The following is a 72,089-nucleotide window of genomic DNA, read 5'->3' on the forward strand; positions in this document are numbered from 1 at the left end:
GATCCAAGGGTCCCCGGTTCCATTCCCAGATGAAGCCTAGCGGTAAAGTAAAGATCCTCGAAGTTCAATGTGGTCCACGGAAAGAATCGGGTCTCAGAATTTGAGAAAGCCATGAGCTTCTTCCTTACTCTGGGTGAGATCTACCCTCACCTAGACGCATGTGATGAATGAAGAGATGATAAAAATGCAAATTGGATGTAAGACATGTAAAAATTTGCATCAAGTACATTTTTCACTACAGGTAGTAAATTTAATACTTTGATAACTCTGACTTCGACGCCGATGCTCACAAGTAGATATATTGTCTGCCTTTGTTACCGCAATAGATCGAACTTGGAATTACGATTCGCTTACAAGCAACCTTTTGCACGGGTTGTTTTCTAAGTAATGGCCGGAAATACTTCATGTATTGCCAACTTCCAAAACAACACTTATTAATTGGAACCGTTGGATTAACTTAAAGAAAACAGAATACGATAACGCAATTTGTTAGTCACGTCGGATGCCGGTGCCGATTCTCCTTTATCATGGTTTACTTTCAATAAGCCTAAAGGACTCCTTAGAGATAGTTCGTAGTCAGGATAGCAAGATCGATGTCAAGGCAAAAGAGAAGCCCACTTTGCTAATTGGAGCGGCTGTATTTTTCACCAAATCAAATTTATTTATCCTGGGAATTTAAAAAACGATCTGCTACAACGGTTCTTTATTGACGACTAATTATTAAACAAAAATTAAGATTTCGTTATGGTGTATTCTGAAAGTTCCATATTTCCCGGGAAAATTTTGTGCCTAGGTTCTTAAGACAAGGATCGTTCGGCCTTAGAAACCTGGTCTCAGTAAAAACGTATACTAGGACTTAAATTACGACTCTGATTCACTCCAAAGGATGATTCATAGAGATAAAGCCCCAGATTAGCCAAACATTCAGTTTCGAAGGCCAATTCCTTTCTCATGGCCCTCTTCACATTTGAGCATATTCATTTTTGGTCGTACGGAGACTTGAACCCAGAATCCTCTGAACATTAGTCAAATGCTCTATCTTCTGGGCCACTAGACTTTAATTATAATTGTATTTTTAGAAAAAAAACAGATAAAAATGTGAGAAAAAATTAGAGCCATGACAAAAAATGAAACTCGGTAACCTCATGAATGCTACTGCGGCACATGTCCAAATACTTTTAATAAAAATGGCGCCAAAATCATATATACTGAAAACTGCTGGAAAACATGAAAATAGAAACATTTATTCGTAAAATAATCAACATGCCAAATAAACTCAACTTTTTAGCACCGAAGTTAAAAGCAGCGTTTTGAACAGTAACTTGAGCGATGAACGCTAGAGGAGACCAGATTTTCGAGTCCCTTCAGTATCAATTAACAAGTCAGATCACCGCCAAATTTTCTCAACAACCGTGACTGGAGCCAGGGCACCGCACAGGGTAAACCAGAATCGATGATGTAAATTGCCTCCAACATAATCTTGCAGAGGGTGGAAATCTACCATACGTACCACGGAAGCTTTTACATTCTTCAAGAAAAATAATTGCCTTACGCTCAAGAAAATGAGCCCCGGAGCTTTGAATGATTCGGTACTGAGCGTAAATTATCGCTTTAAACGGGGTGGAAAATTCTAAACTGACAGTCAATCAAACGGAAATTATGCGTCAATCAAATGGGGAAATGAACGGCCACAGAGGAATCAGCAAGGAACCCTAACCATAAATATTCATAGCAGGAGAAGAATTATCTGAATTAGACGATGCATTATAATGATGAAAAAAAGGAAGAAGATTAGACTAAGGGAGACCTCAGGTCAAGTCGCGGGAGGGAAAATCGTGTCGGTACATCAAACTTTACAAAGGAGGGGGAAATTTTAAAGGAAAAAGAGAACACACTCCAACCAATCCACTCTTCATCCACAGGGGATCATCTGAACTCTTCTTGATTCAAAATATTCCCTAACGATGAAGAGCAAGTTCGAAACGTTGGGAGAAATGGAGCAAATTACCCGCTGGAAAACCCGAGAAACATTTCCGCGCTGTATATTCCGGGAGAATCTAAGATCTTACAATACTCCGACCACTGCCCAATAGCTCTCGTCATAAAACCATCACCATCTTCCGATATAAATATGCACCTCATGCTTCCTAAGAAATGGAATGGCGCGGAGACTGAAATCAAGGGAAGATGGAGAAACGGCTCGCTCAAACGCAGCTATAACCACGATACTATGCGGGGTATTTGAGGAGGATAATGAAAGCGTGTGGCTCTATTGCTGTTTTAACATGACCAACTTTTAAGAAAGCAGCAAATTGAAGTCCCAAATGACACACCGAGCATACGCGTGTAGCACTACCACGGACAGACAAGCCACTGCATCAGCTACACAATACAATTTCGAGTGACAAAACAATTACGAAGTGCTCCATTTGTTTGGCGTACTCAAAATAACTGAGGGTATGTGGATATTTTATAAATGGCGAATACGGCCATCCAAATAAATTGGAAATAGTTGATTTCATAATTAAATACACATTTTTGCGACACAAATAAATATCGAAATGCTAAGCATTTAATTATATACATGTAGAGTATATAATTCAATACGAGAAGGTTATCGAAGTACAAGCATACAGACTGGCCACCGTGTTTTCTTGGGAGTAAAATGTTTGAATTTTTGAAATAGGTAGGTAATTGCTGACAAAAAAATTACTCTTTACATATGTCTTGAAATTTTCAAGGTGACAGTAAAAGCTTTTAAGCGAGAAATACGTGGCGAAAAAAAGACCGGTCTAGCGGCAGTGAGGCGTCTCCTTAAGACTCTATAGAGGGAAGGGGTGGGGAGTTGAGGGGAAGGGAGAATCCTGCAAGGGCGTGGACCTGACCTCCTCTCCCACCTCCTCCAGATACCGGCGTCGACGCCCGAGGCTGGCGGGGTGGCGAGGCATCCGAAAGGCGCCCGGTGGTTGTCAGAGAGACGATGATGGAAGGGAGGCGGTGATTTCAACGGGCGGAGGAGGGTGAAATGCAGAGCAGGTGGGATGAAGGCAGAAGAGCGAACACAAACACACGCGGGGAGAGGCCGAGCACGAGTAAAGGAGGAGTGCTTCACTAACAAACTAAAACCGAGAAAACGAACGTAGAAGCAAGGAAAAATTTCATCACATTCAGGTACATCGGTACATGAGGCATGTTTCTTTATGGGAGAAAGGCATGGACATTGACAGCAGAGAAGTCGAGAATCGAAGCATTGGAACTGAGATGGTAACTAAGAATAATAAAGAACAAAAATGGATTGACTGCGTAACTAAAGGCTAAGAGCTAACTAAAGTCACCTAAAATCCTTAACATCTAAAAAGGTTAAATTTTGAGGCATGAGGACCTGATGAAGACAATCATAGAAAGACAAGTGGACAGGAAGAAAGGCAAAAAACGGCCACGAGTGTGTTATGATAGGACAGGTCGTTTTATAAGAAATACCTAATTATTAATATGCTAGGAGAGAGGAGATCGGCGTGAAGATCTGGGTCAAATCAATCTTCGGTTGACTTATGACAATTAGTGAAATATTAAAAAACCACCAAGTGTCATCCTTTTGTAGTGAATAAATAAGCAAAAAAATAGCAATTACATCGCATAAATCCAAGAAGAAATAAACAACAGCGGTTTCCCGATAATCCACAACTATGGAGGAGAAGCCGGTTCTATTTTGTTGGCAAAATTGTTTTGATGAGCGGGAGGTATACGAGCGATAAGTGGGGGAGAAGCCAAGTGAGTGACATAAGAAAAGTAGAAGAAAATGTATTGTACAGTTTCAGGAGTCTTCACTAAAAAGAGGGGTCGCCTGGAAAGAGAGATAAAGACGAAATTTAGGAGTAGAATATCACTGTTGCGGGTTTTGCGGCGTGGAAAGTGAAGTGAAAAAGGAATAATATCGTTGGAAAGGAAATTTCTACGACGACTTCTGACGGCCCCGTGGCCCTCAAACGACAGAAGTGGTCGAAGGGAAGAGGTAGATGTAATGTCGTAGGAAATACATACAAGAACACACGCACGGTGGCAGTGCAGTAGCAGGTGGCTGAGACCAACATGTACCACGTCATGCGGAATTTGAATTGTGGCTTACTAGTGATTCGACTCGTGCGTGACTGGCCCTGATTCGTACTGAGCTCTGTGCGGTGAATTATAATGTTCACGATATTTGATGTCTCACTGGTAAAAAAAGGAATTTTTTACAAGCAAACATCCTCAGGGGAAATTTTCTACCAGTTTATACACATAAGGATTCACCTCATGATGATGTTTATTGTCGAAACTGGAGTCTTGTGCAATTTAAGAGTCTCGAGTGAAATTTTGCAAGTTTTGATTTATTTACAAAAAGTATATCGTTTTGAAATTTAAAAAAATGGTGCCATTATTGACAAAAATGAATAATTAACTAACTGAATCGCAAAAAATCACGCGATGAGCTCATTCGCGAGGAGGAGGGGGATCAAGAGGGACATTTTGGCTTAATGCTCAGAAGCACATGCGCGCTCTCCGTGCGTAGACATACGTATATTTCCTCCGAGGTTGAAGGCTTCTTCCCTTTGAGGCCGAGCAGGAGTACGAGTGTTTTATGATGACGATCCGCTGAAGGGAGGAGGCGCCTTCACCTGAAGGCATTCCTCCTGCGACTCCGGCCGCCCACTGCGCCGAGGGGGCGAGAAAAGTAACGGGAGGGTGCCTCCCCGCGGGACAAGAGTCTTCTCCGCTATTTCTAAGCAAAGCTCTTCCTCCTCCTCCTCGTGATGCGCGTGTGATGATGGGCCGCCCTATTCATTTTTCCGCGCATAAAATCAGAATGGTAAGGAATACATCCTAAGCTTACTTTTCATTCCCCCATCATCAATCATCTTATGAACTTATGAAACAGTACAATGATTGTTATTCATTCTAATTTGCAATGTCGTACATAGATCCTCATATTTTCTGGGGGGTTCGGGTCCCCCTCCGCTGCCTACCTTATATGCGCCCCTGAAGTGAAATATGAACATTGGTTTGGCCCCAATGTAGAGCGTAACCACGAAGGTAACATGCCAATCAGGACACGTCAGGAATATTCGAAAAATTATTTTTTTCTTTTCTTCCACTCATTACCCGAAGTCACCCTAGTTATATAAATACCCCTGCTGTTACGGCTACCTTCCTTTTCAACATTTATATTTCCCTTTCCAATTCAAAAGGTATGGTTGATTTAATTAGATGAGTCATTTCATAGAACACATTTCCACGAAAAAATGCATATGGTCGCGGGTGCAAGTAACTGATGGATATTTACTAAGGCAATAATTTTTCAAGATTAAAGCATCTTAATTAACAGTTTTTCACTCGTCAGTAAAACATTTTCGAGTTCAATTTTGCATAGTTAACTATTAACTAAACATACTGATTTTTGTATACGATAATATGTTGGTAATCACCAATTCCCTGAGCATTTTGGCTAATTTCTCCTAAATCCTTGAATTCTAATAGACTTAGTCTCGTAAAAATACGTAAATATAAATGACGCTCCCAAAACTGAGCACAAGCTACAACAATTAACAAATGGAAATGAAATATGAAGAGAAAAAAGAGACTAGAAAGCGCATCAATAAGAGGTAGTTGCTCGCTTTCTACATATTTGTATCGCAAAAAACAAAATGCTTCACTGAATTTCATTTGCCAACAAGTATTGGTAGTGTCCAACGTTCGCCCTTTCTGCACCGATATCTTTGTGACAGGATGACAACGGACAAGAAATGACGAATATTCTTCACTCTTGTAACTACCTTCACATATTTCCCGCAGGTGTTAGCAGCTACAGGTAGTACATTAAGTGATGAAAGCCATTGAAATACTATTTCATTGCATTACTCACACATTAGGAAATGTAGTTCTATTCCACCCAAAAATACAAAATCTGATAAAGATACTAGCTACATTTAAAGAAGTAATTCATTTATTTCTAATATTATATCTTTTCCGCAAACAATGTGATCATTTCAATCATCTTCCTCGGTCCTTCAGCCACTACTCACATTAAGCCATCACAGTGATGCCAAGAGGAAGTCCAAAGTAAAAGGTGTTCGCTCTGCATGATCTTGGTATCATTTGCATTCCATTAATTGTAAATAGCAAGACAAATTCAATGTTTCAATCATTTATGTCGAGATAAGCTACTCCGGAGGATGAGCTCAAGTTTCGATAATAGCTAATGCTCTTGCCTTGTACGGGATATATGTGACATGACGAAACGACGCGAAGCAATTGACGCCTAAAATTTCAGTGCCGACCACCACATATTTTTCGAAGGTCCTCATGGCTGCAGGTGGAATATGTATTCAAATAAAAAATTGTGATGGAAACCATTGAAAACTATATCGGTAAATTTATACGAAGCGAGGAATTCCAGCCCCATTTTAGCCCAAAGTACACGACTAGTTAATGACGCTTTTTCTACTTTCACAATTATCTCTCGATTGATTTTCCATATACAAGTTATCCATTGTAATAATTTACATCGGCATTTTATAAATTACCCACCGCAAGTTATAAAATTAAAGATCAAAAATGATTTCACTTGGTGAAAGATATTCGCACCACTCGCGAGCCCAAACATGTATCTACCTGGTTAAATTTGATGTTCCAATCATTTATGTCAATGCAAGCGATGTTCGAGGATAATCTCAAGTTTCGATATTCGCAAATGTCCCTCCCGTGTGCCCCCTCTATCTCTGTGACAAGACGATTCGACAAGAAGCAGACAACGCCCAAACTTCCCTTCAGTGGGCAGCCACCACCTCGTGTTCGCCGGAGGTCCCCGCGGCGGCGGCACTCGCCTTTATCTTACACGAGTATCAGGAGATGGACGAGAGATTACAGGCGAGATACCTTTTTTTTGGTAGGAGACAGGAGCGATCTCTTCGCGGCCATGGACAAGGGAGGGGAGAAGCACGAGAGAGGGAAGTGAGGTTGCGTGCTCTACCAAAACGCGCCGAGGACGCTGTCGGAATGTGGAAGCACGCATTAGCCCCGAAGCTTGACATCGACGTGGAGGTGATCAGCGATCAAAACATTAAGAGCCCAAGGAAGAAAAAATAAAACGCTATAAGTCCCACGACAGGATGGCCAAGAAGAAATACGCATGCCTAATTCATCCAGTGTTACTGATGGAGGCAGATTCAAGGGCGCAACTCATAAAGTCACTCAGGACGGAAAGGTAAAATGATAAACATGAAAAATTAATGAAAAATATAACACCTAAAACTATATAAAGGAAGAAGAGACAAAACTCTATGAGCCCCACAACTAAATGGCCAAGAGGGAGTACGTATGCCTATTTCATCCCGTGTTACTTTTCATTGCGATAACAATAACCGGTGCTGTTGTTTTTTGAGATATCGAAAAACATAGTGTATGAAGGAGGCGAAATATCGCAGCACTCGAAGAAAAATACAACCCCAACAACAAGATATATAAAGCCCTTTTTATCGCGATGATAATAACCGCTGCTAGTATTTTCGAAATGCCTAAGGACATAGTTTATATAGGAAGCGAAATACCACACTACCACAAGACCTCTAAAGTTTTCACGAGGCTCCTAAAAAATGAATGAAGAACAAAATTGTAAATTTCTTGTAAATCTCTTGTAAATTTCAACACAAATAAGAAAGGTGAAATAGAAAGAACTTCATATGGTTAAACGATACATTTTTATATCTAATGCGAAGTTTACATATCTAATACTACCTCGGGTTCTTCTGCCGAAAGGATCAAAAGTATGACAGATCCTAAAGTGAAACGTAAAAGTTTAACCATATTAAATATGAGAATATGCTGTCATGTATATCGCATTTACGCCGAATACTTAAAATGGACCTCCCTAAAATCCACACCGTTATTGTCTTATGAAAGAAACTTACATACTTTGAGCCCGACTGAAAAACCAGCTACTGAAAGAATGCCTCTGGCGATTAAAAGAGCTGATACACTTGAGAAATGATAATGCTAGAAAAATCGACAACTTCGGAGTCTTTGCAGGAAAATACCAGTATTCTCCCTAATAATATTGAGACAGGCGGTGCAAATGTTTCATTGATTCCGGCTGAAATGGTATATCACACGTTATAGTGAATAACTGATTTAAAATAGGAGTAACTCTATACAGAAGTTACTAAATGACTGTTGCCGTTGAGTCGCTAACTCAAAGAATACTAATTTCAACCTTCATCGCGCTAAATGAAGTATTATTACAGAGATTGAACGCAAATTTTAGGCACAATTGTTTTGATGAAAGTAAATTTTGCGTTACCTAAACATAAACAATTCCAAGGAAATGGAATACACTTTTCAATTCATTATCAATTCCACAGAAAGCAAAATAAGACCTCAAAGCTGAGAGCAAGAATAACAAGTGTGTTTTTATGATAGATAACGAATGACAGTGTATTTTATCACTAAAATCATTTGATTAACCTCCAATAACCTCTATTAAGCTCGTCCAAATTTATTAATAAACATGAATCTCTAATAATCAGATCACCTGCATAATTTCTAAAAAAACGACTTCAAAACGACTTCACCCGTGATATGATCATTATACCCCAAAGGGATGAGTTCATCTGTTCCTCTGAACTTGATAACCAAGGGAAAAACTCGAACGCAGGAGAAGCTATTCCTGAGCTGGCATGTGCCTTGGAAAAGTCGATTTACACGCATCATAAAAAATGGTTCATTACAACGCAGCGCAGTAAAAGCTGAACCTATCTCTAACCTCGTTAGCTGCTAGAGCCATTTCTACATTCCCGTTTCCTGCATAAAAAACTCTATTGCATTTACCTTCCTCTAGTCTTACTAAATCCCTACCAAACATGGGGGTGAATGTGAATGAATTCGTGTCTTAAGGGTCAAAATGGAGGTGGCAACGCAAAATTGTACGTTGAATGTCATTTTGGAGACTAATGTATTGCGGTTAAGAAGGATTAATAAATTCACTCGCTGAATTTTCAGCACTACGAAATACATGGATGGGGAGAGGCAACTTTATGAGGAGAGATAGAGGGTGGAGGGATGGAGCGGGAAGATACTAGAGGAAGAGAGGAAGGTTAAAGTTGTGAAACAGAGAAGAATGCTAGCACCCGATGGTAAGCGAGAAAGAGGGCGAGGATTAATGGACAGAATGGAAGAGCATACGCCTTGCATTTATAAAACAGAGAAGTTGAATGTGAGAGGGTGGATAGGAAGGGGTGATTCGTGAATGGCTTCCATTTCAAGATGCCGTAATTGGTAGGATACGTAACCGAGATACTGTTTGCTTTAAAAGCAGTGTAAACAGTGTTTAACTGAGAACAGCGAAAATAATGGCAGCGTGGTTCGCGAAATGTTTCACCTTCACTGGAAGAATAGCCAAATAGCAACGGATACGAAACCCTACGGCGGGCTCGCGGGGTTACTCTCCAGGGCCGAAGTCTGAAGCTTTAAGCTTATCACCTCTGCACCACAGAAGGAGGAGGACAGGAAGGAAAAAGGAAGGAGGTGCCGCCGCGATAGGAGCCCGACGACGCCTCCTGGACAGGATAGGGTTGGAAGGGACAAGGAATCCCGCACCGTCACAGAGGCGGGTGGGTCCCACTACTAGCGAAACCATGATTTAATGTTTCTGCAGAAAGGAAAAAATTCCCTATGAGGAAGGAAAATCCTACGATTTTTCGAAGATAATAGCCAAATAGTAATCATATTTTCCGATACACAAAATATACAGCGGCAGTTAGAGAATGGCACCTTTCCGGCTCCAAATTAATGGTCAAGATCTCGCAGCTGTGCCGGGGGGAAGAGCAATCAAGACGGATGGACACAAAATGGTCGAAAAGAGGGAATGTATAACGATTTGGGGCCATGACGCACAGCCATGAGGAATCTGAAGCCGAGGAATCAAAGCGAGAGGATTCCTCCTTTTTCCGATTTTTACTTTCAAGAGCCAACCGGCCATTGTCCGTGACTAGTTTTCCAAACTGCTTCGTAGGAGTATTTATGAATGCGAGGGCTGTCCTTCAACTACTGAGGCCTCATCCTCACGGGGGGACTGCAGCCGCGAAACAATGGGAAGGGATATCGTCCCGCAGTCACCCGCAATGCCCGCGTCTACAAGTCGCAGGGAATTGTTCCAACGCCCGCCGCGGCAGATACTTCTCACTCGACACCTCTTCCCCTGAGACCTAGCTTTTGTTCATCCGGTCTCACATCCAGGCAGGAACGATAGCTGATTGATACCACTATCCCGGTGAAATGACGATCGATATTGATGACCACCTACGCACATCATTCATTTACCAAATGAAAATGGTTGCACACGATTTCTATGGTGGATATAGACCTGAAACGTATACTTTATTCATGTATATACGTATTAATTTAATTGATATGTATTAACGCCCTGGAAACAAGGAAAGTTTGATTCAATTGATCAAATATACTTGACTAGTGACATGTACTGAATGTTTATAAGTTCAACAAAGTATTTCCAACGAAAATAGTCCTGAATATACGAAAAAGAGGCCAAAATGTTTACCAGGGTTAATTTGCACAAGCTACAGTTACACAAATTATCAAAATTATGATAATAAATACTTCTAAATAATCACTTCATACAGGAAAGAGAAAAAATAACAGAAATCCCTCATAAAAATAATTTATTTTAGAGTAATATACAGGTAGTGCCACGGTATGGGCAAACACGGGTCGCGTATTAAATGTAAGTAATATATTTACTTTGAAATTGAAGTTATCTCATTTAAATATGGTAAATAAGTTCCATCGATTAATTCCGGAAATTGTGCCTAAAAAAAGCGTTTTTCAACAATCGCCCCCAGGAAGGCCAAAATCAGGTAATATTCACAAAAATCCCATTTATGTTTTTAGGATTATTTGTCCCACTAAATCGAGAAGAAAGGATACCTCTTTCGCCCGGACCTAACACTCACTTTTTTCATCCGGTTTCCGGCCAAGCATGAACAATGGCTGGCGCAGGAAAGACGTTGGCGACATGACAGTCTGCACTGATCACTCTTCATCATTCACATAAGTGCCCAAGTAAAAAAAAAGGAACGCTTTCTATAATTTTGATACACATAGAACGTATAAATTATACATACCTCTATGAAGTTGTATAGTCTCTCATTATAAACACCGTGTACACAAGGAAATTGTAATGAAATAATTCAAATACACTTGGCTAGTGGCATAAACATACGAGTATTAGTTTGACAAGCGTTAACTTCGATGGAAAAAGTTAAGACAATATCATTAAAGACATGCAAATTTCCTACGATATATTCGCCATGAATAAGAGAAAGCCCTTACAAAAGTTATCGCGCATTTTCAAAAATATTTTATCCGCGAGCAAAGTTTTTAAGTACATAATCTGCATGAAACAATTTTTAACATCCCATCCCATAAGGGAAGCCTTGATGAGAAAATTATAATAAATGCTATGGGCGAACGTTAGCTTAATATAAGATGGATAAACGTTGCTGTAAGTTGTATTTAATGAATAAAATTCTTCATGTTAATGAATATGGTATTCTAATGATGAAGATTCAAGTCGACTCGAGGTTGACTATCGATGCAATAAGGATTATCTTTTTATTTTATCAATAAAATTGAAGAATTTATTAACAACTTACCAAAGATATATCCCCTGCCTTTCAACATCGTCCACATTTACAAAGCAAATGTTTCCTTGATCTAAAAAATCTCCAGGTGAAGCGCAGACCTCTCGTCCTCGGTTCGGGCGACCCCTTGTGGGAGTACTTAGTACTAGCGAGGTAGCAGTGGTCCTAGCCTTGAGGAATAGCAATTACCCGCTGTCCATTGAGCCATCGAAAGATTCGAAACTATCGGTTGCAAAGCAGACTGAAGTGACTAGAATGGAATAAATGAATACGGTTAAAGCAAGCACAAAATGCCAAATCATGGTACCCAGAAAAATAAAACAAAAAGTTGAACTATAGTACTGCAGAACGACAAGTTATTCCACACATATCATTATCGAATAATAAATTTTAGCGAGGCATGGCTTCTATCATATGCGAAACCAAAATCAACCATTGATAAACGCTGGAATAAGCTCTCAGCGATCATCTGACGTACATGCTACTAAAAATAAAGCAAGGAATGAAGCTTGATGAATGACAGAGAGAGAGACACGGTTATCCTTCGATCCAAAAGACAAATAATCGAAGAAGTTCGATAACTTCAGCCTCAACTTTGTCAAAATTCATGGCCCTCTTGAGAACCTAATTAGTATCCGATTTTAACTGAAAATGTTCAATTAATATGCGACTGGTTTCCTCCAACGACGAGGGCCCAAATTTTATTGATAGCCTGATGATGTCCGCCGTTGGACGAAATCGGTCTCATAAAAAAGAAATTTTTAAGGGAAAATCGGAGAAAAACGTAAGTTATCAAATACAAGTATAATCTTTATACAAATAGAATTGGATTAAAATAGAAAGGGCGGTTCAAGACATTCTCCCTGGGATTGTCGCTAAACAAGGCCGGAGCCAAAATAAGAAACTTTTAGGGAGGAAGTGGAGGGCAGTTAAATGGGGATTTGATTTTTGGCGTTCCAATGGGCGTTCCACAGTCAAGACTATATCTTTCGAAAATGTTTGATGTTTGTACACCTTCCACGCTCCTTACACGCTATAAACGGTGGGGCCTCCAGTTAAAAACATAAAAGAAGTCAGAATATATCAGACGACCAAAGCTTAGACATATATCAGACAATTCATTTGGCCTTCACCATGATCTATAGAAGAAAAACAGCTATTGTTACGCTAATTGAATTCAGCCAGTCGCTCACTTAAGCATTTGTTTTCTGAATCCTTAAAACAAAACTAGGGCTTAAGGAGCCCCTGAAACCTACAAAACCCGCAAAGGATTGGACATTATCACTGGTCAAATATCCTAGAATTACACTTGACCTTCAAGGTTAGTTTCACGCAGCTCTCCTAGCTACGTATCTGTGCACAACCATGTTTTTCTTTTTCATATCCTTTATTTCATATTCTTCATTAATAGTTACAAAGATTTCATCCGAGTTCTTCTGATTCCATTTTGGCAATCCACTTGTCCCTTGACGACTGTCTTCACCAGTTCATGATGCTTCAAGATATGTTCCGTCGTCTTCCGGTTCTCTTAAGGCTCCTCGTCACTCCTACTTCTCTTAGGACTCCTTCATTGCTTACTTGGTCGATCCATTTGATTTCCATAATTTCTCCTTTAGCACCCCCCGCTGTAACCTCCGCTGCTGACCGGTAGAACAAATGCTGTGACTGGGTTTGCGGGAGAATCGACCACCACGTCCCAACCGCAGACCTCTGCCGTGAAGGTGGAGAGTCCTCCGGTGCCAATTTCATAGCATCTCTCCTTTGTTCCAAGATTTTTGCATGCGTAGTGAAAGACGGGACGAGGGATCGTCCATCACTTTGACACTAGGATCTTGGCTGGCCTAAAAATAGATGAGGGAAAAATCTCTTCTTTTGTGTCCCTACCTACCTATCTCCCCTCTCCCTCTAGCTCTCTCTCTTCGGGAAACATTTCGATCACGCGTTCACGAATGGATCAACCGGAGCGTGCATTATTGAGGGGACGGATCACGCACGATGGAATTCTTTTTTTTTTTCAAGATCTTTTTTTTTCATCCTTTCGCACAAATGCGGAATCGCACGAGGGTGCCGTCGATCACATCGTGAAATACGACCCAAAGGCGCTGGATACTGGAAAATAAACCTTTATCTTATTTTTTCCAGAGACGATTTTTTCCCGCTGTTTTTTTCATGTCTCCTTCTCCTCCTCCTCCTCCTCCCAAAAGCGGAGACTTCGCCATCCTTTGTTCAGAAGGTAGGCGGGAGTAGAAGCGCCCAAAGGCATCTGCAGAGAATCGAATGTTTCTTTGCTTTGCATTGCTGTTGTTGTTCTTTCGGGCTGTTGGCGGCATGAGGGTGACGCACAGCCATCGGCGGCGTCTGAAAACAGGCAGAAATTTGTTCGCTTTGCATGTGAATTTCATCCACGTTTTTCCACCATCATTCTTCCCGAACGGGGGGAACCATCACATTCTCTACAGCTTTACTACATATTTTAGTTGCGCACGAGCGGTTTCAGGTTGCACGTTGGTATTCGCGTTACATCACATTATATTCGGGATATTTTCCAGACTCAGCATTACTTTCAATTCTATGCATGAGGATGTGAAAAAATAAAAAAAATTGGGGATATAAATATATTCAAAATAAAACAACCAAAAAAAGTTGAATGCCAGTAAATATAGCATAATATCGATACTCCTACAGTTAAAAATATTGGAATGGAAGAGTAAGTATGAATTTCAAATGGCAATTACTTGATTTCAGACTTTTCTGCCAAGAAAGCAATTTCCAGGTTTTGTAAAGGATACCTGAAGAGGACTTATATTTTGACGACGCAATCCTGTCAATAATCATCCTGAAGGTGACAAAAAACTATCTTACAGATAATCCGATACATTTCAGCTTCGGTTAATGCCTGAAACATGATCAGCATGGAAGTAATGCTGGAGTTCATACAGAGGAGGTCAATGGATAGAAGAGGGGGTACAGCAGTGGCGTAACTATGGGGGGGGGATGAGGGGATAGATCCCCCCCAAAGCATCAGAGAAATAAAAGAGTTATTTAAAAATATTGCCTAGTTTTGAAATATTATAACTGCATCTGCTTGAAATAATTTTTTAGCACCAAAATGATGTAAAATGTATATTCACGCATGTCATTTTTCAAAACTTTTCCCGCCCCAGCACATGTCAACACCCATTCCCCCCGCCAAAGCATATTCCTAGTTACGTCACTGGGATGTAAATCTGATGTATATATGTATATGTAAATCCCAAATTAATGAGGAGAGCATAAGATCATGTCCACGGTCTTAGGAGTTCATCTTTATACTCCTCCGCTACGCCACATAACAATGGTAAGATTTCCTGAACCTCTTTCGCCTCGATTCTAGACCTTCCATTCTCCATATTCCTTACATCTTTCCTCACCCATCGCTCTCCGAAGCTTTTTTATACGCATTTCTCGTGACCAGATGAAGCGTTATTTTGGTCATCGCTGACTGCGCATGCAATTTATGATTGCCTTGAGGCTGGCAAAGTTATGTGCAAGGCCATCGCCCGTGGAGCAGACTCCCGCCTTAAGCCTTCCTCGGTACCAAGACGAGACGATTGCGGCGAACGACTCATATCATGACATGGCGTAAGTAATATTCCGTTAGACTCATGATTTTATAAGATGGAGTCAATCAAAACCACTAGCATACCTTCAGGATAGCGGATAACATTCTACTTTAAGAAGGCGCCACCGGGAAAGGAAAAAGACTTCAAAATCGTGAAAGTTTTAAAATGCACCTTTTCATTGATTATTATAACATGTAGGATTGATATATAAAAGATTCTTGACTTTAAAAAACTGATTAGTCACGAAATTTCTATAAATTGGTGTGTCAGTGATTGTCTATGTGCCAGGAAAATGAAGATTGTATTAAAAATATTTGCGTCATTTTGACAAATACTGTAACTTGGTGCACCAAAATATACTTAAAAATATTGATAAAATAATTCATCCGCAGATTTCATTAATTCCTTAGCTATTCAACAATCGATACACTAATAGTTTTAAAAAAACGAAGCTTTGAGAGAAAGCAATTCATCCATTAGTTAAAAGGTATATTAAATGAGCTTTTGAGTTCAGCACCAATGGATTTAATATTGTTGGCGATGTTCTGTAATTAACGATTTTAATCGGTAACTAAAATATTTTCGATTCTTCTCTGAAATAGAGGTACGGTTTTGCTCATTCCCAATAGCTGTTATGGGTTTAAAACATAATTTCTATTAAAAATTAAAAAAATGTAAAAGATCCTCTCAGGGCAATAGACCCCTTTGTGCATCACCTGAAATAGCGGATCAAGATCCATTGGATTGCATTGGATCCATTGAATTGCATTCGCGCAAAGAACAGACAGAGAAAGGGAGAGAGAAATTTCCTTTCCTATTATATAAAAACCTAAACTGTAATAAGTAGAAGTTCGTTCAAAATTGACGATTACAGGAATATTCTATACAATGGAAATTCAAAACCCTTGAAATTTTTCTAATTATCAATAAGGCCAGAGCCCTAGAGCTCTGATTTTGTAGACTGATTTGCGTTGTAAAGTTTGACCCAAAATATATCAATCAGGTGAGGCAGGGAAACTTTCGGTGGGGGAAAATGTATGAATCAACCGATATTACTCGTTCAATCCATTGAAAAAAATTATGGATGTCATCGCCTTAATTGCTCCAAGATCGATTTCTAAATGATCGGAGTGCAGGTAGCAGGAAGGATTTCGAAGATCCCTTGGGTGTCGTTCGTACGACGCAATCATGTGGACTATCTTTCGTCTGCCTCCTATCCTTACAACTTTCTGGTATCGGTGGCCTTACCGAAATAAATTTTGACTATTCTCTAAATCGAGCTCTATGCTAATTGAAAAAAAAACCGATCACGATAAGGCTTACGTCAAAGTAAAGTTAGGAGGTGTAGTACGTCGAACTTGGTCGCACCTGTTGGCACATTTTTTGCTATCAAATCTAGATTCAATAGAATACCTAGCGTAAACGGAAAACCGCATCTCAGGAGCCCCAATAGACACAGGTATCCCCCCGTCTACAATATATATCTTCAGGCAAGAGATAAGCCCAATATATAAATCCTAGAATACATTAGTACTGGCTTTTCACTTTATGAACGGGATGCAATTTTACCTACGAAAGACAATGATGGCCAACATTTATTGTGTCACGTGCAACAATTCTTATTCTATACCTTCAGGTCTTGTGCTTTCGACGAGAAAATCAAGGGAGCAGCATAACAAGACACGTTTCATCATACTCTCCCATGACGCCAGTTTACCCCAAGCGTCGACAGGAATAACTACTTATTCCGAATGATCGATCAATCACACCGTATCCGCCTCCATCCTTTCATGATTTTTTCGCCTCATTCCTCGGGAGTAGAAACTCATCCGTTGGCTTTGAACGACGAAAAAGAGCTTCAGCCACGTTTTCTTACATACATCCCCTCCCATTCGAGGCACTAAGGTTTTCTATGCCTTAACCAACCTCCTCATATCCTTCTAGGATCCACTATAAATACCTCAACATATACCTACGGCTGTGACAGATACAATAAATCGTAATGCTCAAATTAAACCTTGAGGAAGAAGAAGTAGTACAAGAAGCGAAAGATTCGTGAAAATTATTTTGAAATTATATATAATGTCAAAACATAAAGAAATTCAATGTAAATATAGTTTGTTTTGATTACAAATCGTTTACGGGAAAGTAGAAGATCATACATTACCATTATAGCCAATTAAACTTAATTAAAACCATTTAAAAACTTCGCTTGAATAAATAGGTAACCCTTACTTTAAAACTATTTACTGGGTAATAACACCTAAATAATTATTAGCGTGGAAATGCATGCACTTTTCAAACATTTTCAAAACTGGTACAGAAAAGCCTCAAGTCTTAGTAACATAATCGGGGTCATTTTCTGTTCGCACGATAGGCTAGCAGTCGAACACTTAACTTTTATGCTGACTGATTATATTCAACCTATACTGTACAAGGTTCGGTGACCAACGACGTTGTACCTGAAAATACCGCAATTCGGTAAAATCGGCAGTAATAATACAAGTATTCCTAGGAAAAGTACTAAAATACCGCATTTTAGCATGAATATTACTAAATAAAACTACGAAATTACGCCAATTATGGCTGAATATCCATTTTATACTGATGCGAAACCTTGTAATCTCATGCAAAATACACTCAGTAATGCAGAGTACGCGGTCAATCACCTAAAACCTACTCCGGATTGATATATACACCACATAACAAAAGCCAATGAGGCAATGTTCTATCCAAAACTCCAGTCGAAATGTCCTACAGAAAAAAGCCACTGCGATATCTCTTTGTTGTGATTCATTAAATTTCGATTATCCTGAGATAATTCACTTAAGTCAAAATGACATTTATATTTGAAGAGAAGCTAGCGACAGCTGGGGTCATCTTTGTATCGAAAAAATATTTGGATAGTGAGGATTGAGGAAAGTCCACCGTCGATAGTAGAGTTATATTCGAGATTCCCTACTAACAACACAAGCCGACAGAAAATGAAATTGAGAACATCAGACACATTTTTAAGAACATGATTGATGATAATAAATCACAATTCCTAGTTTTATCCACTTCAAGAACTTATCCTCTTCCCTGCCACTCGTTGATTCCACAGCCTGTGCCAAAAATTACTTCTTTAACATTAAGCTCAACCCTCGGATTTTACCCATTCTTACCACCGAAAAAAGCTCCTAAACCCAGGTCATTGTTGAGTAAAAAATAACGATAGGTAAGGAGAGCAAATTGGTCGCCCCGGCAACAAATCAGCCACCCACGTTGCAGCTGCAGCAGTCATTTTTTTCCGCCCGAAAGTGAATAACGACAGCGCCCACAAAGCATCGAAGAATTCGTGAATTTGAATACAATAGTCCCTGTGTAGCTCGACGAGCGCCGTGTTTTTCGATGAATCACCTCCGTGGGGAACTGCGAAAGAAATACACGGAAAATAAACGTCTGCTACCCCTCTGATTTTACCACTACACTATCGACGGATTTTCTGCTCGGCGTTTACCACATGGATCAAGACGGTTGAATTCACATTTCCCGAGTCTTCCGATGAGTTGCGGACTCTCAAGTCTTGTTAACTCGTCGACATCCATCTGCTATCGATCGACAACTTATCGATAGCTATCGTCGTTTTATATGCTATACATAGAAGTCGACTATTAGACTTACTCCAACGTGTGCACAACGATTGTGAAGAACTACAAAGAGTTCAAATCATTTGATGTCTTCATTCGACCCCGAATTTGCGAACATGAAGCAATTAAAATTTTAACGCAGTAGTAATCGGTGTAGTTATGGATGCATCGCAAGCGGAGAGGACGATTAAACCGTTAAAGCTTGATTTTTATCTTATCAAATACCTTTTCAATTTATTTCTTACGAAGGAATCATGAGTCAAGGCAAAAATTAAATTAATTTCCTGAAAACAAAGAGGAGAACATTAAATTCACTATTTCTTTCACTATTTGGTCATAAGAGTGGTGTTGCGTATTATTTCTCATAGTTTTCTCTGTTCAGTTCTTATCGTCTGCAGTAGACTTCCCCGTATTCCCGAGGAAGGCGCTAGTACTCTCCCGGCGTCTTCCTTCGCGGAGACTCATCACAAAACCAGAGCAGTTGACGAATAAGTGACCGAGAGGCAGTCTCGATTTTCTCCCTCCCCGGCGTAGCTGAGTGTTCCGCCGGGCTCTGCATGCTGCTCGCCGGTTTTTAACGCGTTCTCACCGCTGCTCCGATTCTCCTGACCTGTATTTTCAGGCTTCTTTATTATGTTTTTTTTTCATTTTAATTGTTCATTATTTGTTTAACTTGCTAAACCGAATTAAATCTGGGAATTGTCTTTTTTTCCCTTTATACAGTCCACTTGATTTTATCTTTTACCCCACAAGTGGTATTTGTACAAATTTTTGCAGCCTGCAAGAAATATATTTGTACTTAGCAACCGTCACTTCTTTTTTTATTCTCCCTCTGTAATAGTGTGTAATAGTCACCTCTGTGTAGCGTAATAGCACTTATCGTGCACTCCGGTATTGATAATAGTTACGACATGCCGTTCTTGAGCTGCTATAAAAGCATTTCACTTGGAAAATACGTGTAAACCAGGCTTCAGACTAATTTTTCCTTTAAAGGTTCAGGAAATTCCGCGACGACTATGCGCAGGCCGAGGCATACTTGTACGTAGCGCTACTGCCGTTAATCCAGGATAGGATCAGTTACTGCTTCCATTTCCGAAAAGTTCTGTTATTACTACGGTTGGGGGGGGCTTCATTTAATATATTTATAGTAAGAGAATATAATTCTTTAGGCAGAATAATAGGAAGTAGGCCGTATTATAAATTTAAGGGGGGGGCATGAAGGGAGGGAAGACTGCAAGAATACTTCGTAAATACTCCACGGAAACATACCTTAACTAGCAGAATACTCTAATAATAATAGTGCGGAAATACATCCAGAAATGAATTGAATGCGAATGAAGCAACGAGATATACGTAAGAAATACGTACCAACTGGTTACACATTTTATTTTTTCCTCTCGCGAAAATTTACGGCGATAACTAAAATGTAAGTTGACAGCCTCAGTCTTCAAATCCATTATAAGTTGCCGCACTGCATGCTTCTTTAATTTATAACAGCCCCTTCGAATCGTATCCAGCACGACGGTCGTTATTTTAAGGACCCTGGAATGACGAGCGCTTCCCTCAATGGCGAATCGGCAAATCCTCCCCCATTCCAGTTTTCCACTCTTCGCTCCAACGTCGTTGGGGTTCACAAAAGCTGCTCTCATCCATCCGCAGATATTCCTTCATCTCTCTCTCTCTCTCTCTCGCTACCGAATCTCTTCCCCGTTCAAGTCTCGATTTTATGATCTCGCAACCCTCCCACTCCACTCCGCCTCTCTGAGATCGTCAATTGCGGGAAGAAACGGGGGTGATGACCGACGCAGGAAGACTGAGAACAAGAAATATAAGAAGCCGCTGCATCGCCGAAAAATTCTCACTTCCCGACGATACGATCTGTCCCCCCCCCCACCCCCGCGGAAGTCTGAAAGCCGATGCTCAACCCTTTTGTTGATTGGTTGGTTGCTACTGGGGAGAACTTTTTAAAATTTCTTCCCTCGAAAAAATTTATAACTTCCCTAATTTTATGTCTAAAGTCTCGCATCGAGTTATAAATGATTTGCACATGTGCAAAAAAGATCTTTGTCTACATAAGAAAAGCAAAGATTTTGGATTCCCGCTTTTGTACAACTACCTCAAGTATTGCAAAGCATTTTATAACAATTCTTGAATTTAAGGCGGAAAAATGAGAATCAATACTTTATGTTATCATTGGCTTGTATTTACTGACTTTCGCTTTCGATGCCGATAGATTCGTAAGTGAAGAACAACGAGACGAGATGTAACAACATATTTATTTTTTATTTATTTCAATTACCCCCGAAAACAGCTCAATGAGGCCTTTACAACGTGGAATTTCAATAACTGACAAAGCGCATACAAACACCCGTACCCTGGATAAGGAAAACCTTACTAGGCGAGACTCGAACCCGCGACCTACGGATCGGCAGGAGAGGACTGAACCCCGCCGTCACCGAGGCCGGCAAAACGATAAAGTAATCCTAAGAAAAGAATAATTGAAAAGTTGGCAAAGAAAACAACTGAATAATGATTTACTACAAACAATTTGCCTAGAAAACCATTTGTTATATTCGCACTTCATAAATTCGCATGCATACTCTTTCCTTTTTAATTTTTCTTCCAAGGAGAAACAAGTGAAGGGCCGGAAAGAATCTTAGGCAATGCATCTTACAACCTATTCGTAATTACTGAAAACAAATCTCTTCTTAAGCAAAACGCTACCTTTGGAAAATTCAATTATTTTTCAATTAGAGTAAAATTACAATGACCTAAGATAGATGAGGACAGGATTGGGTCTTTTATTTTCCTTTCACAGCCACACACACTATTTCAAACGACATTACTATTCAAATGATGGCGTGCAATTCCGACATATTTCATATTTTACCATTTACGTTGTAGCCTCAACGGTTAATATATATATTTACGCTGGGCGAGTAATCCACCATCCATGACTATGATTTATCACATTCACCCCGAGGATTCACGCTTAGAATTCGAAACATAAAACCCCTTTTGAACTTTGTTGTTGTTAGAAATCTAAACGCATAATGCGTATAATGGAAAATGATTGCTGATTATCGCGAACTTCATCTATACACTGACATCTATGCAGAAGAAAGATTTAGTGCTTTCCCGGAGAATAGACTTCTTGAAATGTTCTCGGGATCGCCACCGGGTCAGGAACTGCATAGCTGTTGACGTTTCCATGTCCGTCTGGGCCATCGTCCTTAGGGCGGTGAGTGTCAAGTGAGATTTCTCCTTGATTATATTCAGTCAATCTCCTGGTCAGGTGACTGCTGGTTGGCTGTCATCAGCGGCGCGCTCTGATTGGCTGGCGTGTTGGTGATGATTTTGCTTTGCCATTTTGATGGTTTTGAGCACAGGTTTCCAAGTGTTGCTCAATGCATATCCCGAATCTCTATATACTGTGTTCTTGGCCAGTCTAATTTCAATTGACTCTTTGAGAAGACGATCCCAAAAGCTATTGGATCGGAAGAGAATCTTCGTGTTGTCAAACTCAGCTGAATTTTTGCATTTTCCAACGATTTGATCGATGGATTTTTTTCTTTAATATGAAAATCCTCCAAAACAGTTGGCTGATGCCTGATTTCGCTATTTAGTGGGGCCTTTACGCTTCTATAGCGGTGAGGTGTTTACCCCGTCCCTCCCTTCCAACCCTATCCCTATCCCAGAGGCGTATGCGGGCTCCTATCGCGGTGGCGCCTCTTTCCTTGTTCCTTCCCATCCAAACCCCTCCCCGGGAGCGCGGGCGTATAAGTCTCCGACTTCCCCGGTGTGTTGTATCCTTCCGAGGGCCCACCTAGGAGTCCCGATCTCTTTGTATTTCTGCATTCCATCCAAAGCTCTGCGATGGCCGACTTTTCGGGCTGCCCTAAGCGGAGGTGGAGCTTGTGTTCCTATACATCTATACTTCTTCCTCTGCCTTTGGTACCTATATGGGTAACTTAGCGGTTGTCCTAGCAACCAATTACATTCCTACTAACTAATGTCATTCATGCGATCAAGGCTAATGCTTTTTATACATATCCCACCCCAGTGAAGAAAATAACGCTCACGCCATCAAAGAGGAGAGGTGAATGGAACTCTAATAAAACCCTCAAAACTGGAGGAACACTACATATTTGAAGGAAAAGGTAAATACAGATGATTTCAAGGGAGAATGGCAGAGATGAAATTATTTCAATTTCTAATTTCTTCTGCCTTGATTGAAAAAGTAAATTTAATTTTCAAAATAATACCATCGACTTTTTATTTAGCAATGAGGCAACGCAGGTCTGTCAGGAGACATCTAATCGCAATGTATTTATAAATTTAACACTTAAACTAGCATTACAACTCATACAGAGTAGATGGACAAATAAATAGAAGGTGGACTCTACCATTACAAAATTCTTCACCTAACGTATGAATATCCTATGCATCTCATTGTTAGTCTCACCTGACACCGCTGAAGTCTCTCCAATTAGAAGCTGAAAATTATCACTTTTATCGGAGCTATAACTTCCTCCAAGGGTTCCTTGTCCTCTAGGATTTCCAGTTCACACTGCACACATATTTCAAGATTGATGACAAGAGAAAGCGTTGATTGCTTTCCAGAGACAACAGCGCTCACACTCGGAAATTTCCTTAACAATCACGCCGAATGCGCAGGTCGAAACCTACAGACTTCGCAGGCATCCATCCATTGCATCTGCTCGTCAGCTCCTTACTGCCTGCATTTCTTGTCTTCCCCCACGGCTATGCTCTCTCCACCCCCATCCCCTCCCTCTGCACCCCCCCAACCCCCTTCCCCAATAGCGACACCCTTCAATGGACACCAGCGGGGGATTGCGCGAATGGTTGAAGCCTACGCGTCCCCCTTACTCTCTCTCTCTCTCCAACCAGGATGCCTCGTGACGGAAATAGTTTAAGGTGGGATTTCTCGAAACTCGCCACCCCAACCCCTCTTTCCCACCCTCTTTCCTTCCAACCACCTCTCGGAACGCGGTAAGGGGGCACAGAGAATAGAATAGCATGCCTCCCCGTCTCACTTTTCCTTCTCTCGGTCACTCGGACCCAAGTGTGCTTGAGGAGGGTGAACAGTTTGGTCCATAGGGGGTGTGTATAGAGGGGGATGAAATGCACGGAGGAAATGAAAGGGGCGGGGGAGGGTCGCGAACCCCCCCCGCCCCCCTAGCCCCTGGTTCCGAGGATTCGGCCGCGTGTTGTACAGTCTGAGGCGGCTAGTAAGCGTGCCTCGGATTCTTTGGATTACTCTAGGCCAGGCGGAGCTAGCTGGTCGGATGCCTCGTGATGCCGAGGACGAGCTGGCTGATGCTGCAGAGACGTGAGGATAATTCCTCGCTCGAGATGCATCAATGGGATGGAGAGTGGAGGTGTTTCGAGGGTTTTCGATGAGCCAATAGAGGCGCCACCGTCGGCCAATAATGAATCACTGCGAGCAACGAGACGAATGAAATGGATTATTTTATTCCTGCCTCCATTATTGACCTCGATGGGTACTTTCAAAAGCAAGTACCTCATGAATAATTAAGTTTATCTGATAACTAGCGCACATGAATACACCTGGAGAGAGGAAATCCAAATGCCAATTAAACTTGCAGGGAAAATACCTCCGTAATCAGTATTTCTATCGTCTTCGCCACAGGAGTCCTTCAACGGGAGGAAATCGGGCAATAATCCACTAAGGGCAAGGCTCATACTGATTGTTAGCTTAGCCCTCCAATTCATGATTTCCTTAGGCAATCGATAAACAGGTTTCGTAGACATTTTACTTCAAATATTAATTTTGTTACTGGTCCAAAAATTCTTAGAAAAGTTTGACGAAGATCTCCACTAAATTCTCTGGTCAGCTAATCTTTTCGCACCCGCGTATTTCTTCTTTCTTTTGCGCTTCTTTGTCATTTGGGTCTCACATCTTCGTGCAAAAGTATCTTAAGGTTGTTATATAAATCCATCAGTATTTATTTCCCCACGATGAGAGGAATATAAACGAAGAGGTTTCTTATGCAAAATTTATTTTTCACCACGAGGGGTTAGTAAAACCCAACCCAACCTCGGCATCTTGCGTTAAAATAACCAGGCATAAATGTTAATTTTTTACAATTACGTTATCATGACGGAGAAGTACAGCAAAGAGAGGTGGAAAATTAATTTTCAACTAGAAAAAAGGCAAAATGGCATCTTTTTGGGAGATTTTATTCAGGGTTATTCTTTTCAGTAGTTTACCAAACAAATAAATTCTCTTGTACCGAGAATTGAACCATGGATCTTCGGCTTTCCTCTTTCCTTGTTTCTGTATTCTCCAATCCAAGGATGGGGAGAACTTTCGGAGAATGAAGACGGACTCTTCCAATTCCATCAACAGGAAACACGTGGGCTTACATCTACTATATCTACCAAGTTATTCACCGGCAGAGAGCTAAGTTATCGACGTTTTTCAACCGTAAATGCATTCGTAAATTCCATTAGTGGTTTACAGAATTTCAAGCGAATAATATAATTTCAAGTGCTCTTTCATGGCTGAAAGAGGAAATAGTACCCAGCATATAAAAACCTGATTCACTACCTGACAAGTCTTCCCCGACCTTCATCTTGTTGCATAGATGAGGGAAATTACGAAGCTGATGTCAACGACCAGGGTACTAAATACAGCAAGTTTAGGGCCTCTTCCAAAGAGAGCGTAGAACCTGCCGCGGCAGGAGCTCAGTCAGTTGCTAGATTTAATGATCCCTTTATCCCGTAACAGGTCAACTGGCGGTGAACTTGGGTGTGATTAGAAACACCAGGACGACGAACACAAATAGTTCATTGGTGGATTTTCTACCTAAGATATCTCTTTATTTAAAATCCTTAGAAAGATCGATGTAGCGACAAAGACATGGATTTATATTTAATAGCATTGAAAAAGGAAGCTGTGGTCAACATGTAGGAATTGATAGCAGTCCCTTATAAGACAGTCCAAGAATTCATACTCCAAGAGTTGGTACTTCGATGTCCAAGAGTGCATAACTCGAGCGCATTCAAGCTCGGAAAAATGGACCAGGATGAAGCGGGAGAATAATTAGCTCCGAGTGATAATAATAATAATAATATTAATAATATTTCTTACTCCTACATTTTGATTTTACAGCTGAATAATACGTTAACAAAGAAAGGGAGCTTTATGTGGTCGCCAAGGCTATAGGACCAGAATAGAGCCACCATCAAATAAAAAAATGTATGCCAAAGAAAAAAATAATGCAGTAAATAATACACGAGTGTCTTAAAGAAATAACACCAAGGTAAATGTTCAATTATGTAAAACAATTTAAAGAAAATTACATAATAGTGCTTTAAGTTTGGACACGGAATTGAATGTAGTGCGTGAAATGGGTAACAACGGATGAAAATCCAAATATGATGAGTGAGGTGAGGAAACTAATGGATTTAAAGGAAACAAGATGTGCTAAATATTTTAGGTAATCATGGTAACAAATAGACCGGCTGCGAAAAGGGATGTAAAACAGCAGGGTGCATAGTAGAGATGAAGTGTAAAACTGCATTCTTAGCAAAAGGAAGAACCCAAGACAGTTGGTAATCCTTAGCTATAAATAGAACTGCAGCAACTTCTACGGGAAAATGACACTTTCCGGTTCAAATTTTCAAATAATTACTAATCAAATAACATCTTAGAAGAAAAACATCCCCACCTTTGGCTATTACGCACGAAAAAATAGACTCTGCCAATCATTTATTTTAATCATTAACATATACCACCAAAATAATAAAAAAACAGCTCTTAAACTAGCTGTAAACTTGAAATCATTTCACATTTGACGGAATTAAATTAATTAAAAACTTATGGTAAGAAAATATTATGATTATTCAGCCCAATGAAGTTTGCGCCCATTAATTTCCGAATCATGAACACAAAAATTATTCTAGCTATTAATCATTGCTATTTAAGAACCATCGAAAAGAAATGGAAACAAGTGAAAGTGTAAAGTATTTCCCGAACTGAAGAAGAATCCACCTTCTTAAAAAGATATTTCAGCATCATTACTCTTGGTATTAATCATTGGTGAGAAATTTTAAAAGTGTTCTACCATATCAGTTGTGGAAGCGAAAAATGAATTACGCCCTCGTAAAATCCTCTGCTTGCGAGAATATTTATTATTTTTTTAAATCTTCGTTTTTCACCGAACCGAATAACATCAATTTCTCCGCAGTACTGTTTTTAAGAGCACCTTGTAAATTTGTAACCTGCATTCTCAGGCGTCGGTTTTAAATCGCCCTTTCATCCGAAATTACAAACCGTTAAGCACGACGTAACCATTGAGAAAATGATGAAAAGAGGAAGAGGGACGGGAGAACTCGAACATTCCTGCCTGACCGAAGCCGCCGTATATATTACGGAGGAGCGAGAGACCTCTACGATTTGCTGTCGCTTTGTCCACACCCTATACGTTTCTCTCGTGATACCGACGAGTTATATTTTCTTTCGCAGCGCAAAAAAATCATCCCTCCGCATGAATGCGAGAACAAATGATTCGTCATCATCGTGGATGGCATAGCCCTTATTAACTGCGAGGAATGGGGATGTTATTAATCCAAGGACATTCTACTTCCTGCTGCGATTTCAATTACAGCCACCCACCTACCTTCTGCCAAATAAATCCTACCAGACCCCGTGCTCCCATCCTACTTGAATGGGCAGTCAGTTATTCATCTTTTTTCGTTCAGTGATTGTTTTTTCTTGCTGAGATATTTTTGAGTGAAGACCTGAGTGACGTTCACAAACCATTTTATATCATCCAATCATTTGGAGCAATTATTTCCCAGGGCTTTGATAATAGATAGCACATTGCAACAAAGAATAATTTAGGCCTCTAATTAAAAACTATTGTTTTTCTTGGATTATAATATTAAATAAATTAAAGTCAGAGGACGCCAAGTAATGTGCATCTGATTACTTTTCACGCACGGACAGAAGCAAATAGAAAAACCGTGGAGCAATTTAATTTATTTAACTTAAAGACACTCTGAGTGTAAACTTTCCAGCTTGATCAAATATTGCGAGATTTTTTAAAAACAATAAACCGTTTAAAAGAAAAGTCACACACTCAACAGATGAAGATTAAAAGAGAAGAATGATTGTCGAGGATACAAGTTATCTTTTCTGCCGATTGTGATGATGCAAAGCTCGTGGAATATAGACCTAGAATATAGACCCTGTTTCTAAAAACTGGTGCGAGGGAGTAGCATATTAACTGATCGCCAGAGTAAGCTCAGAGATTATGAAGGCGTCAACAATCGTGTAACGTAGCGAAAAATTATTGGTAAGATTGTCGTACTCTAGGCAAAGTAAATATTAATAAAGAAAAAAGCTTAAAATGCTACACTACGGCTGGTATATTGCGATGAAACGCATTATCTGCTCAGATAAGAGCAGAAGAAACCTACAGGTCAGTTGCAACTTACACTATTTTGGCGAGGATGGTTTTATATTCAAAATATAAAAAAATATATACACTTCGTTACAAAGGGGAGAATAAAGTGAAATACTCCCGTGAAAAGGCCGCTTAGATTTCATTCATGCGTGATATCTCCTGGTTGAGAAATAGATTCAAGAAAGTACTCGTAAAGCTACGTGCATATATAAATATAAACTCTAAATCGCTGTTCACGACACTACCCACTAGTAAATTTTTTTTCGGGGTAAACTGCCTGCCCTAGCGTATGAACACTTATGCATCCAAAAAAATAAATGACTTCCAACACCGTAAAAGCTATAATACGACCAAGCAAAAGCACCAACAAAATCCCTTTTTAAAATGCATATTACGATCCATAGCATGGCAATTACAAGAAAACTGGCCACAACAACTGCCTCTTTACATCGACGAGATTAGAGTTTGGAATTACCGGGGACAATTGGCACACGACCCATTGAATCATGACGTAAGCACAAGACAAAAACTCAGGTTATACGGTATTTTTCAGAAGAAATCCTAGGAGGCATAGAGAGGATCTATCAATAAGGGAGAGTCTATTAATTTCAGCGGAAGTCCTCAACAGATCGGGACGATGGAGAGGAATAAGACAAAACGATAAATCGTTCTAGCGAGAGCCGCCCCATCGAAATGCTGTAATTTACTGTTAATTAGCAATCATTTATTCGTCGTTAGAGATGAATGGAGTAGATAGTAGCAAAGGCAGTCAAAGTTGTCTACGAATAGCCGTGATTTTAAAAATAGATTCCCATAAATATACTGCTATTCGTAATCGATAAAGGTAAAGTTTTCTTCGGAAGAGTTCTCATGAATTGAGGTACGAGGGGAATTATTTTTAAGAGTCGAAGAATTGGGATTCAAGTTTAATTTTTAGCCTCGGTCCAATCCTCTTAAACCCAATAGGCTCACTCGAGGTACAGGGAAAAAATTGCATTACTGGCATTGTCAAAGTAACTTTGCTACGCTGTCTGATAACTGTTTTTATTTGTGACAAGAGAAAAGGGGAATGACAATAGGAATAGAAAAAAAAACGGGGTCGGCTTTCGGGTGGCGAAATGCGCCAAAGGGACAACTGCTTCACGTCCTATCCGACGGACTAAGTGTTGCATGGAAATTAAATACCCTCCACACACAATCCAAGCGAGGATCAGACTTCCCTATATATCTTCTCGATATTATCTTCGCGACAGGATTTGAACCCTGGCCCTCAAAGTGGGGGGCAGATATTCTAAACACTAAAGCCCCATTTTCTGACGAAGATTTAACCATCATTAACTATTTTATTTAATGAAAATTTACCAATTATGCATGGGCACTAAAAAAACTCATTTCTTCGTACAAGTTCGAGCGGCAAGTTAACATTATTCCATTCATAATCTGCATTTAAAATTATACCATCTTTACGTTATATCTTCTTTATGAGATTAACGTTAATAATGTTATGTACATTATTTAACGATATAAAAGTGTGAAACCTATGCCCTAAAGAACACTCTTTCTCCAAGAATAACTTTTAAAGTGCAAAATAATTATGAAAAATACTGCAAGTTAGCAATGACTATCCTCTTGAAGCGGTGGAGGTATCCGCAAGTAAAACATTACACACAGCCACGCCACTACCGCAGTTTCGCTAAGGTGCTGGCCAAGCAGGAAAGAAATGGTATGGGTAGCATAATTAGAAAATAAACACCAAATAATTTTGAGTTTATCATTCTAAATTTGATGAACAAGACAAATTTACCTTGTATTTAACTAAAAAATAGAGTAATATATTAAAAACTCTTAGCTACGTTCCCGCTATTCTTAAACATGCCAAATTCAAAATTTCCAGAGCAGCTAAATATTTCTTTAAATTTAAAGATTTTTTATTAATACATGAAATCGCTCTTAACAGATGCCTTTTCTTGTCCGTCCGATAAAGAAATATAATGTTGAAATTCCAGATAAATCTTCCGGATTTCTATTATAATAATCCATGAAATTTCTGCATGAGAAAGAACTTAAGGCAAACACCTAGGTAGGGCTAGAAATGTTACAAGCCCATAGTGGCTCGATACGATAACGACGGACGAAACCACAAGTAGGAGTACTTCATACAGGCATTTCAAACAGTCAGGCTACGGGGTTATTTCGTTTCTTGGCCCAACCGTTCACTTCAAGGATTGATTTTGAGGACACAATCGGGATTTGAACAGGGAAACCTTAAACCGGTAGCCAACCACCCTTGTCATTGAAGTACCACGCTCCGCACATCATTGCACGTTGTATCACACGTACCGAAATCAGCACATGAGTGAAACTAAAAATGGGGAAGGAATGGGAGTAATATTTTTATTTAAATTTTGATGCGATAAAAACATATCGCTCAAATCGTAAATTACAAGAATCCGTTAGTCAAAAGTGACCCTGGTAACCAAGACTGTTGAGGGAAGACGTGAGTATCCCTCGACGGATAAATAGGGAGATCAAGGGTCAACCACACAGCGCAATCGACAGGTTTACACTAATCCTTAAAAGGCTTTTTTACGACAAGTCTTCTTTCTTACTAGCACCGGCAGGACTGTCGGGTGAATTCAAAGAGATATTCAAAACCGAAAGACGTGAGGAAAACAAGTAGATTCTTTTAATCATTGTGACGGGTCCCTATTTCCACCAACACACGTAATTCTAAAGCAAAGATGTGATGATTAATTTTTCTAAATAGGGGGGAAGGAGGTACAGTGCATAACTGCGCAAGAGAAGACTTTCCGGTGCCCGCTACATTCAAAATGCCGTAAATCACGACGCCGGAAGGAATGAAAAGGACAGTGACGAAAACCAATTATCGGAAAAATATGCCAGCCGCAAACGTGACGGGTTTAAAAAAAGTGCCAGCCGCGCACGATGCGTTGGATTGATAGAAAAAGAAGAGTATGGGAATCTGTAGAGAAAAACGTGAAAACACACGAACGGAAGAAGAGAAGGAGGCTTGAACGCCGGGTCCACCGTGGCACCTTTTGTGCATAAGTGGCACGTCTTCAAAGGGTTGTGAGCGGAGACGAATAGCATGGGATTAAAGAGGGGAGGATGACGTCGAGAAAGCATTGACTTACGCCTCCGCCCGAGGTCTCCCACGACCCCCGAAGAGAAAAAGAGGTTGTGGGAGGCATGAAGTATCCACTCCCAAAAAAAAAGAAGATGGCGGGAGAAAAATAAAAAAAGATGGGAAACGACTTCGAGAGGGACGGCTGGAGAAGTTGCAGAAGAAATTTCATCCGCAACATCTTCGTGGTAGGCCTTCCCAGTAAATAACTTTGATATAGCCTGTAAATGACGAACCGACATCAAAAGACCAATTATCGATTCGAGGTTGAGCAAAAATAAATGTACCCGTGATCAAGAATAAATAAGATGTTTAAAAGGTTAATTGAGGTAAATGTTCAGTGTCGAATGGTACCAAACTTGGATACATCAATCTCATAATGACTATTCTCAATGTACGACAAATTCTAGATTTTTCAGTAGTCAAAGAGAAATACACGACCTAAGGTAAGGGAAAACGATGTGCAAAGTGAAACAAGAGATGTTTTTAAAGTGTGGGCCTATGGTGGAGAATCTGCTGAAGAAATATCTTCGAACCCGGAATATCTTCGCTGTAAGCCTGATCAATGAGCAACGTATGCTAAATACTTCTAACGGCTGAGCGGAGAGAGAAGGCAAATACCATTTTTGGGGTGGAAAAAAGAATTATAAAATCTTTGATAAAGTAAATGTATGAAAAGGGTTACACGTTATGGAGGAAGGTGGATAAGCGGTATAAGAATTTCATATATAATGCCTTCGAGGTGAATTTGTCCAATAAAGAAACTTTGATGTAGTCTAAATGACTACCGACAACTATGTAAAAATTCTTGTGTCGCTGGCAACAAAGATAAATATATAAACATGGATAAACAAATATAGTATGCGTAGGATAAAAAGAGAAATTTCCTTTTTTAGGAGATTTGGAGAAGCTACTGAAGAGGTTTGACCCACAATATCTTCTTGATAGGCAATACCAAAATGTAAACTTTGATAAAGTCTAACCGACAGGTACGGACAAAATCTCGATACATTGGTTAGTAAAAATAAATGTATGATCATACATAAGATCCATGAAAGGTTAAAAAATCGAAATTCTCTGTAGAAGAAAGCTGGACAAGCCGCAGAATAAATTTCACCAGCAGCAACTTCGTGGTAGATCTGACCAATTAAAATAAACTAGGATTTAGACTGACCGACGTAGAGGGACAACTTTTTTATTGAAGCTTCACGAATGAAGACGCTCAAAGAATTTCCAACAGCAAATTTTCGTCGTATTTCAGTCCATTGAGTAAAATTTTATGTATACTATAGGCAAATGACCGAGATGCATTGAAATTTCTTAATAAGTTGATTGAAAATATTTCACTTTCGCCTCTGACATTTCTTTCTGTTTTTTACTACTACCATCATTAAGGATTTCGATACTCTTAGGACACTTGTGCTGATAATATTAGCGGCATATTGTTCATAACCTACTACTTAAGGTAGCAGTCAACCTTTGCGTGTGAACCAGACTTCGGATGGACAAATCGATTGATGATGGTAGCTTCGATTCATCGAAAGGGCCTACATGGCGTTGTATTTTCCTCATTCCCACGACCGCTACAACTTGGCCTCTCTCTCTCTGTGCCAGCCAGCTCTTGAACTATCCCTTCTCCCTCTCTCGTATCCACTGCACACTCAAAGAACCGCCCACGCAACAATGGACGGGTGAAAAGCGCGTTGACAGAGATATACGGGTGCGTAAATTAACGCGTCTGCGAAGAGGACAAGGGAGGAGGAGGGATGGGGTGGAGACTTAAATGGTATACCGCTATTCCCGGGGGTGGAGAGTGAGGGGTCCTCTCCTAAAAAGACACGAATGGCTTAGTCATTAGGGAAATTCTTCCCACGGGTGGAAAAAGCATTCGTCTCCGCACGAATTGTGCAGGCGCAATTAATATACGGCGGTTAGCAGAAAATCCGTCATTATCTCCTCAGATAGGATTTTTATGGGACGGATCGAAAATTCTCACAGGTAAAATTTCTCAACGGTCGATCAGTTCTCTCTCCCACACTCGAAGTGATTCGAGTTATTACAATGCCATTTAAGCAAACAATTCTCGGAAAAAATCTCATTTATGACATCTCGGGGATTAATGAGTTTAAAATGTCGAAATTACGTGAACGGGTGTGATGTACACATGATTGCCAACCATGTTCCTCCTTACGACAATTATATCCGACAAAAGTGATCGCAGAGTATTATTTGTAACCTTAAAAATTGAAGAAGACTCAGCTGTGAAACGAAAACGTAATATTTATTTATTAGATGAATGTAACGCCATAAATTTTTGTCGATAGGATTAGTGATTCGTCCTCGGACTTCGTAGATAAAACAGAGAATAAAATTAATAATGCATCATGGCAATACTTTTAGATTAATTCCTCGACAACTTATATATTACAAAAATTGAAATGCTAAAATAAATAACTTGGCTGGTACAACAAAGATGTTAGAATGGGTCTTAAGAAACAGTTAAAAGTGTACAACTTGTTTAAAGAAGTCCATTACTTTAGATGAAAAATCGAAGGAAAATGAAGCAAAAGAAAGTTATGCTCCAAAAACCAAGAAATCAATGCATTGCACTGCTAAATTGTAAGAAAAAATTATTACTCACTGAATTTTCTAAAGAAAACTCTAAATCGTTTTCATAACATTTTATTCATATATTTATTTGAGAGATCTTTAGGGAAAATCTTCAACCGTAGATTTGTTATTTGATAAAAATTTATAATTTGAAACGCTGTTTGAAAATTTGCGATAGAGATGTAGTAACTAAAAAGAAATCACTATTCAACGAGATGAGATAACTAAACAGCTACAATCGATAAAAAATAGTATATCTGCAGGTCCGGAGGGAATATGGGCGCGTGGCCTCGAGGATTTTCTCTTTTCCAATTTCAGAACGAATGCCATAAAAGTGCTAAAAAAATTATAAAGTTGATCTTTTCTGCGCCTGCTCCTTCACATCTCAAAACCTGAGGATTAGTTTAATTCTAAAGTTATTAATAATCATCTCACTAAGCACTGATATAATTACTTGTATCTTAAACAAGTTCTCTTGGTTTAACGTTTCTTTGCATCTTCGGAATGCGTGCATCTCCGAGAGAATTCGCAAAATCAACAGATATGAGCCCCAGTATACGCAAAAAAAAACACAAACGCGATATCATCAAAATGTAACGAGAGAGTGAATTTAAGATACATTGTAAACACAAACCTATGCAACAACGTACGCATAGAACCTTGAATAACATTACTGGGATCTTTGAAAATACTTAGCGGACGCGAAGCCCCAAGCGGGTTTATCTAAGTTCTTCCAGCAACTCCTGGAATACTCCTCCTTATGAAAATGGTTTGGGGTAATAGTAAAGGATGGCAACTTGAAGAAAGCCCTATTTCCGCAGCCAAGAGTCGTAAGATAAACTAACGAGGGAGGAGAAAGAATTCGTTCTATTCGCTGGATCGGTAATATCTAACTGCAACCTCGGCGTGGGATGGAAAGAGCTAGAGCCAGTTACGAAAGGGTGGCAATGGGAGCCATTGATAATAATCCAAGCGGGGATTTGTGCATGCACAAAGTGTGAAGATGAGGAGGGGGAAAAACTAGCGATGGAGTGCGATGAGCGGTATATATGTACATTGGCAGTAGGGGTTGGAGGGAAGGCATTGTTGATGTGTGGCGCAAGGCATTCTGCGGAAGGCTACGCTTGATCCACGACTTCCACTTTACCATGAAATTAGTTATTTTCATCATTTAAACTTAAACAGGCATTACTTAAACATATACTAAATCTACGGGAATTCATATGGCTGGTCGACATTCCAGCTTCATCCCAGCTATTTCCAGCGCCATAACTATTTTGTCATACGAGGTTAGATTTAGTATTTCAGCCGTGGCATTACATAAAGGATTTATTTTAAGTTCTTCCACTGGGAAAATTTTTTCATCCCATGCGACGTTCATAAGTATGTCTCATAGTCTATTTTTCGCGATAGTTGGACTCCATGAAGCATTATTTTTGTCTTTTAAGGCTTTGCAAAGTTTATACGGGGCCGAGAGTCGAGAATACTTCCTTAGTGATTTCTATGCATTCCATTTCAATGGAACAGTGTCAAAAGATAATACGTAGCACACGCGGGGGGCAATTTATCAACTAGGAGACGATATTCAAGCACTCACTCAAGATTGAAGAAGTAAAAACACAGTAAGATTGTGGTAAGTTGTAGGGAAGCTTAGTGTTTAATATCCACAATATTTTTTGAGAAAAATAAATTGAGACTTTAAGTCCAATAATGTTTATAACAGAGAGAACAGAGACCATTACACAGATTTTCAACGAATTGAACAGAGAACCTCTAAAGAGGCAGAGGCTACGTGCTAAGCTTAGATTTCTTCAGCCATAAAGAGCAGATAACTTATAAAATACGTCACTAATAATATTTTCCAGAGAACAAACGAAATTCCAAATAAACAAAGAGAAATTTTATTTAAGAAGAAGTAAACGGACTCAGTTCGTCAGGAGAATAGGGCAACAGCCGGTCAATCAAACAAATGACATTCCTTCTTGTTTTGGAGCAAATATTTGAATTAACTAGAATGGTATTCCCATGTTAGTCCAAAAAAAGCATTTACAATAAAATATATCGCAGTTATAAATTTTTGCAAGTTAAAATAAAACGACCGACTTTAATTTGCGAATAAAATAATTTTTCTGCACGATGGCGTCCATATTTTCTTTGACGGAGGCAATTTCAAACTCTGATTGAGTCCCATGAGGGAGTACGGCGAATATTGCGCAGGAAGGAACTAAGAACTCACAAAGATAAGCTCAAGTAGACGTTGTTCCGTACAAATCCTGAATAGTGAGTGCTAACAGATGAAGAACAACAAATTTCGCTGAATTTCTTATGAATTCCTTGATTTTCAAGGAATATGTGCAAATTGAGTTTCTGTCTGGATATGTGGTTACTTTATTCTTCGAGTTATTCAAAAGGGTTTAATGTTAAGGTCGTCGTTTTGGGAGGACAAGTCATGACTTTCTTCAATTCCTAGGTGATATGGAATCTTATAGCCGATAATGCGTCTCAGATCTGATATGCGAAGATCGAGTGGCTTTTTAAATATTTATTAATCATTTTCAAACATTGCTTGTAAAGCTAATGAATTGAAATTAAATTCCATTGGAGAGTTACTTTAAAAATTACAATCACCCAGACTTTCCAGAAATTACGTGGTTGGGAGGCGGTCGCCCTCCCAAACCCCATTATTTTCATGTAATAATAGGTGAATTTCCATAATCTGATATTAACCGATGCGCAGCATAAGCAAGAATATTAAATGTCAATTAATATAACTTTAGGGTAAACCCGCGTCTTGTAGTTTTGAAGTCAACGTCCTGTCCTCTGTCCGGGACCACTTCATAACTAATGCACTGTGACTGCCACGTGCGACTAATCTACAAAAGACCCGGGTCAACCCATAAGTTTTATTAACTGACAACATATGACCGCGAATTTATTAGCAATTTCTTCAAGAATATTTGTCTTGACATAGAAGTAGAATACGTTGGTCAGTGTAATAATTGACACGGAGAAATCCATTAATAAGTCTTTTAAATGAGAAGCTCTTCCAGTTGATTGATTGCCAACACTGTTTTCCCTTACTTCCACACTGAATGGTGCTCGCATTTTAAAGACGCGCTGCTTGCTTTAGCTCTGGGGCGCCACAGTGTGGGCGGTTGCATGTTCGGGACAATGTTTCCGCGTTCTGATGACGTCTCACGACGAGCAGTCGGCCGGAGCAAGTGGTTGAAATCGCTCGTTGGCCGCTGCTTCCCATGTTCGAAGCGTTAGGTAGTTATGTACGTACCTTCATAATACGCGACGACCCTTTTCGCCCAGGAGAGCAAGATAGTTGAGAAGCGGGGTGTGCGGAAGAGTCGCCTCTCAAGAGCTGAAAGTTATGGGTGGGAATAGATGGAAAGCCTCGCTTGTAACACGGCTGCTCAAACGGAGACGGTGTGGGAGGAGGCTATAGTTCTAAAGAGGTGCCCGAGGATGGAGGGGGGCAAGGTCTTGCGAAGGGAAAGGGACGAGCAGCGCTAAGAGAAGATAGCGCCGCAGTTGCAGTGAGTGGGTGGGTGGTTGGAGATTCAGGACCGGTCAGCTGATTTATTGATTATGATGCTTTATCCTCCACTTCGGGTCTTATCCCCGCAGTCCTCCTGAAAGGGTGGGAGTAGCCAGCGAGAGTCATAGCCAGCCACTATCTCTTATATTTCCTCCTCTCACCCGACCGCCCTTCGCTCCCGCGGTACCTTCGCGCGCACTGAAGAAGCAGGTGTCGGCAACAGCCGTGAGAAAGAAAGCCCCTCTCTCTCTCTGCGTGGCTCGCTGTCTCCCTCCCGGTTGCTGCGTAAAGGAATCAACTTCGGAGAGAATAAAACATGCTGGATGTTCGACCTCCGGGAGGAGGTTACGCGAGGCGGGGGAGTCCGTGGATGCGTAGTACATAAGTGAACGTTCCATCGCCGACTCTCACACACGCACACAAGATGGAAAATACCGTAATGCAATGAATGTGTGCTGCCATCTATTTTTTGCCTCTTCTCCTACCCTCACCCGCTGAAAGGGCCCGCCGTGGAAATTATTGCGAAAATGTCCCTCTCATAATAGTCACATGATATTCACCTCTAGTGTAGCAAAAAAAATAAAGAAATCAGATCGCGAGATAGGTCGAATCGGTCACGTCTACTTCTAAATAAAGTGAAACAGACGAGGGAAAACCTTCTTCCCACTCTATTCCCATCTAGAAAAATGAAAGAACACAGATGTTAATGACTAATTTGCACTTCGCCGCGAGTTTGACATAAATGATTTAAAACTAGATTTACGACTGAGTCCGTGATTCATTTTATGGGATCCGCGTCGTATATCAAAACCATCGTCTTTTATGCTGAGTAATGCGAAGATGAGGACGGAAAAGAAGGGGGAATGGGACGAGATTTATGTAAACACGTAAAGATTAGCATCGGTCTTTTCCAGAGGATAATAAGTACATAATGTACGTAAAAACGGTAAAGATAAAAAATCGGTACGTCTTACGTCGCGGTAGCTTTTGTACCGCACCAGAGATAACGCTGTGCGAATGAAATGATGTACGATCTCGGCTGTAAACTAAATGCATGGGTTGAATCTCTAAGAGAAATTCAAAACAAAACGCATTCACTCATAAAATAATATCAATTTACTCCACAGAATATCTTCCGCGTTTGCAAATGCAAAATAGGATTGAAGTGGGCAAAAAATTTATAATAATGAAACAAAAATCATGAGAATTTACATAGAGAATGCCTTTAATGAAAGTAGGCGAACAGGAAATAACCTCTATTATATTGTTTGTGAGAGCATTCCGCTACAGAGAAAAGGGTTCAAATTAACAGCAAGGCCATGAGATACTCCAGTCAAAAAAAAGTTCAAGGTGCAAGCATGCCCAAGAAAACTGGCTGCTAACATGTCACACGCATGAGTCATAGTCCGATACAAACCCTCTCCTCACCATACGGCTCTTCGGTGAGAAGTACTAAGCGGGTGACATTCATTTAACAGACTAACAAAGAGTCTTTCCCCAAACGGCGTTTTTTTTTAATTTCCCTGAATAACTCATGAGCTTCCCGATTCTGCCAACGTGAAATAATGACTTTTAAAATGAATTAATGGGCATTCAAAAGGGGATGTGCTGCCAATCCTGCTGAATTTTCAGACCGCTATTTCAAGAATATTTCTCATTGAATCTTCTTTTCTCATTATTCATCTGACAAATATGATAGCTTAAGTTTCTCCGCCGATACATTGATTAATATATAGAACGGATCGCTTCACTTTATTACGAGGTAATTTTAAATTCTTACTAAGGTGAAGAAGATTTCAAGTTGACATCATTGTTTTGCCTCTACGCCACTAACTTCTTTACAGGCCTAACTATAGAACAAAAAAGAGAATCAGTTGTGTATATTACTTATATTTTTTATGCTTATCGGTATCAATCAATGACAATGCATAGCAAAACTTTTTAAACCATAATCTGAAGTCTCAAATAAACAATAAGAAAAAATATCCCCCGAGCCTTCCGGAAAACCATTTCCACGGCCACTCAAAAAAAAAAAGGAACCAACTTTGTGACATTACTTGCATCAAGTTTTAGCATTTTTCAGGGGGATAAACATTTCATGAGAATATAAACAAAGAATATTTTATTGAATCAATAAGTCCCAACTGTACAGTCATTCAGCAAATGATCTAATTATCGATTCATAATACTGCCAAGATGCTTTACGCCTAATTGTAAATTTAAAGAAGGTGGCCTCCAATTTGTGAGCAGCTTTGAAGTGACTTAGTCAGCTTCCAAATATTTTCAAATTTTTTCTCCCTTTAGCAAAAACCATAAGGTATGAATTTCTTTACGTTAGGATTTCAACATTCTAGGTAATACTTTGCTGAGATTTAGTTCATAGTAGAGGCTTATGTGTTGGGTTGAATATTTACCAGAGTGGTCTTTTGGGTTATCCTCGGGTTGGTCGATTTGGACATCCGTTCAGTGGCATTTAAGTGACCTGAGGACGCCTGCTACGTATTGCGGTTAAACTTTTGTCTATGCAATTGGATGGAAGCAGTTTACACTGTACACTATCAATACCACTCAGTTGATATCACTCTTCTTGGCTGATAACAGAAATATCAAGTGTTTAAACACGAGTCAAATTAGAATAGCCTCGACGAACAGGGAGTTTTAATGCGCAGCATCATTCCCAAGGAAGACGGTTTGATTGCAAAAGAGAAAATAATTTTTAAGAGATATACGCGAAATTACACAAAAAAATTAGCGGAAACTCCATTGATAACGAGTTATACACATGTGCCACTGATTCAGCGAATAGTTCATGTTTCTGTTAGACGAGACCTGCTAAGAGGTGAACTTTAACGACTTCGGTCGGTGACTCCGACAGCCCGCGGTTTGGATGAAACTTGCTCCGCCGTCAAAAAATATGCGACGGACCTCACAAGAGACTCCTTCCGCGGCTGGCTCGCCTCCCGAGTTGCGTTCAATTCATTCGCCTTGCCTTGGGAAATGCCCATTAGGCCGGCCCTTATTTTTCAGAATTGAGAAAAGTTATGTTTTCCTAGTCTCAAAATGATCCAAATGAGGTTCATATTCACGCGTTAAAATTTGGTTACTTTAAAATAACGGCAACCCGTGCCCCAAGGGCCCTAAGTACTAAGGACCCTCAATTGAGATTTTTGAGGCCGAAAAAGTGCTAATTCTATGTAAAACGTAAAAGTAAAGCCCTTTAGGGCCGAATTTTTGTTTGTTTTGACCTATCTCTAAGCCTTTACGAGATATTGTCCGTCGTAATGCAATCCACCCCCAAGGGCGCTACCCCGCACCGCGGCGCCGCTGAGGTACGGCCCGCACCACTTACTAGAGACTTCCCCTCCACCCCCTCACCTCCCTCGGCACAGACTTTGCTCCTGCTGGCAATATTTGCATGCTAGTGGTGCAGAATTGAAAAGTTCCTCTTGTGTCATGATTTATGTTTTTAAAGCATACAATGTCAATCTTAACCCTTCAACGCCGTCCTATGTACTGTGCACCGACCCCTTAAACCTTAGTTTGTTGCCACCATACGACCGCGCACAATTACCGCATGCTTTTTTCAAAAGTGCTTTTTATGTACAAAATTTTATAAGTATTTGATACAATTGTGTTTGTGAATTATAAAGGAATGAAGGAAATGAGCAGGGCTTCCAGGGCCATAACAGTTGATAGAAATATTCTATGAAGAAGAAACGAGGCAGTCAGTTCACATTTGTAGATCAATGTGGAGAGATAGTTAGTTCTTATTTATAGTGCGCAAAGGATAGAATGTGCTAAGTTTTTTTAGGATATACGGAGAAAAGTGGTGAAAAAAACTAGTTTATCATGAACACACGTGGCGTTCATTTTAAGAATTGGCCAACAAGAAAAAGTATGAAATTAAGACTAAATTCGCACATTGAAGTGGTTGAAAAAGAAAGTGAAGAAGTACTTGGCTCCAAGTTACTTACAGTGAGAGAAGTACTGTGTGTTTCTCTATAACCTGATGGGTTTGAAATGTATCAGACTTAGTGCGAGAAAAACAGAAAGAAATGCGTTTCATCCATGGAACAAAATGAGAATTCCTGTTATTACAGAAAATAAGGTGACTGAAATGTTAGAAACATTACACAATGAATGGATGAAGGTGCGACGACATAAAGAGAGAGTGGGAACTACCGTGGAGATTTAGAGAAGAGAATCTTTCGTAACAAAACTTGATGATTTGTTTGATATTGCAAGGGGCGGTGCCATTGAATTTTTGACGCTCGCAGTTAATCTCTCAGATGGATGTGCGTGTGCGTGGGATGAAGAAGTAAAACTCTAATGCAGTCAAATAGGAGCACGAAATGCAGTTATTGGTGGAATAGATTTCAATATGCTCAAGGAAAAAGAAAAAGTTGTGGTTTCCCGCTCCTTGTGCTGCATCTGCTCCCAACAGTGACTTTCAGATCCTTAAATTACGAAAGTGTTAACCTGGACATAGCGAAAGGAGTACAAAAGAGGTTTTCAAACCACTTGCGGTACCTGAATGAGGAGTTCATAGGCCTGTCATTCTTTGACGGATCCTTTTCTGGGTGTGAAAAGGAAAATGTGATACGCCATATGAGGACACGTGAGGGAAAATATGATCCTCCGAAGAAGGCATTCTATAAACGTAAAGACCTGAAAACGGTATCTATATCAAATGTTGTCACTACTAATTCGAGAAGGCTATTTGATGCATTGGAAATATGAACTGCATTCTTTGATGAGCCCACGCAAGAATGGTATGAACATCCTGATTGCAAGAACGATTTGCAATTTATTCGGGGCCTTCAAGTGGTAGATGATTGTGCAGAGAGAGGGGTGAAACTAATTCAAGATTTTAAGTCAGTCGCGTAGAAGAAAGAGAGCTTTCAAAATAAATTACTAAAAATAAATGTGAATTTTCATCGTGGCACAGCCCCTAACGTGCGCAAATACTCTTTAAATGCCAAATATGGGGTGTCAGTGAAAGATTAGAAATACGAAAATAATAGGGATAATTAGGAATACGAATTTTGTTTTGGTTAATATGTACTGAAATTCATGGACAAGTGAAAATACGAGTAAATTGATCACTTTGATTGGAAGCATTGTCAAGGCAATTAAATTCTTTTTAACGCAAGCACATTTCTTCAAAGACTACATCTTGCCATCAGGAGCAAAGTCTTTGCCGAGGGAGGTGAGGGGGTGGAGGGGAAGTCTCTAGTAAGTGGTGCGGGCCGTACCTCAGCGGCGCCGCGGTGCGGGGTAGCGCCCTTGGGGGTGGATTGCATTACGACGGACAATATCTCGTAAAGGCTTAGAGATAGGTCAAAACAAACAAAAATTCGGCCCTAAAGGGCTTTACTTTTACGTTTTACATAGAATTAGCACTTTTTCGGCCTCAAAAATCTCAATTGAGGGTCCTTAGTACTTAGGGCCCTTGGGGCACGGGTTGCCGTTATTTTAAAGTAACCAAATTTTAACGCGTGAATATGAACCTCATTTGGATCATTTTGAGACTAGGAAAACATAACTTTTCTCAATTCTGAAAAATAAGGGCCGGCCTAATGCCCATCCACCTGAGCTGCGCGCAGTCAAAAAAAGTCCCTCCTCCCGTTAACGGCGCTAAATGGCTTCGTTTAAGGGTCGCGTTTATTCAGATGGAACGCATTGAACGCTCTCGGGGGAACTTCCTTTTCTCCAGTAGTACCTACTCCCTTCCACCACTTCTCTCTCCTTTCGAGTGTTTTTCTCCGAGAGTGGAACTTCGCCCCCGCAGAAACCAGCCCCTCTCACTCAATGCAATGCCCCATCATCCGACCACCCACTCATTACGTCACACGCCGCTCGCGAGAGAGAGAGAGCTTTGCAACGTCATGTTGAAGCGGAGGAAACATTACATCAGCTATGTTTTTCATTCGCTAACGAGGCTCCGGTGAAGAGGACTCCGGTCGTAACGGTGGAGAGGGTGAGGGGAGGGAAAGGTATGGGAATTAAAAGAAGGAAAGGGTTGCTTCGGGAGGAATCTTATGGACTGGGAAAGGAAGATCCCAAGGGGGTCACAATTCAGAAGAACACATTTTTCAGGTCATGAAAAGACTGTTCGGGTTTTCCACTGGGTCAACGATAACATAGCTGAAAGCAGAAATATAATTGATATGGATACCTCTTTTCATTTTTCAACAATCTTATTCTTTTTCATTCCTCTATCCTGTCCCCAAGCCTTTTCATAGCGGCGTTTTTCTTCTCCTTTACATCCTCTATCGCATATCCTGTCATATGTAACTCATTATGGACCGTCCCTCACCCTTCTTCCCTTCCACGTATACTACAATCGTTTTCATCATGCCATCATGCCTCATAATGTGGCCAAGTAAGTTGTCCCGTCTTCTCCTTAAGGTTTTCAGGGAACATCTCTTTTCTCTCACTCTTCTTGGCACTTCCTCATTGCTGACACGGTCGATCCATTTTATGTTCATCTTCCTATGGCAGCACCACATTCCGACTGCTTCCACCCTTGAGTTCTCTGCTGCTGTTAACGTCCACGCCTCGCCGTACACGCCTCGCTCCTACACAGAAATACTTGATAACTGAGGAGTAGAGATGCGTGAAAATCGCTAATGCGATATAGATGCGATGTGCGCAAATAAATGCGACATAGATGCGATGACTGGACTTATATGATATTTTTACGCAAATTTGCCTTTTCGACGGCAAAATTCGTACATTTTGTACCGAGTACAGTTTAAATGCTCCGCCGACACTCACCGCTTAAAGCATGTGAGCGACTGGTCAGCTGCTAGTCGGCTGGGACTCTACGAGGCCGCGAACTAAAAGTGGGCGCGGGCTAGCTACACCTCCGCCACTATATGTCTTCCTCCTTAATTTATTATTGTTCTACATCATAATTATTAAAAATATTCTGTATTTTGTTATATAACTGTGTTTCACTAAATTTTATCGTCATCTACCTCATTATGAAAATAAAAAATAGACGCTACAAAATGCGATAAACTGTTATTGAAAGTTCGATAAAATAATATTGAAAGTGCGATTTTCACGTATCTCTACTGATGAGTGTCAATAGAACTCTTGAGTAATAATTTTGGCCCCCGAGTGACTGCTCTTTTATAAGCCTGTTTATAATTTGGTATCATTGAAAGATAGTGTCACAGCGCTTACAATTAAGTAGGTAGGTATCGATTTTGTTCAGCAATAAAAAAGAACATGCGAACGGAAATTCTCGTATAATGCTGGTGCTATATGAATGTAATTCATAGTGTCATTAAACTATTAGCTGTCCGTAATTAGAGTGTGCCGTTGATGCTTTAAAAAATTGGCCTTTATGAAAGAGGGTATAGACAGGCTAAATTTAAGGAGCAGGTAAATGGGAGAAAGAATACCGCCCGGTTTCCTTAAGACCAGGTCACTTAAACGCGATAAGCCACGTAAGGAGAACCATGGTCATAATCGTCTACCATGATTTTTTATTAATTATACTATAAAGTTAATATGCAAACCCCTCGTACAAGTACCATGCCTCTGCAGGTAACTCAAAAAAATTCAAGGAAAAAGCCAAAGAATTTTTAGCAGTACAGCTTTACGGAGCCTAAGTGAACACATTGCGAAAATTTCAAAGAGAAAAATTTCCATGACCGAGATTCGAACCCCAAATTTCCAAAGTGCTGCCGTTCTATGCCATCTAATGTATTAATTAATAAGATCTTAATCACGAGATATGGGTCCAAATCTTGGTGGAGGAAAATGATTCTTCCACCATGAAATTCTCGCCTTTTGCGTGACTAAAAACGTCGAAACAATATGACGAAGAGACTGGTGATGTGCCGCATAGCCATGATGTCATTTTTCGAATTTAAATGAAGTGGTTGGTAAATAAGTTTTATGCAGAATAAACTTACTAACTAAAAGCCCTTTAAAGGACGCAATTATCACTTCACTCTTACTTTGAATCGAATGAGGGAAAACCACGCGAAGCTCAAGAATCGGCGAAATAGCTCCACACGGGAAGTAAATTATTGGAGTAAAAAACTAACCACCCCGCTTGTCAACGAATCATGTTATAGGAGTAGGAATCTGCAGGTTAAGTGGAAGTAAATAAAAAACATGAAACTCACTGGGTTTATAAGGAAGAAACGGGAAGGCCTGAAGAGGAGAGTAAATAAATGTATCATAAAAAATACGACTGGATAATTGTGAGAATGGGTGATGGAGTACAGGAGGTAGGTTTCCAGGGTTAAGATAATTGAATGGCTTAACGAATAAAGCTTGCCTTTACTGCTGTAGAGAAGCGTAGCGGCTTAATGAGTAGAGCCCTTGACTGCTGACCAAAGAGTCCCGGGTTCACACGTTAAATCATCGAATACCCGTAAGTAAAATCATCAAAGTGCGAAGCCGAAGGAAAAAAAACCCAGAATCCTACAGCCACCGTAGCTGTTACATAAGACGTTTGTTATTTTCCAAAAACCCTTCTATTTTCTTCGAATTATAGTTTTCTTTTTCGTCTCACTCCTTCGAGCAACTTTCCCTTCTCTATTCCTCTTCAATGATTCCCTCTCCTTCCATCAACAACTCCCTAACAGCATTTAATAACAGTAGTCATTAAACATTAACATCAGTATTTAAATATCAAACATTACACCCCCTACCCTGAATGTGTGATATTCACAAGCTCTGGGGTGGCCTCTAACCTCTCCTAACCAACCTTCGGTTTGAATCACTGAGCGAGGGAATCAAGAAAAAAATTAGGTAAAAGATGCTACGAGAGACATTAAAAAAATATACCTGTGAAGTGCGAAACGGTCTCATCTCCTCAAAGGAGCGAGGGGAGAAGAGACAAGAGAGAAGATTTGGCCGAAGGAAGGCGATAAATGAATGGGCTCCAGCCGCAGCAGGTGCAGACCAATGAGAGAATGACTGTCGGTCGCGTTGCGGGGGTGGACGGAGGAGAAGAATGGGAAAAGGAGGCGGGGGAGGAAGGGAGAGATTTGGGGGCGGGCCAAGTGGTCTCCCATCCCCCTCTCAATCTCCGCTTCGGGGGTGGGGTGGGGGAGGGGGAAGAGAAGAGGAGGTGCCAATAGAAGAAAACTCTCGTTCCACGTATTTGAGAAATCAGGAAGAGAGTTTCGTCAGCAAAGGAGGCGTTCATGAAAAGTAAAGAACTGATGAAGGGTTCCACAAATAAAGCCAGTGAAAGGCTGATCTGTGGTGAAGCGCTTTAAGGTTCGAAAACGTAGACGCTGAGGAGGGAGGACGAGAAAAGACTTGAGACGATCGAAATGCGAGTGTGAGGGAAACTGGAGAAGGTGAAGTGGGCGGAGAGGAGGAGGAACGACGAAGTGCGGGACATGGTGGGTGAGTATAGGCAGCTTCTAGATGAGATACAAAGGAGACCGAAGGTTAGGATTGTGCGAGTACTGAGCGGAGAGGGGAGGTTGAAAAGTGCTTTTAAAGGTAAAATGTTGTAAAAGCGAGGGAGAAGACGGATGGGAATATGATTTTTAGTTAGAATGAACGGAGGTAGGTATTACTAGGAATTGTAGAGGGAAGTACATGTAGTGAGGGGAGATTGAGAGGTGAGAGAGAAGGGCCGGTTTCATCTGCAAAAAAAACACTATGTAAACTCACCTTCACCGGTAGAATACCTTGATGAATAAGTGCCTAGCGAGCCGATAATGCTGAAGGGATGAGCAGTAAACAGCAGGGGATGATTTTAGCGAGAATGTGTCTGGCTTCCAGCCCCATTTTCAAATATCACTCAGGGTTTTCAGGAGTTCAGCTATTACATTCGACATCGCAGCACACCTATTTGATTAACGTGTCGAAATAAGAGAATTTCTTTCCTCAGGAATAAAAGTTGATAAAAACCAATCAATGCTCCATTTAAAAATACCTTTATGATTTACTTGTCAACAGATGTTCAACTGATATCACGGAATAAAAATATTTAAAAAAGCAGGACCCTATGAGAACTTAAGGTTTAACCAGTGGCGTAGGTAATAAGAATATGCTTTGGTGGAATGAGGAGTCCTAGGGGGGCGAACCCCACCAAGCAACTGGGGGTCCGGGTAAATTGTTGAAAAATGACATGCCTGGACATACATTTCACATCATTTTATCACTTAAAATTTGGGTTTCACTCTTAACCTATTTCTCTTGTAGGGGGCCCTGTCATAAATGTAAGCTGTAAACGAAGGGGGAGCGAGGTTACCTGGTGGATAGAGCGCTCGGTCGCCTATCGATGTATAATGGGTTCAAATCTCGGGCGCCCCCAAACAAAATTCTCGAAGTGCGAGGTGGCCTTGGTAACACTCAAACGCCTGTGGCTACATCTGGGGTGAACTCTTCCCTCATCTAACAAATTCAAACTTAGGGTTGAATCATTGAGTGAGCGAATATATTTACAAACCAACTGCTTCTCATTTTAAAATACTACAACCCTAGTACATAGAACAGGTGAGTGTCTATGGACGTACTATATCTACATGTATTAAGCTTGTAGTTTGTCAAATATGCGCCGTCACAATTTAGGGTCTACCTCAGTCGTACCAAGTGCTACAGGGATTGGGTTTAATGTGTTCGACGCAGAATCTCAGCACGCAAAATTTGGACTTGATTCCAGCACCACAGCTTGACAGTGAGTACAGTTGCGGGGAAATGATGAACAAAAACGGACCAAAAACAGCCTGCCCAAAAACCGGGAGACAAACAGTGTCAATCCACAATTAATTTCATTCTCCCCACTCAGTGGCGTAGCCAGGGGGGAGACCGCGAATTATAAAAAAACACATTATTTTACTCAATAAGGGAAAACAAAATATTGAAAAATCATGAATTTACATTATATTTCTTTTTCAAATTAAGTTCTTTCGATTATGAAAAGTTTTAAAATTAGTTTAAAACACATTACTTACAATTACCACCCAAAAATTTACCCTCTGGTTTTGCTTCCCCCCCCCCGTATAAAATTCTTATCTACACCACAATCCCCACTGCAGAGGTTCTCCTTTGCAAACTTCTAGCAACAACCAACAAGTTAACCACCTTGAGAGGAAACAGCGCCACAACAATAGGCGACAAGGCGGTGCGGTCGGTGGCGCAGCAGATTGGCACAGCTAGCCATTAATAGAGAGGAATGAAGTGCTAAAAACGAAAGAAGAAAACGGAAGAGAAATGGATTGAATACTGGCAGAGGAATGACGAGACGAAAGCAAAGGTGGAGGCGAGAAAAACGTGCGCCTTGTTGAGCAGCAGGTACGGGAGCATGCGTGCGATGTGTTGTGTCGCCTCGCGGCTGGAGCTACTGAATGGGTGTGTTGCCACGCAAATGGCGAGTAAACCAAGAATAGAAGAAGAAGAAGAAAAGGCTGACACTAGGTGAACACATCATCACCACTCCCCTTTGCCACCGTCCGAAAGCTTAATTTCTGTGGGCGAATTTTCAGCGGTTTCTTTTCAAGTGTTCCCCGCCCTTCTTCGAGCAGAATATAAAAATACATTTAAAAAAAACAAAGGGGGTGGGAAGAGAAATGAAGAGGGGGAGGGTGAGGGTGTTATGGGATGCTCTCGTGTGGTGAGACTCAAAGAGAAAGAATCGGAGGACATTAATGAAAATGAGCGAAACCAAGGGAGAGGGTGGGAGAAGAAGAAAGGGAGACGGATGAAGAGGACGAGGCAAAGTGAAGGGAGGGAAAGGCATCCATTCATTGAGTGTGGCCCGCGAAACGGCGCGTCCTTCCATCCCCGACGCAAGTGCCGAGATAGAATGAGAAGGGGACATGTGTCAGAAATTAGCGTACAATCGACTGTAAAGCCGCGCGATATCAAGAAATGTTATTTAAGGACAGTAAAAAGATCTGAGTTTTCTCTGAAGTTCGGACCTCACTATTTCATGAATTTCTTTCCTTGCACATTAGTAAATACGTTGTGAATTGTGAAGTAACTTTCAAAATTGGTCCAACTGACCGTCGCGACGCTGCGCAGCCGTATTCGTAACCTTCAGAAATCGACCTTCGCCTATTGCTCATGCGGTCAAAGTCAGTTGAGAGTCGATTTGACTTAAGAAACTCCACAAGTGAGTTTCCTCAGTGCATTCCATTCGCTTGGGCTGTTGCGCCTGGAGTTTGACTTCTGTCTCGCTAACCCGATAGCCCCCACGTCCGCCCTCGTCGGCTCTTGGTGGCGTACGGTTGAGGGATGCAGGTTACCTCATGTGCCAACCTTCCAAGTTTTTACCTACCCGGCCCCATTAGGTAAGGGGGCTCGTTCGCGTCAACATATTACTGGAAACGGTAGTACGAATACACGCTCAAACCAAGAATAGGAACTGGGAACAGTGCATTGCCTTACTACGCGAATTAGCAGTGATTTTACGAAGAGCGACATTCAAAAATCACCCAATCAATTCTTTGCTACGTGTGGTTGCTTATTGGGTTGTTAAAAACATATTGATATCACCGTTATATATATTTTGTCAACACATTTTTCTATCAATAGCCACTTGACTTAATTTCACAGCATGAAAATAAAAAAATTGTACACATTCAAGGGGATCTAATGGATAAAAATTTAAAAAAATATTTCGTATTTATCACTATCAAAAATTAGCAATAATAAAAAAACAATTAGAATAACCTAGTCGCATCACAGGAGAATAGCGGAGCACACAAATACGGCGTGTAAAAGTTCAATTTCAAGATGTTTCGAGATTATTAAATGTTGCGTTTATTTAGCGGGTAAACAGTTTCCTATAAAATGATATTTGAATGATGATTGATTAATGATACATTATAGAAGACGAATATAACATGAGAATAATAACACTAACTTAATTATAACATTCTAAGTGTCTTCAAACTCAACGTCCGTTGATGAGCCATTTCAGTCAGAAATGTTAATCACGTAACAGTCACAGGCCGCACGACAACTAAGAATTTAATAAACTTAGTTGTCGTGCGGCCTGTGATTGTTACGTGATAAACCTTTCTGATTGAAATGGCTCATCAACGGACGTTGAATTTGAAGATAGACGCCGTGAATGCAAAGGTAGCAATGAAAGTGCTATCTGTCCTGACGTCACCTATCGTTAGCAAAATTCAGGGCTAGCTAAAGGCTATTAGTTGGAAAGTGGAGGGAATAGGGTGGCAGGGAAGTGAAGAAGTGTCTGATTTTTCGCCAGGGTTAATGAACACTTTGGTTACCGGTATTCCAATCACAGGTTTAAGGTCAATGTGTCCTCATGGCACACAGACCAAAAGTAAGGTAGTTTGCTTCATCAAAGAGAACGATACGCATTGATTGCGATTCGTTACCCACCATTAGTGCATTCATAATATACAAATTATTTGGTTTTAGTAATCTAAGTTTAGACGAATGTTAATGGTCAATTTTAGCCTCTTTTGAAAAAGGCCAGTTTGGCGGCCATGCGATGCTCTGAGATTACCAACGCACGCATGAGGCACAGATCTCAGGGAAACATCTCTTAATAATCACCTATTAAAATTGAATACGGTCGGAAAGTTTCCTTCGTTTGATAGGGTATTAATAATCCTTATTTGAGCCAAGTACTACCTGCTAGCACAGTAATCTGCTACCTGCTAGCATCCTGCGTCGTATCAGCGCTCAAAGCCTCGCTCCTAGGTCACCTCACTTGCGGCAGCGGGAACCATAACGACGTCACACGGAGTTTTCCCGGCATTCATACTTAGCCGTCGCGTTTTCGCGCGCTTGAAAATGTTCACTTTTCATTTAATCGCGAAAAATAGATATCGTCATTTAAAAATGTAAAAGCGTGAAATGCTTACTCCAGGAGTAATAATCTTTCGATTTAGGCAATAAAAATATATTAGGAAACCACCCTATTGCGCTTCGAATATACGTGTACAGCTAAATGCGTAGGCAGTGTCTGCGGGTGACTGACATTGAAACATGATCGACACATCGATTTTCCTATTGATCTGTTAACAGTAATTTCACAATCAAGTTTAGGAGATTTTAAAGACTTTATGACGAAATTCACGGTTTTTCCAGGTTTCTTCACGGTAGACAAAATTTCTCGGCTTATTCATGATTTGAGGTTTGCACGGTTGAGAGGAAGCCATGAATAAGATACGAATGAAACATTGAATTTTAAAGCTGATTTCTAGAAGAAAGAGAGAGAGAGACAAATCGATGGCTAAGTTCTAACAACACGTACCTCAAAAATATCAATTTCTTAGGAGAGCAAAGGAATGATTAATTTTTTTAACTTGTACACTGAAATCAAAAACCAAAAGTTTATAAAAATGAAAAAAAATGAAGCATTCATTTTCAAACAAAGAGTTGTTTTTTGCTTGTAATTTATATTTTAGTTTTATTTAACTTTGTTTAAGATACGTGTCTCAAACCGGCCGAATTTGAGATACGAGTTGTTGGAACTTACCCATCGTTATATTGCATGGCAGATTACGTTGATGAGAGCATAAAAAATACTCTGCGAAAGTAAATAATAAAAAACGACGATCATTCAAACTACTTCTAGCACTGGAATCTAAAAAAATACGTTCGGAAAATGTATTTGGCTATAATCAAAGACAGTGGCGTAACTAGGAATATACCTGGGGGGGAAGGGATGGCCTGGGGTGGCGACACCCCAGGCAACGGGGTCCGTGGAAATTTTGGAAAAATTACAAGCCTGGAAATACAATTTACACCATTTTCACACCAGAAATTTAGCTTATACGACATGTAGTTGTTAAATTTCAAAACTAGACGGTATTTAAATTTTTTTTAAATTTCTCCGAGGCTTATCCCCTCATCTCCCTATAGTTACGCCCACGATCATAGCTATAGCGACGAAAATGAAGAAAAATGGATTATGAGATCATTCTCCTTTCAAGGCCGTAGCGCTGTGAGTCACGAAGATGACTGACATGGTGGAAGAAAACTTGCCTTCCAAGAGTTTTTAGAATCCGACAAAAATTCGCATCACTTTTTCCTCCATAATTACCACCGGAAAAGCTGAAATTATCGCTTCTTCGACACGCAATTTGTCCGCAAAACCAAACCGCTGGGCACACACTGAAGAACGCTCTCCTCTTTGAAAATGCTCACAGCCGATAAATCAAAGAGGGCAAATGCGCGCGTGGGGGTTGGTAATATCGGGATCGAACGCTTTCGCACGGTGGAGCAGGCATTGTTTTATACGTCCGGAAAAGAGCGTAGAAAGGTGGTGTAAAAAGGGAGTTATTAGGGGATAACGGATTGAGATGTTTCCCGGCGCGAACAGACGAATGATGATTACAGGGTGACGATGGAAGCCGCAAACGGGAAGAATGGGGGTGGTTGGTTGCTAGGATGCAAGAGGGCGAATGAGAACAAAGAAGAGCCAAGAGGCGATAGAGGCACGTTGAAAATTGGTGCGATAAAAATGATCTCCAAGGGAAGTATTCGTCAACAATGAAGTTGCCACAGCGTTAGATTAAGCTTAACCTCCTACTTCTCAAAATCTCACTACATACGAGCATAACTGCACTTTTCCTTCCATAAAGTACCTAACACTTAGAGTTCAAGCAAATGTTTTTTACTCTTGCAAAATAAACTGTGGATAAATTAAGGGTCAAACGTGAAAGGATGCCAAGACTGTGTAATAAAACCTGATGTCCCCCCTCTCAACTCAAACATTCAAAAATTAGGTTTAAGAAAACTTTGCGGCGTCAAAAGTAGGTAATGTAATGTTGGGGCGAAGCTAGAAATTAAGTCTAGGGGGGTTTTAGGCTCAACTGATACTGAAGGGTCTCGGGGATTACCCGCCTGGGTAAGCGGGAGGTGCGTGGGCCCTCCCCCAGGGATAACAAATTTTTTAAAGATAAGTGGTTCAAAATGGTGACTTTTACGGCTGTGTGGATAGTTTGATGTTCTGTTTGTGAGTCATCCGTCCTCCTAATATGAATTACAAAATTTGTCATATTAAAATATTTTTGTAAAAAAAATCTCTAAGCTCTGGGGGGGGGGGGGGGTTATCCCCCTTTCCTCCCCGAGATGCGCCACTGCTTCATAGGCAAAAAGCAGTTTTTGGTAAAAGAAAACATTTATCATTCCAACGGCATGTTTAACTAGAATATGGAGTACCGTGTTTAATCACAGATACATACAATCATACTGAGAGCTTCAGCATCGAAATGTTTTTGCCATAGGCGTTGTCCATTCTCTATTTGAAAATTTGGATTCACAACTGACAGTTACGAAGCGGAATCCCAGATATCCACGAATTCCAAAAAGTCGTTTGACGATACTGAGCAGGGGGTCAGGGAAAATGTGTCACTTCACCGCCTTAAGTCAATTCCGAAAGGGGGGTGAATGCCAAAATACGTTACCTCTCCTTCATTGGCCGGATTTAAAAAGGTAGGCACTGAAAAAATCACTGATGATACTTTGCCATTCAAGAATCATTAGCATAGCAAATGATTCTTGATTACGTCCGAACTCAAACTCTCAGTCTCTTTTCAATGAATCTCCTTCGAGTCCGAACAATAACTCCAATACACATAAATATGGCCATATACAAAATTAGAGGCCAAAGCAATTGACTATTCGCTGTCAGCGTTGCTCTACAGCTTACCACTGTCTGTTTTGCATTCAAAATTATGTAATTGTAAACATGGAGTGGCTTTCACCAACTCTATCGCAAGCAGGTATTACTGGTGAGAAGATTATTTGGGGTACTCGGAGATATACTTAAAATTTATGGTCGCAGGACTCCTCGTAGGGTCAACAGAGGTACCCCATTCGACTGGTCTCGTATAACCTAACAATTTACTAGCCGCAGCATTATCACCATTTTTCCTCCCATTTTCGCCGGGCGACAACAGCCATAGATGCAGCGGATGAATTTGAGACTGAAATAGCCTATTCTAAAGAACCCATTAATGGGGAAGGAGGGAAAAAATCGGTAGGTTTCACTTTCCGATGCTCTTTGCAGAATATGAAATTGTTCATAAGCGCATTTGAATGCCCCCAGCTACTTGCTGCACTGGGCTATTGAGAGGGTTGTCCCCTTGATTGACGCTGAGGATGTGTCGGCGGGACCTAGTGTCGACCTAAAAAAACCGCTTATTAAATGCACCTTTAAATTCTGTTTTTGTTTTCGCCGTGATGGAAGTCCACTCTGTTTGCCATGAGCCCACTTTCCCCTCCGCTTCACTCCAAAACCGAGACCGCTTTCATTAAACTCATTCCTGCCCTCCGTAGCTACACCCTTTCGTGCTGAGCACATGAGTTACTTGATGAAAAGCCGCACACATTTTCACTATCATATTTTCAAAACTATTTTGTGGGAGGGTGTGTTATAACAAGGATATGTCTGCCATATCCTTGAAATATTCCACATCCCGTATTCAAACGAACTGTCTGTATCCCTATCCGCCTTCCAAAACAGTATAATTTAACTCGCAGAATGTGAATTTTCACCATAGCGAATGACGCAGTGCAAAATGTCAAAACCTTCATCAGACTGTAAAAAAAATAGTATAATAATAAATCTATAATTATGTTTCGCTAACTGCGTCACTGAGGCCTTGCCTCACCCCCACCGAGCCTTAAAAATTCGCTCCTCAGAGCTAATTGTAAACAAGGGCCCTGAATATAAGTAGAGATAGGAAGACTTCATTCCAAACACAAACTTTTTTCCACCCACAACCCCAACTTCTTCCCCATTCCATCATCCCGGCCGAACCTATGAACTAGTGTAGGCACCCATAGTTTGTTCACCGCTGCCATGAGAGCGCTTCTAACGTTGGACCACTTCACAATTTTCAATTTTCCCAGGAAATCGCGTAAGGATACTTCGACAGGAGTCACTAACAGATCACGACAACTACGGTAAGCATCGATACAACAACAGTGGCTAATATAGGGAGGACAAGGTAAAATAAAATAAATCCACTAGAGGGAAAACAATTTTGAACACTAATATTATCAGACCATGATCGATAGTTATTTTTTAACAATGAGTAAAATTTTACACCCAACCACAGCCTTACAAATTCGACAGTAATTTATACTTCAAATTAATTTTGTCTCAAACAATTTCTCAAAATTTTAAAATTCTAACAAACTAGAATAAAGAAAACATCCATGTAAAATATTTAGTATTGTAACGATAATTTTAAGTGAAGAGTGCAAATCGCAATTAAAAAAATACAATGATCAATTATATATTATAATAACTACTGCCTTCTCCCTCCCGTCGCTGTCCCTTGTGTCGCTGAGATAACTGAACTAAGCTTTTACTTTTTCTATAAACCTATTGAATTAATCTTCAAAGTCATCATTTATCACTCCTATTTAATTCCCATAATTAGCCACTCCTGCACACAAACCATATTAACAACTCATGCGATGCATAAAGGTCATTCCTAATAGTATTTTAAGTAGAAAATACCCTTAGAAAAAACATTCCCCCGAATCTTATGATGAGTCCTAGAGTTCCTCCTCTGATAATCGCATTAGCTCCCACTCCCCCTGAATAGCGAGAGATGAAAATCACATACATTAACCTTTTTTTACTTCACATTTCATTATTATCAACTTTTTACCGTTCAATACCCACTGTCAATATCAGTTTGTCTTAAGTCTTGCATTTACCTTTTCTAAAAAAATGAAATCAAATATTTCTATAATATTCGCAATAATATTTTTTACAATAATTTTCCCAAAGCTAAAATAAAAGTAAAAAAACTTCTTTCAACGATGAAAAGTCTTAAATCTCGTTTGAATACTTTTCTTCTAGAATACAATAGATGACATCGAGAATTACAAGGGTATCTTAGAACCAGATGAGAAATCATTGTTTTTCTACTTATGAAGGAGTAAAAATTCACTTTCGAGTTCTCCTTCAACAAGCTATTAGCTCTAATTTAATTTGGTTGTAAGGCACTTCAATAGAACTTATAACAAAATTTTTGTGTTTTTAATTTATTCAGGGAAAAGTAAAAAAACAGAGTAGATTAAAACGGAACAGCATAACGGCAACCGAAAATAATTTTAAAATCACATCGTCAACCCTATGTTACAGGATTATATTTATCAGTGTAGTAACATTAACGCAAAATTTTCTTTACATGACGGCACAATAAAATAAGATAAGTATAATGATGAATATAGAATAATAAGAATAATATGATATAATAGATAAGATGAATGATTTATGACACATCAACATGTCTACTGAAATGTCTCACTACCGATTGAAATAACCACAATCATGGGATATTTATAAATAAGTCTGAGTAAGTAAGTACTTACATCCACAATCAGGAAATTACCGCCTTCTCCATCTAATCCTTAGGTGATATCACATTCAGCAGGTAAGACCTCCCAGCTGATGACCGTAATGTATAACAACCGCTGCCTCAGAATTCAAAGATCACCACATGAAAAATAAAGATATCGATTTTGAAGTAACAGTGAGTATACGGAGAAAAATGATCACTAGTATACTATCAAAATTACAATCAACAATACCACCGAAATCTAATGAAACAGAGATTCATTCATTAAATTCAAAAGCATAACCACCCACAGTGACTGTGGATCCCTCATTGAAAGAAGACACAAGAATCCTTACTAATACAATATACCTTACCATTACAATACCACCTAATTACACCTTAATTATACAATTACATAGTGAAGGTACCAGTACAATGAGAAGGGGAATACTTTTCCTTTCGAAGTTGCATACAATTAACACTCCGATGCACGTTAATATGTGCAAATATGTATTCGTATTATTTTCCCAGCACTAAATTCGAGCAGTCGTTATAACAGCTGCTGAGCCGGTGCATTTTGCTGACTGCGATTCGTGCTCACCGTGGTGTGTTTGTAACGGTGCACCGTAACACATCACGCTTTGGCATTTCGTCGAATTCAAATTCAGCCAGCAATACTAAATTCAACCGGAAAGGTAACTAAAGAGCATTTTCCTCAGAGCAAATAATTCTACGTGAAAATGACGACAAAACCCAAATCCAAAATGGCCGTGTCTACATCTACGAGGTCCCGTGCAAGCCACCGACTCTTTAAACGATATAGTTAAAACGCATACTTACCGGTCGAAAAACTAAGACTCCGCAGAAAAGCAGAAAACTCTTGGCAGGAGGTATTAAACAAGTCAATGCTGAATTTTGAGTCAAATGCAAGCTCTCTGAAACCCTAAATTCCTCTAATAAGTCTGCTGTAGCCTGCCATTATTAGCAACGAGGCGAGAAAGTTGTGTCCAACCCACCCCCTCACACGCTAGAACGACGACTACTCTGATTTTTTCCTGATTCCCTTGCTAATCATTTTGATAAGTCATTCAGGATTCGTCTATTATCAACGTTCGTTCAAATCTGCGCCAATCAGGTTGCTCGTTTCACCTTGACCTTGAAGCGGAGGAGAGTATCCCTGTGGTGTCGAATGTGCGCAAGGAACACTAACCTCTATCAGGGGCCCGAAAAATGATTTGATACGCCCTCGCAACAGGATAAGGTTTAGTCAAACGGCCGGCGTCTCGGCCATGCATATCGCATGCGATGGGCTTTTGTTTCACGATTAGGTGCAGACCTCAGGTCCGAGACTCTCCCCCCACCCCTCCTCCGTCGACACCTCAGGGCGCTGCCGTCTACCGTCATCGGATCACATGACCATTCGACGCGAGCGTATCCATAGCCACCGGCGAAAATAAACGTCGGCGGGACTTGAAAAAGTGTCCCAAGAGATGCCCAGTCGACGGCGTCCATTGCTTGGGTTAAACAGTAAAAATGGGGCATTGGCATTTAAAAAATATTAATTCTAGTTCTTCTTGTATTTCGGCTCATCAAATTGTGAATAACAGGATAAGAGACTTGGAATGGCCTCTTTATCCACAGGGTCAGTTATTACGTTAGATTTAATTATTTATTTACCAATTATTATGAATGGTTTCGTGAAGTGCGTCAGGTAGTAATGCAGTTTATTTCTTTCATATGCAATCTTCATTTCAGTGCGATTGATCCCTGCTAATGTTTCACTTCTTAGGTATTCTTCTTGAACCAACGCTCATGGATATGTTGGAATTCCAGGGATTAATATTGTCGCGATCATGAATACAAATCACCGGAGATGATCTAACTGACAGTGAGTGTCTCCCCGCACCTCTATATGGCACCGTTGTGAACAACTTAGAGGTACCTACGCATTGATGTGTTCGTTTATGAATTTCTAAAATTGTTCGTAATTTTCTGAATATATATGGTGTTGATTACTTAATTAAGTGAATCCAATGCTTTGCTGTATGGCAGGGGGTGTTATTTCAACACCTCAAGAGTTTATAAAGTGATTTCGATACAAACCTAGGTCGTTCCGAGCGGAGTTGGGTCAGGTCACTTGGTTACCACCGTCACCACCAAGAAATGTTTGACAGAAATCCGTCATGAGTGCACCCCCTCCAAGTGGTCCCCTAAACGAAGAAATTCCCCGAATTATTTTCTGCCCATGGCCTTGCTACCAACTGATTATCGCTTGTATGTGAGAAAAAAAAGGACAGAATTATTTTAAGCTATCATTACCGCTGTAAGAGCAGCGACTGCGTTTCATTTTAACTAAGCGTGAGAATATTGCCTGTTAAATCAACACACCGTCTTTTTAATTTCAATATATGGTGTGATTTTTGTAGCGCTCGGTATTTCAAAGATTGGTTTGAAATGGGCTCGATTTTTGAGCAAATTACCATTACAGATTTAAAAACGCTACGGGTCAATAAGCTCCACTGTTTGTCATTCGTGGGACCAATTTTTTTTATCCTCATACTCTCTAGCCGCTTTCATATTTTTCGTTTTATTTTAATGAGGTGGTATTTGTGGCGTTCTTCGGGAGGGTGGTGTTGATAGCTTCAGGCGGGAGGTGTTGTATGACGTGCAAAAACTGCAAAGGCATCTGCTGGGCTAAGACGAACTTGTGAGATGGTGCAGTGAGTAATTATTTCATGCTGTTGGAATTCGCTTCCCAGTTATCACCATCAGTGACCATCATCATCACTCGTGAGATTTTTCATTGAAACTTTCTCAGATGAAAACAATTGTATCCTGATACATTTGACGTTGTGAGCAGTGTTGTATTGAGGGGAGAGGGGTTTCATGTTGAGTCCGTGGTCTAATGTTATTTTAGGAGGTAAGGGGAAAATTGTTTCAGGCGGCACGTCGCGCCGCTGCTGGTGGCGGAATCCCTTTCCCAGTTTCTTGATGTAATTTTACGAATTAGAAGTTTATGCTAAAATGACTTTTCATGGCGGAAACGATTATCAAAAGCATATACATAGTAAGCATTATCCAGCATATATTTTCCATGTTCAAACTAAAATTAGCCTATGATTCACTGGAATCACTGATTTGAACCACTTGAACTGACCCTTCATACCTCCTTGGTCCTATAAGTACCTCGGGCACATGCTTATCTTAAATACTTTATTATCCTTGGTTGTAGCCTTTGGAATTCCCTGTCGCTATAAAAAAAATTGCTCTGGTCTGTTTTTCAAAGAAAAAAAATTTACCTTAACGAGCACTAACTTCAATAAATTAAATTTATTTTTTTGAAATTTCAATGCAAACTATATGGGAAATTTTTGTCTGATTGTTCTCTTCATCCTGATTATTACTTAATGCTCTCATTATGCACTAAGTGTAATTTTATTTCGGTGTGATATTTTTGCCACTTATGGTGAAGAGAATAGTGCTAGGTACATTTTTGTTTTTATTGCTTGAGCAGAGATAGTTATATGTATTTGTATTTGCTCTTATGGGGAAATCCAGAGCATAAATAAACTTAATTAATTCATAAAAGAGCTAAAAAAATAGTTCTCGTTGAAATACTCGGTGGTAATTATTGAACCAACGATATTTATAAAAATAATAATCTTTGTTGCTCTATTATTGACTACGTTAATTTATATCGATTAATACTGATTGTGTGTGGAATCAAAAGCATATTTTTTTGATGAAATGTTGTACAGCCCTAGAAAGAAAAGGTGTCTGTACCTAAATATTACCTCCGCCCGATGAAATGTAATTGGTATAACGATGTCGCATATTCCTGGGGGAGTATTTTAGATGGTTGTGTGATTAAGCCATCCGTAAATATCGGTAGAGATACACGAACGATACGATTTAGGCACTATTTTGAGTCCACTTTTTTAAATTTTGGGATGAGCGGATATCGCACAGCTCGTTCATTATATTCCATTGATTCCATTGAGCGGAAAATTCACATTAGCACTTTCTTTCTAAAACTTTTCCGCCTCTAATTTATGCATTGAGAAAATGAGTTTAAATTCCACTTTATTTCGGAACAATAATATTGATATAAATTTGTTAGTTTCTTTCATAAATGCCTTGTTTTGAAATTGAAGTGAAAGTAGCTTCCCAAAGTTAAATTGAAAATCCTCCTTCATTATCTGATTCCAGAAATATTATTCGAGTTACGACATTGAGTTCTACTTTCAGTTTGAATGGGCAGTGAAACGTGATAGTTTAATCTTACTCTGCTCATTTTTTCAAATATGAATTACAATGATGTTGATTATATTCACCAATTGTCAGTAAAGGTATATGACAACATAATTAGATATTTTTTATGTTTCGTTGGGTACTTCCGAATTGTTCCTCAATTCGAATAGAAAATAAATTATAGTTAGAGTTTTTATGATTGCATGCAACTCGCAAAGTAAACATGGCGAAGTCTTTAGGGGCGTTTCCTGTGCAAAACGATCTTCCGCCCCGTTACCTATCTGCACGCGAGATGAGGAAATCACGCTCATGGTCCGCCGTATATTTAAATCGTAAAAAAAGAGCAGGATAGCCATTCGCCAGGCAGGAAGCGCCAACTCACAGGACGCTCACTAATCCATTCTGTTTTCGTATTATAAAGAAGATAGTAATTTTAAAATCATCGGCTAGTTTTATCTATTGGTTCGCTGTCACAGTCTGTGGCATATTCTGTCATGGATTGGCATAGTCTGGCAAAGATTGGCACAGTCTGGCATAGATATTAGATATACAACATAATAGATAGTCTGGCATTGTTCACCCTCTTGGTAATCCTTCACCTAAGCATATGCATAGGCGGATTTAGAGGGGGGGGGGTGTCAAGGGGTCACAAGCCCATCTCAGGCGCTTAAAAAATAGACAATATTTTTAATATAGACATTAAAAAAAATGATATTTTAATATAAATGTTATAAATATTTACATATTAATAACTTTTATACTAACATGATGAATTTATTTCCTATAGTGATTGTTGCATGTAGTTTTTAATCCCAAATATGAGAATACAGTTTGACTGGCATACCCTGGTGCCCCTCCCCCCCAGAAAAATATCCTCGATGCTTACATGTGTGAAAAAGCTAATCGAAAGAGAGAGAGTGATTTATCCATTAAAAGTTCGGAACTAAACTCAGTGGGAATTTTATTGCATGTTAAAGTGACCAATTGTTTTGGTTGTTAGGATAAAAACTTGACTTTTGAAAAAATTTTGATACGAAAACAAAACCTATTAAAATATTTATAATATTTAATTCAAGCTTCCTTTAATAAAATCTAAGCCTTACATCTTAATTTAGACTACTTTTAATGGGTATAAAATGTAGACGGAGACCAGTTCGTAGACTATGGACCACCAGAGGGATCTTGCACCTTGAGATATGTTAGGACAACATATAAGATGGCACATTACCCTTCTCCTTAATATAAACCTCATATATTTGCAAGCCTTCATGATAATTGGTGAAACAGCGTCGAAATATTTTAATCACTGGTAAAAAAGAGCCCTTTTTTATAAACTCGAGTATGATGAAGATGCATATTTGAAAAGCGAGAAATTCTGATGAGGCCTTTATAGGGCTATGTTGTGTCTGATGGGGGCATTGAATTTTGATTATGCTAAATAACAGGAGCCTTCGCCTGATTAGCAATTATTAGGTGGATTTCGTGTCTGAGGACCAATATCTGTCTGCCTCTCTCCCTAATTTCCCATCTGTTTCGCTTTCACAGCCCACCTCATCCGTCCCCACTTTCTCCAATTATATTCCCTTCAACACAGTTTAGTCTTCACTTCTGTTTCTATTTGTAATTACTGTTATAAGGCGTAATCAATCGGTGGATTTAAATGGGAACCTGCTCGCCTATAGGTATTAACACCCATTCTCGCACACTATTCAGTGGAATTGATTGAGCTTATGAGGTCGCCCACGGGCGGATGGCATAATGCTACGGCGATGTTTCGTATGCTTTCTAGATTTCCACCCTCTAGCGTAGGAGCACTACTTATTCGCATTCGCAAGGGCTTGAGCCAAAATTCTGAAGCAATTTTTTTTACCTTCCCTGTCCCTTATATTTCAACTAATTCCCTCTGATAACTATATTTCTCTGTGAACAGTAATTTCAATTATTTTTAGCCCAAAAAGAATAAAAAAACGTGCAGCAACCCAAATGTCACTGAGCCATTTAATTGTCTCACTTAATCAAACCACTACTTTCAGCAAATATTTTTAAGTTTCAGGAACGAAGAAATGAAATAATACCCTGGAATTCACTAAAAACTCCAGTACCCAATTGATTTTGATGTTTAATTTTTTATATAAATTAATAAGGTCATATAATCTAATGCTGCTGGCGGAAACAAATGGCTGATTCATATGCTTGTTGGTACGATATTAGTATTGTTGTAAAGGGTGACGCAAAATGTCTCACAATTTCCTTATCAGTGTACTTATATTTATGCCAGTGTTGCTTATGTTTTTGTTATATTTTATTCGTTACTAATTTAATCGTTATTTAGACAGCTGCGGGCGTCCAGAAAGAGCATTAAATTATTGTATACGCAATATTCAGTTGAATTGATTCTTTTACAGAATTCATTACGCGGTCAATGGCTTCTATGCAATTTATTTCACTGTACATTTCAATAGCTGTCCGTTTATTTTCTGTTTTCTGTTGCTTTCTTTCATATTTGTTGCTGACGTATTTTCGTTTATTAAATTTACATAACATAATTTTTATTATTTCTCACTCCAATTTTCCCGTTTTATGCGTTCATAGCATTCCAAAGTGGCACAAAAAAACAAATATTACATCAATTTTCATTAGCACTAATTACGGCATTCAGCAACTCTTTTATTTTCTTTGCACTCCAGCAAATTATTAGATACCTAACTTTGGACACTTTGACGTAATTTTAAGGAAATGTCCGTGGAAAATAATTTTTTGTTAATTAAATAATATTATCACATAATTTTTTCTCGCACTCTATTTGATGCACTTCGAACCGTTTCAACACTCTCGCATTATTTTACGGAGGAATAGAATTCTTCTCTAAAAGTGAGTCATTAAAAATACCTGTTGATTATAACTGTGTTTAAGGAAAGGGGGAAGGCGGATAAGATGATAAGGAGAGTTGTAGAGGTGTGACAATGATATGGAGGTCAGAGAAAGTTTGGGGGTAGGGCTATTTTTTTCGGCTGACTTTAATTCCCTGCTCAGTACTCCTGGACGGTTACTGTCCGTAAGAGAGAGATTTCACTGCTTACTGTGCATTGCGATAATTGTGTTCAGCGATACTTCTCATCGCGTGCTCGATGAATTCGCTCGTTTCCAACCCATTGTCATGCACAGCGGCGAAAAAAAATTAACGCAAAGCTCATTGGCGTCTGAAAGTGGCCAGTTCAGGAACTACATGTCTTCCAAAATTTTTCCCTCGTAATACTCTCATACAACCGGGAATTTAAAAGATATATATCCCTTATACCCGGGAAATAATCATATCAGCCGCATTATGACAACGCGCAAGAGATCCAGCTACGAATTCCTCCCCATATTCTCCGAAGTATGCTTCGCCCACGACTCACCTAGAATGGAATTTACTCTCGTTGGGACATCTGTGGACGACGCCAACATATTGAGCATTGAGACTGACTAAGGGCACAAGCGTTTTGGTGGCGTAGAGTGTAAAGTATCATGCAACGACCCAGAGGTTCCTCGAATCAAGTCCTTGCGACGGATGATTTGCTGCTGCACACACACTGTGGGCATTTTACTGATATTAAAACTTCGAGGACCTATCACAAGGTGCATAGAATATTTCATGGCTGTTGAATTCTTACGCGCTTATTTATTTGTTGAAATTCAACTCCTACATTGCAAAGCCATTTGGGCATTTGAATGTGGAGGCAATCGACTGTCGAGGATGGTAGCACGTGAGGATCGGGAAAGTATAGAGTTCCCCTACTGCTCTGTCATTGGGTGATGGCACTCCCCGAGAAATCTTGGAAAACTACACGCTGGAACTATCGTTGTAGCTGTTGTAAGAAGTAGGTACCGTTGGGTCGGCGCCGCCATATTTATTTCTTCCTTACCCTCGAGGGAAGGGGAGAGACTCGCCCTCATCTTCCCCAACCATCCCCCGATCTAAACACCTCTCCATAAAATTATGAATAATCAGACGTGTCAGATAGTTTATGGTCTAGTCTGATGTTTTGATGGCAATTTTTGAGGTTGAATTGATTATGAATTCCACGCCCGCGCCTCTCATTCTGGGTCATTCTCACCTCCTCCGGTTCCTGCCGTCTCCCCCGTCCACCTGCGGTCCAGAGGTTTGAAGACCGTCCCCGCCATGGTGATGGACCAACCCAGTCACGTAGTCCCGGAGACGTGGATATCGCGGAAATATATACCTACCACTAAAATGTTATGCAAATAGGAGAATGTTGCGGTTTAAAAAAATTATTATTCTTAAGTATAGGGCAGGAGGTGTTGAGGGAGTTGGGAGGAATGAGTGAAGTGCGTGAGGGAGGGGTGCGGAGGACGACGGCGAGAGGGGGTGGGGTGAGGGGGTTGATGGTCAGTCTCTCGGTCGTTCGTTCGTTCCGGGCGCGGTGCGTGCGTACGGGTGAGCAGAGCACGCTTACAAGCACGCTACGTTTACGAATCGGTCATTATTATGGAACTGGGAGATGGATCGCATCACAAGTCCGACTATTTTCACATTTACATCTATATCTACATATACATACTTCCACGCCAGCCGTCTAAATAGGCGTATGGCGGGGGGTATCAGGACACCAACCATTGGCAAATGAAAAGTGTGTTCTCTAACGTACTTCCGCCTAGCATTTATTTAAGTCATTCATTGTTCGAGGGAAAGCGAACAAGGGTGATAATTGCGAAGAATCGGTGCCAATTTTATGACTTTTATGCAAGAGGAAAACGACTCTTTGGGGCAAGGTCGAAACCAGGAATATGATTCCAAAGAAGGTGCTTACTTGGAGAATAGAAAGCATTTGGCTGGGGATTCCTTTTAAAGGGGGAGTTTGCTGTTTTAAACCCGTATGCTTGAAAGAAATTGCAATTTTCAGTGACATTTTGAGGATGAAATTCAGAGAGCAGTGACCATTTTCACATGGGAATAAATGTTGAAAAAAACACGCCAATAAAATAACACACTTTTTCCATAATTTAATTCATTGAATAACGAAAAGATTACCGAAGAAAGAGAACTGCGTGTTTTCATTCCGTTTTGATGTATCGGTCAATGACCAGTTCACCGACCTTCGCCGCAATCCAGATTTCTACGTGAGCTCAAAGACTTTCCCGATTTTATTTTATCGAACATCCCAACGCTTTATTTAGGGGTAAAAGAATTTTCAAGGATTGGGCGTTTTCATCAAAGTGGAGAATCTAATCTCTGCTGATTATGTAAACATTGAAGTAAGGAATAAATTCATTAGGACTTACATACAAGGTGATGAAGCCTGGGCGATGATAGCAGCAGAGATTGGAAGGTCGGAAGCGTAGAAATACGGTGTTGTAGAAGAATGATGAAGGTCAAATAGATAGATCGCTGATAGATGGATGAAATGACTTTCCTATTGAACAAATGGGAAAATCTTAAGAAGATTAGGAGAGTCGCCTTTTGTAAAACTTGAGAAGGGGAAGAGATGACTCAATCAGCTACATAGTGCGACAAAATTGTCTGAAGAAAACATTCCTTGAAGGACAACTTAAAGAAAAGAACAGAAAAGGAAGGTAGAGGATAAGGAGCGGATATTGAAGAATTTAAAATAGAAAAGTAATGTTCGAGAAGTAAATTTAGGTGAGAGGAGCATCAGACTAATCTTCTGATTTCTGAATGATGATGAATAGGAAAAAAATCGAAGGCTATGGTGTAAAAATCCTATAATTTTAAAGCTAGGAAATTAAAGTCCCCCCACTAAATGGAATATTTATCCGTCACCATGCCATAAATCGAAGTAAACATCCTTTTTTATACTTCACTGAGTGATTTAACTGGAAGGTTGGTTTGGTTATGTGTGTGTAGACCTCACCCCAGACTAAGCCACGGGCTTGTGAATATCACGAATTCGTTCGAGGATTTTGTTTTGAGGCATCATAGAACTTAACGCGAATGTGAATCCGCGACCCTTCGATCTTCAGCCAAGCCCACAATACACTAGGCCGCCGCACTCCCCTACAAAATTAACCCTAGAAGGACCGGATTCGTCATTTTGACAGGTAACCTCTACTTACTCTATCATATTGCATAGTATTTTTTTCTGTCGTCTTCACTTTTTCAGACTTTTGTTTATTTTTTATGGTACGTATTCTGCTAAAATGTAATTTACTTTTTTTTTACATAGAAATGGAGTTATACCACCTCTCTACCTTTTTTTTTTAAGGCTTTTATTTATTTTTTATGATACGTACTCTGCTAAAATATACTTTATTATCTTTTTTACATAGAAATGGAGTTATACCACCCGTCTACCTTAAAAGACAAAATGACGGTTTATGCATTTATATTCTGTGATCGCGTATTTTATTCAGGGAATAACTGCACTCTAGGTATTACGTTTGGCCATTTTGATGTTTTTTGTTAGCAACATATGTATTTAAAATTCTTTATTACATTTTGAATGAAAATAAGCGGCACATCTGTCATGCAGAGTGGCGAGTGGTAGACCAGGGCAGGGGAGTAAGAGCGACGTGACCGCTGTTCATTTTAAATTTTTTATATTAAAAAATATTAGTAAAAATAAAGTAAAATTTATTTATAAATAAATAAAAATGTTATATATAATGAAGTTAATCACTAATTTTAATGAAAACGAAGAAATATTTAAACTAGTTACTACCCTTCAAGATGGTGATGGGGGATGGTCCTTAAAGGTAGCCATGCGACCCCGCTTCTTCCTGTATCGAAAGCTTTATCATTATTCCCATTCGATTATCGATAAGCCAGAACACCCACCTCCCGCGCATCACCACTTCGTTCTCACATTCATCCAATCACAATTTTTTTTACCACCACTCCTCTCTCCGGTGTTTTTTTGTCACGGTGTTTCGCTATCATCGCGCATTGTAATTATCAGCGTGGCATCCCGAACCAATTTGCTCCTTATAAAGTGGTGGTCATCTCTGCTTTTATTGCCACCGTGGGGAATAACTCAATGGAATGGCCAGCTCTTGCCTCCTGGACGCCTCTCAGGGAAACCCGGGGCGTTTGTCTTTGAGGTCCCTGCCGCCGCCCACCGCTCGCTCATTAACATTCGATCCAAATCCATTTACGCCTAATGCCCACCCTCTTGAAATCCATTGGCCCTTTTAAGAAGAACCAGAGCGAATTTACTTTTTGTGAACTTTTACGAGCCAGGTCATATCAGTCATATCATACGGTATTTAAAACCGGAGCAAAGATATTAATTTAAGCTTGACCTCACCGAGACGGATGTAATGCCGAGTTTTTTTTTCCCGAGCCGAGGGACTGGAAAATATTTGTTCGTTTTTTTTTCACTCAATGCTCAAATTTTTTTTGCCAATGACGACATTTTCTGCATTGCATGGAAATGCGCGTTTCTCAAATTACCCATAAGTCCTAGAATATTGGCCGAGCCAAAATATTATAGATTTGCAGGGAAATACTTTTTTCTCAAACTAAAAATAACTTCAATATAGATGCAACGAAACATAATACTAAGATCATTAAATCATATCATGTACAAATGTGATGTAATGGGCTTAATCTTAATTAATCCTTTCACACTTCCCAAAAAATATTTTTTGAAACAAATAAAACGAACAAACTTTGTATTAATCCACCAATTTATTTTCCCTGGTGGATTAATACAAAGTTTGTTCGTTTTATTTGTTGAAATGAACTTCCACAAAGTTGAGCCTGTGACGATAGAGATTTTTTGAAAATTGTTTTTGGAAAGTTTTCCTGGATATCACACAATTACTTACACCACTTATTTTTTACAGAGCGCGACCCGGGTTTTAATTAGTTATCATCATCTTCAGGCGCAAATTATGATGTGTTATTTGGAAAGTTTTTCAGGATACTAACTTTTTGAACAGGACATGAACATAATCAGTTTTAATTTATTAGCAAAACTGGGGAATAAAAATATTTTTGCAAATGAAAATTCAGTTTCTAAATCAGTGATGAAAACACCGAAATGTGGATGGGCACATGAAGAGTGCAACCAAATAATTGAGCTACCTGAGTGGGTATGCAACATAAGTATTCATCGTCAATTCTACTTTTAGTTGAACGTCAAGTTGAACGTAATAGTTGCTATGTCTGCTGTCGTCTCTCTCATTGTTTTTGCCTTAGACTGGTAAATCAGGTCATTATAATTCAAGCCATGTCAACGCTTTTTCACGTTTATCGAAGGGGATTAAAAGACAATGTTAACCTTAGGGTATGAAAAGGCTGATTATTCTCTATATCCTAGGCTATTTCTTCAGATGCAGGTATTAATAAGGTCAATGAATACCTTTCGCCTGCACTAGAAGAATAAATCACCGGTAAAATGACTAATCTCTATCAACTTACATATAGGCACCTATTGATAGAACACCTGCAGCAATATTTTGGCCGCCGCTGCTGACCAACTGACCATCTGGAGAGGTTAAACTCGAAAACTTTCTACTGGCCATTTTTTGTCCATCGCTCGTGGGTGGATTAGAGTTCTTGATATTAGAATGACCTCAAAACTTATAAATGCCGCGAGTCAAAGAAATAGAATGACATGCACTCATTGTTCGTTTAATCCGATTTCCAGACTGCTGAGCCCGTAAGACATGAAAATATCGTCTTATGAATTATTTTCATGAGTCTCGCAGTTTCTGGTGATTTTCGAGCCGCAATAACGTTAGTGATAAGGTTGTGTGTTACAGAGGTATTAGAAAGATTTTATTTTATGAGTAGCGTTTGTGAACGTACGTAGCGGGCCACCGAATCGATGTGGTTGAGGTATAGCGGCTATAGCTGTTCCACTTCTGCTGTACTTCAAGCGCTGTACTGCTGCTGCACTTGATCAGTCTCCATAACGTACAATGACAGAGTCCGCGCTTTAAATAGTGTTTGAGAGTTTTAGATGTATTGAAAAAATATGAAATTACATTTTATGTTTTTTACTGCCTTTTAGACAGTTTTGTTCTAAACTACATTTACAGTTTTTCGTGCGTTTTATTCCCCAGGGATCAATGGGGTAGTTTCCTTCATCAAAGAAAACGAAAGGCATTGATTGCGATTCGTTACCCACCATTAGTGTATTCATAATATACAAATTATTTGGTTTCAGAAATACCGGTTTAGACGAATGGCAATGGTCAATTTTATCCTCATTTGAAAAAGGCCAGATTGGCGCCCATGCGATGCCATTCCTCGTGACGCCACAGGGACCTAGTTTCTATACGAGTAGATGGGAGTTTTACATTGTCTGAGATTACTAATGCATGCATGAGGCACAGAGCTCAGGGAGACATCTCTTAATAATCACAGATTAAAAATACCTAAGTTCGGAAAGTTTCCTTCGTTTGATAAGGTGAGAAGGTATTAATAATCCTTATTTAAGCCAAGCGCTACCAGCTAGCAGGGTACTCCGCCACCTGCTAGCATCCTGCGTCGTATCAGCGCTCAAGCCTCGCCCCAAGGTCACCTCACACGCCGACAGCTGGAACCAGTAATACGTCACTTGGGCTTTTCCCATCATTCATACTTACCCGTCGCGTTTTCGCGCGCTTGAAAATTTTCACTTTTCATTTAATCGCGAAAAATAGATATCGTCATATAAAAATGTAAAAGCGTGAAATACGTACTCCAGGAGTAATAATCTTTTGATTTAGGCAATAAAAAAATATAGGAAACCACCCTATTGAGCCCACTATAGCACCACCAATCTCCGTTTACCACTTTTCCTCCATCCATATTTCCCCTATTATTGCTACCCTTCCTTCGTTTCTCCGCTTCAAATACTTGTTTTTCACCAATCATTTCTGTACTTATGTATAACTAGTAATATTTTGGTCCTAATTGTCAGGTTTATTTGTGAAGACAAGCATATTCGGAAGAAACTATACAAGTGTTTGAGCAAAAATGCCGGTTTAGAAATGAAATATCAAAAAAATACAGAAAAATATAACTCAATGAAGTACACTAAAAAAGAGTATGATATGAATTTCTTCCGGAAAATGGATTTCATTCTTTTCTTTGGGGCCATAATCTTAAAAAAAACTCAAGCTCCACGAATGGCAGTAATGTACTTCATCGGAAATGGCCAATTGAACCTGAATTCGTTAATTTGGAGGTCTGCATTGCAGACTGCTGAAAGTCTAGGTAAACTGACAGAGTAATAGAAAATGATGGAGTAGATGGTAGAAAGCCAGCACCGTACGATTATTGAATGGGTAAATAGAATTGTTCAGCATTTCCCTGTATCTTAGATTTGAAAATTTTACCTGCGTTTTTTTCTCATTGAAAAAAATTATACAAATGAGAAATAGGAAAATGTTGGCAAAGTTCCACCCTTCCTCTTTACGTGCCTCCTTTTCAGAGGCTGGTTGTCATCGTGGCTATCCTCTGTTTTGATAAGGCTGACCGGAACAGTTCTGAGTTAGTGCAGTTGAGCCATAATTTTTAATTTTCCAGCTAAAACGTGCGACTTCTTTCCTTAGTTCTCCTCCCCAAATTTTCCGCTATTAAATGAATTGTAAAATTGTATCAATTTTTCCTCGCTTTAAATGTCCTAGGTGTTGTAATTTTCATTTCAGGTATTCATTTTCTTCATTTGTGGCTCTTGACACCAAACTGATTCTAAGGATTATTCTGAAATTTCACATTTAGAAAGCTTTTAATCTGTTCAAGTCTCTCTTTTCCAAGGTCCAGGATCAATTACATACAAAAGAGTAGAAAATGCATAACATTTAAATAGCATTACTTCAATATTCAAACTGAGGTCTCTGAGGCAGTTTCACTCTTCATACCCTGAACATTTCAAGATGGTAGCTTCGATGTTGAACGACCTATTCGTCGCGAAAAAGACATAATG

This window comes from Ischnura elegans, chromosome 5 (genome assembly GCF_921293095.1).
Source record: "Ischnura elegans chromosome 5, ioIscEleg1.1, whole genome shotgun sequence".
Taxonomy (NCBI): Eukaryota; Metazoa; Arthropoda; class Insecta; order Odonata; family Coenagrionidae; genus Ischnura; species Ischnura elegans.